The 72,089-nt window shown below is 43.4% G+C and overlaps 3 protein-coding genes and 1 long non-coding RNA gene across 5 annotated transcripts; 2 read left to right on the top strand and 2 right to left on the bottom strand.

Moving 5' to 3' along the window:
- The first annotated feature begins 43,119 nt into the window (after nt 1-43,119).
- Nucleotides 43,120-48,113, top strand: LOC109743481 (uncharacterized). Of its 2 annotated transcripts, none has more exons than XM_020302573.4 (8): nt 43,120-43,364; nt 43,474-45,024; nt 45,116-45,193; nt 45,366-45,518; nt 45,875-46,186; nt 46,338-46,460; nt 47,122-47,209; nt 47,771-48,113. In XM_020302573.4, the coding sequence occupies exons 2-8, from the start codon at nt 43,645-43,647 to the stop codon at nt 47,929-47,931; spliced, it is 2,295 nt and encodes a 764-aa protein (XP_020158162.1). In that variant the 5' UTR covers nt 43,120-43,364; nt 43,474-43,644; the 3' UTR covers nt 47,932-48,113. The 2 variants fall into 2 exon arrangements, with proteins under 2 accessions (XP_020158162.1, XP_020158163.1); XM_020302574.4 differs by having other exon boundaries at nt 43,139-43,364; nt 43,488-45,024.
- On the bottom strand, nt 46,266-48,523 carry LOC141022155 (uncharacterized). The gene is made up of 3 exons (XR_012183176.1): nt 48,269-48,523; nt 47,719-47,913; nt 46,266-46,452 (listed from the first exon to the last, which is right to left on the bottom strand). It is a non-coding gene; the product is annotated as an uncharacterized lncRNA (long non-coding RNA).
- Nucleotides 48,524-50,658: 2,135 nt separating this feature from the next.
- LOC109743484 (TIP41-like protein) lies at nt 50,659-53,797 on the top strand. Its single transcript, XM_020302576.3, has 8 exons — nt 50,659-50,906; nt 51,535-51,720; nt 52,117-52,204; nt 52,316-52,423; nt 52,492-52,551; nt 52,679-52,720; nt 53,177-53,308; nt 53,417-53,797. Exons 1-8 carry the CDS (start codon nt 50,662-50,664, stop codon nt 53,519-53,521), a joined length of 966 nt encoding a protein of 321 aa, XP_020158165.2. The 5' UTR covers nt 50,659-50,661; the 3' UTR covers nt 53,522-53,797.
- A 1,165-nt stretch (nt 53,798-54,962) lies between these two features.
- On the bottom strand, nt 54,963-56,791 carry LOC109743483 (cytochrome P450 81Q32). Its single transcript, XM_020302575.4, has 2 exons — nt 55,786-56,791; nt 54,963-55,692 (listed from the first exon to the last, which is right to left on the bottom strand). Exons 1-2 carry the CDS (start codon nt 56,737-56,739, stop codon nt 55,078-55,080), a joined length of 1,569 nt encoding a protein of 522 aa, XP_020158164.1. The 5' UTR covers nt 56,740-56,791; the 3' UTR covers nt 54,963-55,077.
- Nucleotides 56,792-72,089: the final 15,298 nt, after the last annotated feature.

Below are 72,089 nucleotides of genomic sequence, written 5' to 3'. Positions count from 1 at the left end.
GCAACGGCGGCCGGCAACAGCTGCCGACGGGCAGCGGCGGCGGAGCGTGTGGTGGGTGTTCCGCGCACACCCAACAGGACGCCATGCACACTACACTACGCCGGGGACTGCGCCGCCGCCACGGTGTAGCCTCCTAGCTGGAGCTGTCCTCTGATGACGGCGGAGTGGCTGAGCAACGATGATGGACCGGTGCCATTGGCGATTGTGGGAGAAGCAGACGAGATAAGCTAGAGGGAGGGAGGGGAAAATGCGACGCAGGACTCGCCGGCCGTGAGGGTTTTTATAGCAGGCCGGTAAGCATTGGGATTTTGGGAGATTTCACCGAGTCGGGCAGGAAGCTTGCACGGGAACTTGCGAGGTTGCGTGGGAACGGGCTCACCGACGATTCAGGGCGCCACCGTTTGGCCAAAAGAACGCCCCCGCGCGCTGCGCAAGCTTGCGCTGTAAGCCGTCTATGGCAGCAGGGTGACAGGACGTGCGAGAGGAGGACGAGAGGACACGTACACATATAGTTAATAAAAAAATGTTTGCGATTTAATTACCTACTATACCCCCGTCCTGGTTTATAAGTAGGATTTAACTAATAAAATACGAATGCATGTCGCCATAGATTATATCGTTGGAGTCGTATTTGAACATAGTTTCCAGATATACAATTTTTGTAACATGCATTGACACTTTTTTGGTTAAATTTAAGGTTATACACCAGCAAGCATTTACCCGCAACACACACGGCTTATTCCATCACAAACAGCTCTGATGGATCAACTGTCTGCCACGTATCGCACACGCAACTCTAATCTGATTCGTGGTTGATGTCTCCGACATCGCTCGCACAGTTCGTCTTATTTGCCACGTATCACTGTGCCATCCTCTGCTCGCGTCCCTCGGCAAGCTCTGCTCGCCGTTAGGCGCCGTAGCACGCTGTGCTCGCTGTTAGGCGTCGTGGCGCCCTCGGCTTGTGGACAACTTTTCCTTGAGGCGACCGCGGAGCACTCTGCTCGCGTCCCTTCGCGCGCGTTCTGCCAGCGGTTGGGCGTGTGCATGGTCACGTCGGGGGCCCCATATGCATGCAGTTGCGCCACGCGCGTTGCCACGCGATGCAGTTACGTGCGGCACGATGGAGTTACGCACTGCAAATTAGAACTGCCATCAGGGCCTGCCGATATTCCTGGCCGTCCGGCTTCCCCTTTAATTCCCGCGGCCATTATAACCTTAGTCTCTTCAACCTTTCGATCACGCCCCACAACACAACAAGCACACCCACGACGACACATAGAGAGGGGATGTCCGGCGGCGCTCCAATGGAGTTCGGCGAGCATAGAGTGGAGACCCACGCGAGGGAGACGGATCTCTCGGTGGTGTACACCGTCGACCCGGCCGTGCTGGACGACTACATCAACAGCGTTGAGCAGTTGCTTGCTGGAGACAAGTACAAGGTGGTTGGCATCGACCTCCATTACACCTCCAGTCATCCCGGCATAGATCAGAAGGTTGCCGTCGCCCAGTTGTGCGTGCGCCATCATGTCCTCATCTACCACTATTGCATGGCCACAGAGCCTTGCGACTGTTTCAACAGGTTTGTCAACAGCACCGACTACAAGTTCGCCACGGTGGATACCAAAGACGATGTAAAAGCGCTCAGTGTTACAGGCTTGGCCTGCAAGAACCTTGTCAAAATCCGTGACCACTACAAGGTCTGGGGCAGCACGAAGCAGGACTCCCTGGTTGAACTCGCCTCGGCCATCATCGACCCCTACTACAAAAAGATGAAGCAGGATGCCCAGAGAACAAGTCCCGTATCCTGGCACAAGGCCTGGATGCGGCAACTAGATGAACCTCACCTCAGGTTTGCGGCCAAGAGCGTGTACACATGCTACGAGATGCACAGGCGGATCGTTGACATGAGGAAGTGCCTCATTACCCAAATCGACGAGCCCGGATCGAGCCACAAGAAGAGCAAGCGTCACAAGAAGTAGATGATGATCAGATGATCGTTTATGCTAGTTAATCATGCATGTAATATATAGTTTACTTTATTGGTGTGTGTGTGGAAATGTCATGTGTGTAGTAGCCACCTATGTAATTATGCATGTAATAGTTTACTTTGGTGTGTGCAAATGCCATGGTTGTAGTAGCCACCTATGTAAGTGGATGTTTAATTTGGTTATGCAAGCATGTCCTTATAAGTGTGTGTGTGTGTGTGTGTGTGTGTGTATGTTGTTGTTCTGTATGCAATCCCATCGCACAACACACACGTCTTATTAGCAGCAACCGTCTGTCTTCTTATCGGTCTTCACACACATTTCTAATTACAGGCCTGTTTGCCACGTATCACACACATCTTGTTAAGTTGAACCATTTCTGTTCTAATGTCTCAACGCAAACAGTTCATCCGAGTGAACCGCATGCCGTATATCGCACACACCTTTGATCTGGTTGACCGTTTATTTTGTGTTGCCTAATCACAAACAGTTCATCCGAGTGAACCGTATGCTGTGTATCGCACACGCCTTCATCCGGCTGCCCGTTTCTTTTGTTCCTCCTCATCGCAAACAGTTCATAGAACTGAACCGTATGCCCTTCATCACACACGCAACTAAAACCTGAACCATGTTTCCGTCATCGCAAACGTTTTACACATTTCTGACGGTTTTCATACAACACCGTTTGCGATTATTGCATCGCACATAGTTTCTCAAAGGGTCTCTGATTGTAGTATCACGTTAGCAGCATCCTGCAGTAGTGCATGTTGATTATTTGTGAGTAGTTACTTTTGTTCTTGAGGTCATGGGAGAAATCATGTTGCAAGTAATCATGTGTACTTGATATGTGTTAGATATTTTGATAGTATGTATGTTGTGATTCCCTTAGTGGTGTCATGTGAACGTCGACTACATGACACTTCACCATATTTGGGCCTAAGGGAATGCATGGTGGAGTAGCAATTAGATGATGGGTTGCGAGAGTGACAGAAGCTTAAACCCTAGTTTATGCACTATTCCGTAAGGGACCGATTGGATCCTAGAGTTTAATGCTATGGTTAGGATTTATCCTTAATACTTTTCTCGTAGTTGCGGATGCTTGCGGGAGGGTTAATCATAAGTAGGAGGTTTGTTCAAGTAAGAACAGCACCTAAGCATCGGCCCACCCACATACCAAATTATCAAAGTAGCAAACACAAATCAAACCAACATGATGAAAGTGACTAGATGAAATTCCCGTGTACCCTCAAGAACGCTTTGCTTATCATAAGAGGCCGTTTTGGCCTGTCCTTTGCCTCAAAAGGATTGGGCTACCTTGCTGCATACTTATTGCTACTATCGTTACTTGCTCGTTACAAATTATCTTGCTATCAAACTACTCGCTACATACAGTTTCAGCACTTGCAGACATCACCTTACTGAAAACTACTTGTCATTTCCTTCTGCTCCTCGTTGGGTTTACTCTTATCGAAAAGAGCTACAATTGATCCCCTATACTTGTGGGTCATCAAGGCTATTTCCTGGCGCCGTTGCCGGGGAGGGATTGACAACCCCTTTAACACGTCGGGTTGCGAGGTGTTGTTATTTGTGTGCAGGGCCCTTTTACGTTGTGTTTCCTTGGTTCTCCTACTGGTTCGATAACCTTGGTTTCATATCTGAGGGAAATACCTACTGTCGTTGTGCTGCATCATCCCTTCCTCTTTGGGGAAATACCGACGTAGCTTCAAGCGACATCAAAAGGAATTTCTGGCACCGTTGCCGGGGAGTGAAGCGCCTTTGGTAAGTGGAATTCAGTAAGGAAACATTTATATAGTGTGCTGAAATTTATTGTCACTTGCTACTATGGAAAACAATCCTTTGAGGGGTTTGTTCGGGGTATCTTCACCTCGTCCGGAACCACAATTAGTTACCCCTCAACCTACTGCACCTACTGAAAATATTGAATATGAAATTCCTTCGGGTATGATAGAACAACTGCTAGCTAATCCTTCTGCAGGAGATGGAACCGAACATCCCGATATGCACTTGATATATGTAGAACAAATTTGTGGATTGTTTAAGCTTGCAGGTTTACCCGGAGATGAGGTGTTGAAAAAGGTTTTCCCTTTATCTTTGAAGGGAAAAGCATTTCCATGGTATAGGCTATGCGATGATATTGGGAACTCGAAGAAGGTAAAGAGTCAGGTATAAAGCTTAAGTATGATTGTGTTAAAGCTTTTATGGATACCGATGCTTTTCAAAAGTTTAGCACTAAATATGGACTTGACTCTGAGATAGTAGCCTCCTTTTGTGAATCATTTGCTACTCATGTTGAATTCCCTAAAGAGAAGTGGTTTAAATATCACCCACCTCTTAAAGATGAAACTAAAGAACCGGTACCAGTTAAAGAAGAAACTATACTCTACAATGTTGATCCAGTTGTTCCTACTGCTTATATTGAAAAACAACATTTTCCTGTTAGGATAAAGGAACATGCTAAAGTTTCAACCGTGGTTAACAAAAGCTCTGTTAGAACACCTAAACCTGATGAACAAATTGGAGTCGAACCTAATACTGCTATGGTTAAAGATCTCTTAGAAGAAGATGTGGATGGGCATGTTATTTACTTCTGTGCAGAAGCTGCTAGAATCGCTAAACCCGATAAAAGGGATAAAAATAGACCAGTTGTTGGCTTGCCTGTCATTTCAGTTAAAATAGGAGATCACTGTTATCATGGTTTATGTGACATGGGTGCTAGTGTGAGTGCTATTCCTTACAAGTTATATCAAGAAATTAGGGAAGACATAGCACCTACAGAGTTAGAAGACATAGATGCTACTTTAAACTTGCAAATAGAGACACAATATCACCTTGTGGGATTATTAGGGATGTTGAAGTCCTGTGTGGGAAGGTAAAATACCCTACTGATTTTCTTGTTCTTGGTTCCCCACAAGATGACTTTTGTCCCATTATCTTTGGTAGACCTTTCTTGAACACAGTTAATGCTAGAATAGATTGCCAGAAACAAACTGTGGGTGTTAGCTTTGGTGATGAGTCCCATGAGTGTAATTTTTCCAAGTTTAGTAGAAATCATCATGAAAAAGAATTGCCTAGTAAATATGAATTAATTGGTCTTGCTTCTATTGCTGTACCACCTACTGATCCTTTAGAACAATACTTGCTAGACCATGAAAATGATTTACATATGCATGTAAGAAATGAAATAGATAATATTTTCCTTGAACAACGTCCTCTACTTAAACACAATTTGCCTATTGAAACTCTAGGAGGTCCTCCTCCACCTAAAGGTGATCCCGTGTTTGAATTAAAACAATTGCCAAACACTCTGAAATATGCTTATCTTGATGAAAAGAAAATATATCCTATTATTATTAGTGTTAACCTTTCAGAGCATGAAGAAGAAAGATTATTGAAAGTTATAAGGAAGCACCGAGCTGCTATTGGATATACTCTTGATGATTTAAAGGGAATTAGTCCCACTCTATGTCAGCACAAAATTAATATGGAACCCGATGCTAAACCAGTTGTTGATCACCAACGTCGGTTAAACCCGAAGATGAAAGAGGTGGTAAGAACAGAAATATTAAAACTTCTGGAAGCAGGTATAATATATCCTATAGCTGATAGTAGATGGTAAGTCCCGTTCATTGTGTCCCTAAGAAAGGAGGTATAACTGTTGTTCCTAATGATAAGAATGAACTTATTCCACAAAGAATTGTTACAGGCTATAGAATGGTAACTGATTTCAGAAAATTAAACAAAGCTACTAGAAAAGATCATTACCCTTTGTCTTTTATTGATCAAATGCTTGAAAGATTATCTAAGCATACACACTTTTGCTTCCTTGCTGGATATTCTGGCTTTTCGCAAATACCTGTTTCTCAACCTGATCAAGAAAAGACCACTTTTACTTGTCCTTTTGGAACTTATGCTTATAGACGTATGCCTTTTGGTTTATGTAATGCACCTGCTACCTTTCAAAGATGCATGATGGCTATATTCTCTGACTTTTGTGAAAAGATTGTTGAGGTTTTCATGGATGACTTTTCTGCTTATGGGAAGTCTTTTGATGATTGTTTAAGCAATCTTGATCGAGTTTTGCAGAGATGTGAACAAACAAATCTTGTCTTGAATTGGGAGAAGTGCCACTTTATGGTTAATGAAGGCATTGTCTTGGGTCATAAAATTTCTGAAAGAGGTATTGAAGTGGACCAAGCTAAGGTTGATGCTATTAAGAAAGTGCCATGTCCCAAGGAAATCAAAGGTATTCGTAGTTTCCTAGGCCATGCTGGTTTCTATAGGAGGTTTATTAAGGACTTTTTTAAAATTTCTAGGCCTCTTACTAATATTTTGCAAAATGATATTCCTTTTGTTTTTGATGATGATTGTTTAGAAGCCTTTGAAACACAAACGAAAGCTTTAATCTCTGCACCTATTGTTCAACCACCTGATTGGAACTTGCCTTTTGAAATTATGTGTGATGCTAGTGATTATGCTGTTGGTGCTATTCTAGAACAAAGAGTTGATAAGAAATTGAATGTTATTCATTATTCTAGTAAAACTCTAGATAGTGCTCAAAGAAATTATGCTACTACTGAAAAAGAATTCTTAGCCGTGGTGTTTGCTTGTGATAAGTTTAGACCTTATATTGTTGATTCTAAAGTAACTGTTCACACAGACCATGCTGCAATTAAATATCTTATGGAAAAGAAAGATGCTAAACCTAGACTTATTCGTTGGGTTCTCTTGTTACAAGAATATTATTTGCATATTATTGATAGAAAAGGAGCTGGGAACCCCGTAGCTGATAACTTGTCTAGGCTTGAAAATGTGCTTGATGACCCACTTCCTATTGATGATAGTTTTCCTGATGAGCAGTTAGCTGCAATAAATGTTGCTAATAGTACTCCTTGGTATGCTGACTATGCTAATTACATTGTTGCTAAATATTTTCCACCTAGCTTTACTTACCAACAAAAGAAAAAGTTCTTCTATGATTTAAGACATTACTTTTGGGATGACCCACATCTTTACAAAGGAGTAGATGGTATTATTAGGCGTTGTGTACCTAAGCATGAACAGGGACAAATCCTACGGAAATGTCACTCCGAACCTTATGGAGGACATCATGCTGGAGATAGAACTGCTCATAAGGTATTGCAATCTGGATTTTATTGGCCTACTCTCTTCAAGGATGCTCGTAAGTATGTCTCATCTTGTGATGAATGCCAGAGAATAGGTAATATTGGTAAGCGTCAAGAAATGCCTATGAATTATTCACTTGCTGTTGAACCATTTGATGTTTGGGGATTTGATTAAATGGGACCTTTTCCTGCTTCTAATGGTATACACATATTTTGGTTGCTGTTGATTATGTTACTAAATGGGTAGAAGCTATTCCAACTAGTAGTGCTGATCACAACACCTCTATTAAAATGCTTAAGGAAGTTATTTTCCCGAGGTTTGGAGTCCCTAGATATTTAATGACTGATGGTAGTTCACACTTTATTCATGGTGCTTTTTGTAAGATGCTTGCTAAGTATGATGTTAACCATAGAATTGCATCACTCTACCATCCTCAGTCTAGTGGTCAAGTTGAGCTTAGCAATAGAGAAATAAAATTAATTTTGTAAAAGACTGTTAATAAGTCCAGGAAGAATTGGTCTAAGAAATTAGATGATGCACTTTGGGCTTATAGAACGGCTTATAAAAATCCTATGGGTATGTCCCCTTATAAAATGGTTTATGGAAAAGCTTGTCATTTACCTCTTGAGTTAGAACATAAAGCATATTGGGCAGTTAAAGAACTCAACTATGATTTCAAACTTGCTGGTGAAAAGAGGTTATTTGATATAAGCTCATTAGATGAATGGAGAACCCAAGCTTATGAAAATGCAAAAATTATTCAAAGAAATAGTTAAAAGATGGCATGACAAAAGAATTCAAAAACGTGAGTTTAAAGTCGGAGAATATGTTCTTTTGTACAACTCTCATTTCAGATTCTTTGCAGGCAAACTCCTCTCAAAATGGGAAGGCCCCTATGTCATCGAGGAGGTTTACCGGTCTGGAGCCATCAAAATAAATAATTTCGAAGGCACTAACCCAAAGGTTGTCAATGGGCAACGAATAAAGCATTATATCTCAGGTACGCCTATTAATGTTGAAAGCAATATTGTCCAAACTTTGATACCGGGAGAGTACATAAAAGAGTCCTTCTAGAACACTTCAGAATCGTCAAAATAAGGAGGTATGTGGTACTGTAAGTAAACAGACTACGAAAAATCTGCAAAAATATTTTTTGTCAATTTTGGAATATTTTAGAATTTTGGAAATAAAGAAACTTCAAAGAAGCGTCCCCTTGTGGGCATAAGACACCAGGGCGCGCCAGGCATGCCTAGCGCGCCCAGATGGGCTGTGCCCACCTGGGGCACCTTCCGGACTCCATTTTTCTTCTGTTTACTTGTCCTGCAAGATCAAAATTCTATATATACTTCCCAAACCTGTTAACCATTGTATCGCGAAGAAATCCTCTATTCTCTTTTCTTGCTGTTTCTGGTCAGATTTACCAAGCCAAGTCATCATGTCTTCCTGCTCCTCCAACAACATGGAAGAAGATGTTTGGCTGATGAAGAGGGAAATGCAGGATCTCTTGACCCTTTAGGACAGGTTCACTTCATCACCACCATCACTTTCTTCACCACCAAAGGAGAACTGAGTATCGGGTATGTGCACTCCCCTTGGCTTCCGCCAAGCTTGGGGGAGGTGCCCCGGTATCGTATCATCCCATTATCTATTTGCTTTTACTTATCTTAGTTCAATCTTTTGCTTAGATGAAATAAAGTTTAGTTTGATCTTTTCTTCTTTGAGAGTTTGCTTAGTGATCTATCATTGTTATCGTGTGCAAGTTATATAATAAAGTTAGTTCAAGTTTTTACTTTCTTTACTTTCATGTTGCAAATAAAGAAAATAAAAAGAGAAAGAAAGTAAATAAAAGAAAGGAGATAAATCAATAAGATCATATGCTAATCCTATGGTAGGTGATAGCACCACATAAGGAAAAGTATAAGTAAGAAAATTTTATTAGAGATTGACAAACATAGCATTGGTCAGTGATGCAACTCAGGAAAGAATTAATAAGGGAAGGGAAGATTCACATATAAATATACTATCCTAGAAATCTTTTGTGATTGTGAGCTCTCATCAAAATATTATATGCCGAAATTGTTGACGTTGGACAAGAAAGACAACATGATGATTTATGTATGTTTATATTCACATAGAAGTCATATTGTCATAGATCCTTTAACATGTGATGCTTGCCCGCTATCTTTGCTAGCCAAAAATTCCGCACTAAGTAGAGATACTACTTGTGCATCCAAAAACCCTTAAACCCAAATCTTTTTCAAGTGTCCACCATACCTACCTAGGGGTTGAACAAGATCCCTCAAGTAAGTTGTCATCGGTGCTAAAAGGCAATAAAAATGCTTCTAAATATGTGAGATCTTTTAGTGTAAGAGAAAATTGAGCGTTGCACGAACTTGGATGACAAAGAATAAAAGCGACAGACTGCATAATAAAGGTTGTCATCTTAAGGGGCAATGTAACGTGATGTTCTTTTGCACTAAGAGGTTGAGCATGCAAACAAATAAGCGCATGACAGCCTCTGCTTCCCTCTGCGAAGGGCCTATCTTTTACTTTTATGCAAAGAGTCAAAGTTTTCCTTCTATTCCTTTTATTTTTCTCTTTTGGCAAGCATCATGTGGTGAGGAAAGATCTAGGCACATTTGTCCGGATGAATATAGATAACATGAGTTATTATTGTTGACATCACCCTTGAGGTGAGTATGTTTGGAGGCGAAACAATAAGCCCCTATCTTTCTATGTGTCTGGTTGAAACGTTTTGCTCATGTGTACTCGATGAGTGTTAGCAATCATAGAAGACTATATGATGGTTGAGTATGTGGACTTGCCTAAAGGCTCCGACATGTGACCCTTCCTGAAAAGATGATGAATTGTAGTTGCAAAGTTGACTGAGAACATAGTTTGTCGGTTTCTAATAGAGTTTTTTTTACTTCATACTTCGATTGTGTGATGAACTATTACTTATTCATGGGAAGGGTATGATAAAAGTTCTATGATAAAAGTCCTATGTTTAAATTTGTTGCTGTTATAATAATCAACATGATGCTTCTATGTCCGTATTTTGTTTTTATCGACACCTCTCTCTCAAAGCATGTGGACATGTTTCTCGATTTTGGTCTTCGCTTGAGGACAAGTGAGGTCTAAGCTTGGGGGAGTTGATACGTCCATTTTGCATCATGTTTTCTTACTGTTATTTATAATGTTTTTATCAGTAATAATTCTTTTTGGAGTAATTCTAATGCCTTTTCTCTCATAATTTGCAAGGTACACACCAAGAGGGAAAATTCCGGCAGCTGGAAATCTGGACCTGAAAAAGCTACGTGAGGCCACCTATTCTGCACAACTCCAAATGAGTTGAAACTCCATGAGGATTTTTTATGGAATATTTAAGAAATACTGGAGCCAATAAACACAAGAGGGGGGCCACTAGGTGGGCACAACCCACCTGGGCGCGCCAGGCCCCCCTGGCGAGCCATGGTGGGTTGTGGCCTCCTCGGTCCACCTCCGGTGCCCATCTTCTGGTATATAAGTGGTTTTTACCTATAAAAAAATAGGAGAAGGCTTTCGGGACGGAGCGCCGCCATCTCGAGGCGGAACTAGGGCAGGAGCACTTTTGCCCTCCGGCGGAGCGATTCTGCCGGGGGAACTTCCCTCCTGGAGCGGGAAATCATCGTCATCATCATCACCAAAAACTCTCCCATCTTGGAGAGGGCAATATCCATCAACATCTTCACCAGCACCATCTCATCTCAAACCCTAGTTCATCTCTTGTGTTCAATCTTGTTACCGGAACTATAGATTGTTGCTAGGGGGTGACTAGTAGTGTTGATTACATCTTTTGTAGTTAATAACTATATGGTTTATTTGGTGGAAGATTTTATGTTCAGATCCATGATGCATATTAATACCCCTCTGATCATGAGCATGTTGATTATTTGTGAGTAGTTACTTTTGTTCTTGAGGTCACGGGAGAAATCATGTTGCAAGTAATCATGTGAACTTGATATGTGTTCGATATTTTGATAGTATGTATGTTGTGATTCCCTTAGTGGTGTCATGTGAACGTCGACTACATGACACTTCACCATATTTGGGCCTAAGGGAATGCATTGTGGAGTAGTAAATAGATGGTGGGTTGCGAGAGTGACAGAAACTTAAACCCCAGTTTAGCACTATTCCGTAAGGGACTGATTGGATCCTAGAGTTTAATGCTATGGTTAGGATTTATCCTTAATACTTTTCTCGTAGTTGCGGATGCTTGCGGGAGGGTTAATCATAAGTAGGAGGTTTTTTCAAGTAAGAACAACACCTAAGCACCGGTCCATGAAGGGTAACACAGCAGAAAACAAAAAATTTCTGACCTACGCACCAGCCCAGGACCACTATGGAGACTGCATACAAGGTTTGATCTTTTTCGTTACCGACTCGTAGCGCAGCGGGAAGTAGAGTCGATGACGATCGGCGGTGCAGATCCCCGCAGCTAGGATTTACAACCTCCCAACTGCGAGGATGTATACCCTCATCTGCTCCTCAGACAGCCCTCCGGGAGGCGGTCGAACAGTCCCCCGAACGGTGTCGCGGACAGCCCTTCGGGAGGACCTTCGAAACTCGAACGGTCACTCGGACAGCCCTTCGGGAGGACCTTCGAAACTCGGACGGTCACACGGACAGCCCTTCGGGAGGCACTCACGAACTAAGACCGAAACTACGATCTCTCTACAGAGTTGCACACATACGGTGTCATCTATCCGGCAGGGCTTCGCCGTCCAGAACTAGTTCCCACCAGAACCCAGACAGCCTTTCGGCTCTACGAAACTATTTCGCTGGGAGGGAGAGAGAAGCCAGATTATGCATGACACTTGTATGTGAGAAGGGATGATCCTTTAGGCAGCCCCCTCCACCCCTATTTATAGGCCAAGCCCAAGGGTGGCTTCTCCAAGAAGCCAAGGGGGGAAATACCAAAAAGGCCCTCAAGGTGGCTTCTCCAAGAAGCCAAGCAAAAAGCACTTTCACTATTCATGACGACATTTTTCAGCGTCCGTTCGAACTAAAAATATTTATGTGGGCTCAGAACATTTCCAGTACCCACTAAAATAATTTTCAACGTGTTCCAAAACAATTTCGGTTTAGTGATTTTCATCTGCGAAAAGCAAACAAGAATGCGTTTTCACTATTCATGAAGACAATTTTTCGCGTCCACTAAATCCGAAAATATTTCGGTGGGTCTTAGAATAATTCCAGTACCCACTAAAATGATTTTGGATTCGTTCTGAAACAATTTCAGATTAGTGAATTTCATCTGCGAAAAACAGCCAAAGCAGTACCGGCAGCTCCGAAACATTTTCGGTTTTTATTTCTGAAAATTCCAAAAAGTTTCCAGAATGATTCTGGCACCCTCCAAGAATTATCAAGCATGTGCCGAAACCATTTTGACTTAATGGCATACCCCGAAACAACTTTTTCGGTTTCACCGAAACTCATCTGGTGACCTCTTTCTGCGGAACTTTTCCGCTGTCCGAAACTTTTCAGTGTCCGAAACTTTTTCGGTGATTTTCTCTCAGACTCCTTGTCTAGTATTCAGTAGATAGATGACCCTTAAGCGTGTGACCCTATAGGTTCGGTGAAGTATAGACATGACCCGGAACCCCTTCCGATCAATGATCAACATCGGAGCCGTGGACACCCATATTGACCCCTATACCCACACGAATGAATATTCGAGTGAACCTCCAGTTGCAGTGAGTTATTCCTGTTGCTTCGCGATATGTTACAAATACCCGAGGTGAGACATGTTGGCATTCCCGTGGATCAACAACTTGTCCACTATGCTAGTTACCTCATTACCGGTATTGTTCTCTTTTCTCGTTATCGTGTTCCGGCATCCCCGTGATCAAATCACAAAGTGTCTGGCCAAACGATGATGGATACCGTAACACCGAGAGGGCCCGAGTATATCTCTCCATCGTCGGAGGAGCAAATCATAATCTCGAGCTATCAAGTTACTTAACACTTTCCCATGAACCCGTAAGCCGCCGTAATAGCCATCCAGTTACGGATGACGTTTAACAAACCCCAAAGTTCATGAAGCAAGCATGAAGAAACTCGATACTCTCATGGTCTAAGGAATTATGCAAACATTAACTATCTCTGTGTTATAAACGATTAACTTGTGACGAATGTATCTCATAGCATAACATCAATTCGGGTCGATTCAACACAAATGTCCTTCCTGACATTGTGCCCTCAAAGTTGCTTGGCATAGACATGCCCATGATTGGGAAAACATAATCATCATGCAACACTTGAGCTAGTCTTAGAGGCACGACTAGGAATACAATTTATCGTTTATTATTCCACACGTGCATATGGGTTCTCCCCAGAGCCTTTATGGATATACGGGCTCGGGAACCACAACAGTTATAGCATGGAACATAAACATAATATGAACTCGGAGATAAATAATATCATTTATTATTGCCACTAGGGCATATCTCCTACAGTCCACCCACATATCAAATTATCAAAGTAGCGAACACAAATCAAACCAACATGATGAAAGTGACTAGAGGAAATTGTTGGAAATATGCCCTAGAGGCAATAATAAATGGTTATTATTATATTTCTTTGTTCATGGTAATTGTCTATTGTTCATGCTATAATTGTGTTATCCGGAAATCGTAATGCATGTGTGAATACATAGACCACAACGTGTCCCTAGTAAGCCTCTAGTTGACTAGCTCGTTGATCAACAGATAGTCATGGTTTCCTGACTATGGACATTGGATGTCATTGATAACGGGATCACATCATTAGGAGAATGATGTGATGGACAAGACCCAATCCTAAGCATAGCATAAAAGATCGTGTAGTTTCGTTTGCTAGAGCTTTTCCAATGTCAAGTATCTTTTCCTTAGACCATGAGATCGTGCAACTCCCGGATACCGTAGGAGTGCTTTGGGTGTGCCAAACGTCACAACGTAACTGGGTGACTATAAAGGTGCATTACGGGTATCTCCGAAAGTATCTGTTGGGTTGGCACGGATCGAGACTGGGATTTGTCACTCCGTGTGACGGAGAGGTATCTCTGGGCCCACTCGGTAATGCATCATCATAATGAGCTCAATGTGACTAAGGCGTTAGTCACGGGATCATGCATTGCGGTACGAGTAAAGAGACTTGCCGGTAACGAGATTGAACAAGGTATTGGGATACCGACGATCGAATCTCGGGCAAGTAACATACCGATTGACAAAGGGAATTGCATACGGGATTGACTGAATCCTCGACATCGTGGTTCATCCGATGAGATCATCGTGGAACATGTGGGAGCCAACATGGGTATCCAGATCCCGCTGTTGTTTATTGACCGGAGAGGCGTCTCGGTCATGTCTGCATGTCTCCCGAACCCGTAGGGTCTACACACTTAAGGTTCGGTGACGCTAGGGTTGTAGAGATATGTGTATGCGGAAACCCGAAAGTTGTTCGGAGTCCCTGATGAGATCCCGGACGTCACGAGGAGTTCCGGAATGGTCCGGAGGTGAAGAATTATATATAAGAAGTCAAGTTTCGGCCACCGGGAAAGTTTCGGGGGTTACCGGTATTGTACCGGGACCACCGGAAGGGTCCCGGGGGTCCACCGGGTGGGGCCACCTATCCCGGAGGGCCCATGGGCTGAAGTGGGAGGGTAACCAGCCCCTAGTGGGCTGGGGCTCCCCCCATGGGCCTCCCCCTTGCACCTAGGGTTGGAAACCCTAGGGTGGGGGGGGCGCCCCACTTGCCTTGGGGGGCAAGTTCCCCCCTTGGCCGCCGCCCCCTGCCCTAGATGGGTCTTGGCCGGCGCCCCCCCTCCCTGGGGGCCTATATAAAGGGGGGAGGGAGGGCAGTAGCATTACAGCCTTGGGCGCCTCCCTCCTCCCCTGCAACACCTCTCTCTCTCGCAGAAGCTCGGCGAAGCCCTGCCGACACCCCGCTACATCCACCACCACGCCGTCGTGCTGCTGGATCTCCATCAACCTCTCCTTCCCCCTTGCTGGATCAAGAAGGAGGAGACGTCGCTGCACCGTACGTGTGTTGAACGCGGAGGTGCCGTCCGTTCGGCACTCGGTCATCGGTGATTTGAATCACGGCGAGTACGACTCCGTCATCCACGTTCATTGGAACGCTTCCGCTCGCAATCTACAAGGGTATGTAGATGCACTCCTTTCCCCTCGTTGCTGGTATACTCCATAGATGCATCTTGGTGAGCGTAGGAAAATTTTAAATTATGCTACGATTCCCAACAGTGGCATCATGAGCCAGGCCTATGCATAGTTACTATGCACGAGTAGAACACAAAGAAGTTGTGGGCGTTGATGTTGCCAATTCTTCTTGCCGCTACTAGTCGTTTCTTGTTTCGGCGGCATTGTAGGATGAAGCGGCCCGGACCGACCTTACACGTACGCTTACGTGAGACAGGTTCCACCGACTGACATGCACTAGTTGCATAAGGTGGCTAGCGGGTGTCTGTCTCTCCTACTTTAGTCGGAACGGATTCGATGAAGAGGGTCCTTATGAAGGGTAAATAGAAATTGGCAAATCACGTTGTGGTCATACGTAGGTAAGAAACGTTCTTGCTATAAACCTACAAACCACGTAAAAACTTGCAACAACAATTAGAGGACGTCTAACTTGTTTTTGCAGCATGTGCTATGTGATGTGATATGGCCAGAAGATGTGATGAATGATATATGTGATGTATGAGATTGATCATATTCTTGTAATAGGAATCACGACTTGCATGTCGATGAGTATGACAACCGGCAGGAGCCATAGGAGTTGTCTTTATTATTTTGTATGACATGCGTGTCATTGAATAACGCCATGTAAATTACTTTACTTTGTTGCTAAACGCGTTAGCCATAGAAGTAGAAGTAATCGTTGGCGTGACGACTTTGTGAAGACACAATGATGGAGATCATGATGATGGAGATCATGGTGTCATGCCGGTGACGAAGATGATCATGGTGCCCCGAAGATGGAGATCAAAGGAGCATAATGATGTTGGCCATATCATGTCACTATTTGATTGCATGTGATGTTTATCATGTTTTTGCATCTTATTTGCTTAGAACGACGGTAGTAAGTAAGATGATCCCTTATGATAATTTCAAGAAAAAGTGTTCCCCCTAACTGTGCACCGTTGCGAAGGTTCGTTGTTTCGAAGCACCACGTGATGATCGGGTGTGATAGATTCTAACGTTCGAATACAACGGGTGTTGACGAGCCTAGCATGTACAGACATGGCCTCGGAACACACGCAATACACTTAGGTTGACTTGACGAGCCTAGCATGTACAGACATGGCCTCGGAACACGGAGGACCGAAAGGTCGAGCATGAGTCGTATAGAAGATACGATCAACATGGAGATGTTCAACGATCTTGACTAGTCCGTCTCACGTGATGATCGGACACGGCCTAGTTAACTCGGATCATGTTTCACTTAGATGACTAGAGGGATGTCTATCTGAGTGGGAGTTCATTGTATAATTTGATTAGATGAACTTAATTATCATGAACTTAGTCTAAAATCTTTACACTATGTCTTGTAGATCAAATGGCCAACGTTGTCCTCAATTTCAACGCGTTCCTAGAGATAACCAAGCTGAAAGATGATGGCAGCAACTATACGGACTGGGTCCGGAACCTGAGGATCATCCTCATAGTAGCCAAGAAAGATTATGTCCTAGAAGCACCGCTAGGTGAAGCACCAATCCCAGAAAACCAAGACGTTATGAACGCTTGGCAGCAGCGTGCTGATTACTCCCTCGTTCAGTGCGGCATGCTTTACAGCTTAGAACCGGGTCTCCAAAAGCGTTTTGAGAAACATGGAGCATATGAGATGTTCGAGGAGCTGAAATTGGTTTCCAAGCTCATGCCCGGGTCGAGAGATATGATGTCTCCGACAAGCTCTTCAGCTGTAAAATGGAGGATAATAGTTCTGTTAGTGAGAACATACTCAGAATGTCTGGGTTGCACAACCGCTTGTCTCAGCTGGGAGTTAATCTCCCGGATGATGCGGTCATTGACAGAATCCTTCAGTCGCTTCCACCAAGCTACAAGAGCTTTGTGATGAACTTCAATATGCAGGGGATGGAAAAGACCATTCCCGAGGTATATTCAATGCTGAAATCAGCGGAGGTGGAGATCAGAAAAGAACATCAAGTGTTGATGGTGAATAAAACCACTAAGTTCAAGAAGGGCAAGGGTAAGAAGAACTTCAAGAAGGACGGCAAGGGAGTTGCCGCGCCCGGTAAGCCAGTTACTGGGAAGAAGTCAAAGAATGGACCCAAGCCTGAAACTGAGTGCTTTTATTGCAAGGGAAGTGGTCACTGGAAGCGGAACTGCCCCAAATACTTAGCGGACAAGAAGGCCGGCAACACCAAAGGTATATGTGATATACATGTAATTGATGTGTACCTTACCAGTACTCATAGTAGCTCCTGGGTATTTGATACCGGTGCGGTTGCTCATATTTGTAACTCAAAACAGGAACTACGGAATAAACGGAGACTGGCGAAGGACGAGGTGACGATGCACGTCGGGAATGGTTCCAAGGTCGATGTGATCGCCGTCGGCACGCTACCTCTGCATCTACCCACGGGATTAGTTTTAAACCTCAATAATTGTTATTTAGTGCCAGCTTTGAGCATGAACATTGTATCTGGATCTCGCTTAATTCGAGATGGCTACTCATTTAAATCCGAGAATAATGGTTGTTCTATTTATTTGAGAGATATGTTTTATGGTCATGCCCCGCTGGTCAATGGTTTATTTTTGATGAATCTCGAACGTGATGCTACACATATTCATAGTGTGAATACCAAAAGATGTAAAGTTGATAACGATAGTCCCACATACTTGTGGCACTGCCGCCTTGGTCACATTGGTGTCAAGCGCATGAAGAAGCTCCATGCAGATGGACTTTTGGAGTCTCTTGATTACGAATCATTTGACACGTGCGAACCTTGCCTCATGGGCAAGATGACCAAGACTCTGTTCTCCGGAACAATGGAGCGAGCAACCAACTTATTGGAAATCATACATACCGATGTGTGCGGTCCAATGAGTGTTGAGGCTCGCGGAGGATATCGTTATGTTCTCACTCTCACTGATGACTTAAGTAGATATGGGTATGTCTACCTAATGAAACACAAGTCTGAAACCTTTGAAAAGTTCAAGGAATTTCAGAGTGAGGTTGAGAATCAATGTGACAGAAAAATAAAATTCTTACGATCAGATCGTGGTGGAGAATATTTAAGTCATGAGTTTGGTGCACACTTAAGGAAATGTGGAATAGTTTCACAACTCACGCCGCCTGGAACACCTTAGAGAAATGGTGTGTCCGAACGTCGTAATCGCACTCTATTGGATATGGTGCGATCTATGATGTCTCTTACCGATTTACCGCTCTCATTTTGGGGCTATGCTTTAGAGACTGCCGCATTCACTTTAAATAGGGCTCCGTCGAAATCCGTTGAGACGACACCGTATGAATTATGGTTTGGGAAGAAACCTAAGCTGTCGTTTCTAAAAGTTTGGGGATGCGATGCTTATGTCAAGAAACTTCAACCTGAAAAGCTCGAACCCAAGTCGGAGAAATGCGTCTTCATAGGATACCCTAAGGAAACTATTGGGTATACCTTCTACCTCAGATCCGAAGGCAAGATCTTCGTTGCCAAGAACGGGTCCTTTCTGGAGAAGGAGTTTCTCTCGAAAGAATTGAGTGGGAGGAAAGTGGAACTTGATGAGGTGATAGTCACCCCTTCCGAACCGGAAAATAGCGCAGCGCGGGAAAATGTTCCTGTGGTGCCTACACCGACTGGGGAGGAAGTTAATGATGATGATCATGAAGCTTCGGATCAAGTTACTACTGAACTTTGTAGGTCCACAAGGACACGTTCCGCACCAGAGTGGTACGACAACCCTGTCCTGGAAATCATGTTGTTAGACAACGGTGAACCCTCGAACTATGAAGAAGCGATGGCGGGCCCGGATTCCGACAAATGGCTAGAAGCCATGAAATCCGAGATAGGATCCATGTATGAAAACGAAGTATGGACTTTGACTGACTTGCCCGATGATCGGCGAGCCATAGAAAACAAATGGATCTTTAAGAAGAAGACGGACGCGGATGGTAATGTGACCATCTATAAGGCTCGACTTGTCGCTAAGGGTTATCGACAAGTTCAAGGGGTTGACTACGATGAGACTTTCTCACCCGTAGCGAAGCTAAAGTCCGTCCGAATCATGTTAGCAATTGCCGCATACTATGATTATGAGATATGGCAGATGGACGTCAAAACGGCATTCCTTAACGGCTTCCTTAAGGAAGAGTTGTATATGATGCAGCCGGAAGGTTTTGTCGATCCTAAGAATGCTAACAAAGTATGCAAGCTCCAGTGCTCAATCTATGGGCTGGTGCAAGCATCTCGGAGTTGGAACATTCGCTTTGATGAGATGATCAAAGCATTTGGGTTTACACAGACTTATGGAGAAGCCTGTGTTTACAAGAAAGTGAGTGGGAGCTCTGTAGCATTTCTCTTATTATATGTGGATGACATACTATTGATGGGAAATGATATAGAATTCTTGGAAAGTATAAAGGCCTATTTGAATAAGTGTTTTTCAATGAAGGACCTTGGAGAAGCTGCTTATATATTAGGCATCAAGATCTATAGAGATAGATCAAGACGCCTCATTGGTCTTTCACAGAGTACATACCTTGACAAGATATTGAAGTTCAATATGGATCAGTCCAAGAAGGGGTTCTTGCCTGTATTGCAAGGTGTGCAATTGAGCACGGCTCAATGCCCGACCACGGCAGAAGATATAGAAAAGATGAGTGTCATCCCCTATGCCTCGGCCATAGGGTCTATTATGTATGCCATGCTGTGTACCAGACCTGATGTAAACCTTGCCGTAAGTTTGGTAGGAAGGTACCAAAGTAATCCCGGCATGGAACACTGGACAGCGGTCAAGAATATCCTGAAGTACCTGAAGAGGACTAAGGATATGTTTCTCGTTTATGGAGGTGACGAAGAGCTCGTCGTAAAGGGTTACGTCGACGCTAGCTTCGACACAGATCTGGATGACTCGAACTCACAAACCGGATACGTGTATATTTTGAATGGAGGAGCAGTAAGCTGGTGCAGTTGCAAGCAAAGCGTCGTGGCGGGATCTACATGTGAAGCGGAGTACATGGCGGCCTCGGAGGCAGCACAGGAAGCAGTCTGGATGAAGGAGTTCATTACCGACCTAGGGGTGATTCCCAATGCGTCGGGCCCGATGACTCTCTTCTGTGACAACACTGGAGCTATTGCCCTTGCGAAGGAGCCCAGGTTTCACAGGAAGACCAGGCATATCAAGCGTCGCTTCAACTCCATTCGTGAAAGTGTTCAAAATGGAGACATAGATATTTGTAAAGTACATACGGACCTGAATGTAGCAGATCCGTTGACTAAACCTCTCCCTAGGGCAAAACATGATCAACACCAGGACGCAATGGGTGTTCGATTCATCACAATGTAACTAGATTATTGACTCTAGTGCAAGTGGGAGACTGTTGGAAATATGCCCTAGAGGCAATAATAAATGGTTATTATTATATTTCTTTGTTCATGGTAATTGTCTATTGTTCATGCTATAATTGTGTTATCCGGAAATCGTAATGCATGTGTGAATACATAGACCACAACGTGTCCCTAGTAAGCCTCTAGTTGACTAGCTCGTTGATCAACAGATAGTCATGGTTTCCTGACTATGGACATTGGATGTCATTGATAACGGGATCACATCATTAGGAGAATGATGTGATGGACAAGACCCAATCCTAAGCATAGCATAAAAGATCGTGTAGTTTCGTTTGCTAGAGCTTTTCCAATGTCAAGTATCTTTTCCTTAGACCATGAGATCGTGCAACTCCCGGATACCGTAGGAGTGCTTTGGGTGTGCCAAACGTCACAACGTAACTGGGTGACTATAAAGGTGCATTACGGGTATCTCCGAAAGTATCTGTTGGGTTGGCACGGATCGAGACTGGGATTTGTCACTCCGTGTGACGGAGAGGTATCTCTGGGCCCACTCGGTAATGCATCATCATAATGAGCTCAATGTGACTAAGGCGTTAGTCACGGGATCATGCATTGCGGTACGAGTAAAGAGACTTGCCGGTAACGAGATTGAACAAGGTATTGGGATACCGACGATCGAATCTCGGGCAAGTAACATACCGATTGACAAAGGGAATTGCATACGGGATTGACTAAATCCTCGACATCGTGGTTCATCCGATGAGATCATCGTGGAACATGTGGGAGCCAACATGGGTATCCAGATCCCGCTGTTGGTTATTGACCGGAGAGGCGTCTCGGTCATGTCTGCATGTCTCCCAAACCCGTAGGGTCTACACACTTAAGGTTCGGTGACGCTAGGGTTGTAGAGATATGTGTATGCGGAAACCCGAAAGTTGTTCGGAGTCCCGGATGAGATCCCGGACGTCACGAGGAGTTCCGGAATGGTCCGGAGGTGAAGAATTATATATAGGAAGTCAAGTTTCGGCCACCGGGAAAGTTTCGGGGGTTACCGGTATTGTACCGGGACCACCGGAAGGGTCCCGGGGGTCCACCGGGTGGGGCCACCTATCCCGGAGGGCCCCATGGGATGAATTGGGAGGGTAACCAGCCCCTAGTGGGCTGGGGCGCCCCCCATGGGCCTCCCCCCTGCGCCTAGGGTTGGAAACCCTAGGGTGGGGGCGCCCCACTTGCCTTGGGGGGCAAGTTCCCCCCTTGGCCGCCGCCCCCTGCCCTAGATGGGTCTTGGCCGGCGCCCCCCTCCCTGGGGGCCTATATAAAGGGGGGGAGGGAGGGCAGTAGCATTACAGCCTTGGGCGCCTCCCTCCTCCCCTGCAACACCTCTCTCTCTCGCAGAAGCTCGGCGAAGCCCTGCCGACATCCCGCTACATCCACCACCACGCCGTCGTGCTGCTGGATCTCCATCATCCTCTCCTTCCCCCTTGCTGGATCAAGAAGGAGGAGACGTCGCTGCACCGTACGTGTGTTGAACGCGGAGGTGCCGTCCGTTCGGCACTCGGTCATCGGTGATTTGAATCACGGCGAGTACGATTCCGTCATCCACGTTCATTGGAACGCTTCCGCTCGCGATCTACAAGGGTATGTAGATGCACTCCTTTCCCCTCGTTGCTGGTATACTCCATAGATGTATCTTGGTGAGCGTAGGAAAATTTTAAATTATGCTACGATTCCCAACAGAAATTCCCGTGTACCCTGAAGAACGTTTTGCTTATCATAAGAGACCGTTTTGGCCTGTCCTTTGCCTCAAAAGGACTGGGCTACCTTGCTGCATACTTATTGCTAATATCGTTACTTGCTCGTTACAAATTATCTTGCTATCAAACTACTCGCTACTTACAGTTTTAGCACTTGCAGACATCACGTTACTAAAAACTACGTGTCATTTCCTTCTGCTCCTTGTTGGGTTCGACACTCTTACTTATCTAAAAGAGCTACAATTGATCCCCTATACTTGTGGGTCATCAGTGATCAGCACTACTAGTTGGAAGAGCTTCTACCCATTTAGTAACTTAATCAACAGCAACCAAAATATGTGTATACCCATTAGAGGAAGGAAAAGGTCCTATGTAATCAAATCCCCAAAAATCAAATGGTTCAATAGAAAGTGAATAATTCATAGGCATTTCTTGACGCTTACAAGTATTACCTATCCTTTGACATTCATCACAAGATAAGATGAACTTACGGGCATCCTTGAAGAGAGTAGGCCAATAAAATCCAGATTGCAATACCTTGTGAGTAGTTCTATCTCCAGCACGATGCCCTCCATAAGCTTCGGAGTGACATTTCCGTAGGATTTGTCCCTGTTCATGCTCAGGTACACAACGTCCAATAATACCATCTACTCCTTCTTTATAAAGATGTGGGTCATCCCAAAAGTAATGTCTTAAATCATAGAAGAATTTTTTTCTTTTGTTGGTATGTAAAGCTAGGTGGTAAATATTTAGCAACAATGTAATTAGCATAGTCAGCATACCAAGGAGTACTGTGAGCAACATTTATTGCAGCTAACTGCTCATCAGGAAAACTATCATCAATAGGTAGTGGGTCATCAAGCACATTTTCAAGCCTAGATAAATTATCAGCTACTGGGTTCTCAGCTCCTTTTCTATCAATGATATGTAAATCAAATTCTTGTAACAAGAGAACCCATCGAATAAGTCTAGGTTTAGCATCTTTCTTTTCCATAGGATATTTGATAGCAGCATGGTCTGTGTGAATAGTTACTTTGGAATCAACAATATAAGGTCTAAATTTATCACAAGCAAACACCACTGCTAAGAATTCTTTTTTAGTAGTAGCATAATTTCTTTGAGCACTGACTAGAGTTTTACTAGCATAATGGATAACGTTCAATTTCTTATCAACTCTTTGTCCTAGAACAGCACCAACAACATAATCACTAGCATCACACATAATTTCAAAAGGCAAGTTCCAATTAGGTGGTTGAACAATAGGTGCAGAAATTAAGGCTTTCTTGAGTGTTTCAAAGGCTTCTAAACAATCATCATCAAAAACAAAAGGGATATCCTTTTGCAAAAGACTCGTGATAGGCCTAGAAATTTTCGAAAAGTCTTTGATAAATCTCTTATAGAAACCAGCATGACCTAGGAAACTACTGTTGTGGAACGTTGTAATTTCAAAAAAATTCCTACGCACACGCAAGATCATGGTGATGCATAGCACCGAGAGGGGAGAGTGTTGTCCACGTACCCTCGTAGATCGAAAGCAGAAGCGTTAGCACAACGCGGTTGATGTAGTCGTACGTCTTCACGATCCGACGGATCAAGTAACGAACGCACGGCACCTCCGAGTTCAGCACACGTTCAGCCCGATGACGTCCCTCGAACTCCGATCCAGCCGAGTGTTGAGGGAGAGTTTCGTCAGCATGACGGCGTGGTGACGATGATGATGTTCTACCGACGCAGGGCTTCGCCTAAGCACCGCTACAGTATTATCGAGGTGGACTATGGTGGAGGGGGCACCGCACACGGCTAAAAGATCAAACGATCAATTGTTGTGTCTATGGGGTGCCCCCTGCCCCCGTATATAAAGGAGCAAGGGGAGGAGGCGGCCGGCCAGGGAGAGGCGCTCCAAGGGGGAGTCCTACTCCCACTAGGAGTAGGACTCCTCCTATTCCTAGTAGGAGTAGGAGAGGGGGAAGGAAAGGGAGAGGAGGAGAAGGAAAGAGGGGGCCGGCCCCCCTTGCCCTAAACCAATTCGGTTTGGGCCTTGGGGGAGCGCGCCCCACACTCCCCTTGCTCCCTCTATTTCCACTAAGGCCCATGTAGGCCCATTAAGCCCCCGGGGGGGTTCCAGTAACCCCCGGTACTCCGGTAAAATCCCGATTTCACCCGGAACACTTCCAATATCCAAATATAGGCTTCCAATATATCAATCTTTATGTCTCGACCATTTCGAGACTCCTCGTCATGTCCGTGATCACATCCGAGACTCCAAACAACCTTCGGTACATCAAAACATATAAACTCATAATATAATTGTCATCGAAACGTTAAGCGTGCGGACCCTACGGGTTCGAGAATTATGGAGACATGACCGAGACACGTCTCCGGTCAATAGCCAATAGCGGAACCTGGATGCTCATATTGGCTCCCACATATTCTACGAAGATCTTTATCGGTCAGACCGCATAACAACATACGTTGTTCCCTTTGTCATCGGTATGTTACTTGCCCGAGATTCGATCGTCGGTATCTCAATACCTAGTTCAATCTCGTTACCGGCAAGTCTCTTTACTCGTTCCGTAATACATCATCCCGCAACAAACTCATTAGTTGCAATGCTTGCAAGGCTTAAGTGATGTGCATTACCGAGAGGGCCCAGAGATACCTCTCCAACAATCGGAGTGACAAATCCTAATCTTGAAATACGCCAACCCAACAAGTACCTTCGGAGACACCTGTAGAGCACCTTTATAATCACCCAGTTACGTTGTGACGTTTGGTAGCACACAAAGTGTTCCTCCGGTAAACGGGAGTTGCATAATCTCATAGTCATAGGAACATGTATAAGTCATGAAGAAAGCAATAGCAACATACTAAACGATCGAGTGCTAAGCTAACGGAATGGGTCAAGTCAATCACATCATTCTCCTAATGATGTGATCCCGTTAATCAAATGACAACTCATGTCTATGGCTAGGAAACATAACCATCTTTGATCAACGAGCTAGTCAAGTAGAGGCATACTAGTGACACTATGTTTGTCTATGTATTCACACATGTATTATGTTTCCGGTTAATACAATTCTAGCATGAATAATAAACATTTATCATGATATAAGGAAATAAATAATAACTTTATTATTGCCTCTAGGGCATATTTCCTTCAGTCTCCCACTTGCACTAGAGTCAATAATCTAGATTACACGGTAATGATTCTAACACCCATGGAGCCTTGGTGCTGATCATGTTTTGCTCGTGGAAGAGGCTTAGTCAACGGGTCTGCAACATTCAGATCCGTATGTATCTTGCAAATTTCTATGTCTCCCACCTGGACTAAATCCCGGATGGAATTGAAGCGTCTCTTGATGTGCTTGGTTCTCTTGTGAAATCTGGATTCCTTCGCCAAGGCAATTGCACCAGTATTGTCACAAAATATTTTCATTGGACCCGATGCACTAGGTATGACACCTAGATCAGATATGAACTCCTTCATCCAGACTCCTTCATTTGCTGCTTCCAAAGCAGCTATGTATTCCGCTTCACACGTAGATCCCGCCACGACGCTTTGTTTAGAACTGCACCAACTAACAGCTCCACCGTTCAATGTAAACATGGATCCGGTTTGCGATTTAGAATCGTCCGGATCAGTGTCAAAGCTTGCATCAACGTAACCATTTATGATGAGCTCATTGTCACCTCCATAAACGAGAAACATATCCTTAGTCCTTTTCAGGTATTTCAGGATGTTCTTGACTGCTGTCCAGTGATCCACTCCTGGATTACTTTGGTACCTCCCTGCTAGACTTATAGCAAGGCACACATCAGGTCTGGTACATAGCATTGCATACATGATAGAGCCTATGGCTGAAGCATAGGGAACATCTTTCATCTTCTCTCTATCTTCTGCAGTGGTCGGGCATTGAGTCTTACTCAACTTCACACCTTGTAACACAGGCAAGAACCCTTTCTTTGCTTGATCCATTTTGAACTTCTTCAAAACTTTGTCAAGGTATGTGCTTTGTGAAAGTCCAATTAACCGTCTTGATCTATCTCTATAGATCTTGATGCCCAATGTATACGCAGCTTCACCGAGGTCTTTCATTGAAAAACTCTTATTCAAGTATCCCTTTATGCTATCCAGAAATTCTATATCATTTCCAATCAGCAATATGTCATCCACATATAATATCAGAAATGCTACAGAGCTCACACTCACTTTCTTGTAAATACAGGCTTCTCCAAAAGTCTGTACAAAACCAAATGCTTTGATCACACTATCAAAGCGTTTATTCTAACTCCGAGAGGCTTGCACCAGTCCATAAATGGATCGCTGGAGCTTGCACACTTTGTTAGCTCCCTTTGGATCGACAAAACCTTTCGGTTGCATCATATACAACTCTTCTTCCAGAAATCCATTCAGGAATGCAGTTTTGACATCCATTTGCCAAATTTCATAATCATAAAATGCGGCAATTGCTAACATGATTCGGACAGACTTAAGCATCGCTACGGGTGAGAAGGTCTCATCGTAGTCAATCCCTTGAACTTGTCGAAAACCTTTTGCAACAAGTCGAGCTTTATAGACAGTAACATTACCGTCAGCGTCAGTCTTCTTCTTGAAGATCCATTTATTCTAAATTGCTTGCCGATCATCGGGCAAGTCAACCAAAGTCCACACTTTGTTCTCATACATGGATCCCATCTCAGATTTCATGGCTTGAAGCCATTTTGCGGAATCTGGGCTCACCATCGCTTCTTCATAGTTTGTAGGTTCGTCATGGTATAGTAACATAACCTCCAGAACAGGATTACCGTACCACTCTGGTGCGGATCTTACTCTGGTTGACCTACGAGGTTCAGTAATAACTTGATCTGAAGTTCCATGATCATCATCATTAACTTCCTCACTAATTGGTATAGGCGTCGCAGAAACTGGTTTCTGCGATGAACTACTTTCCAATAAGGGAGCAGGTACAGTTACCTCATCAAGTTCCACTTTCCTCCCACTCACTTCTTTCGAGAGAAACTCCTTCTCCAGAAAAATTCTGAATTTAGCAACAAAAGTCTTACCTTCGGATCTGTGATAGAAGGTGTACCCAACAGTCTCCTTTGGGTATCCTATGAAGACACATTTCTCCGATTTGGGTTCGAGCTTATCAGGTTGAAGCTTTTTCACATAAGCATCGCAGCCCCAAACTTTAAGAAATGACAACTTTGGTTTCTTGTCAAACCACAGTTCATAAGGCGTCGTCTCAACGGATTTTGATGGTGCCCTATTTAACGTGAATGCGGCCGTCTCTAAAGCATAACCCTAAAACGATAGCGGTAAATCAGTAAGAGACATCATAGATTGCACCATATCTAGTAAAGTACGATTACGACGTTCGGACACACCATTACGCTGTGGTGTTCTGGGTGGCGTGAGTTGCGAAACTATTCCGCATTGTTTCAAATGAAGACCAAACTCATAACTCAAATATTCTCCTCCACGATCAGATCGTAGAAACTTTATTTTCTTGTTATGATGATTTTCAACTTCACTCTGAAATTCATTGAACTTTTCAAATGTTTCAGACTTATGTTTCATTAAGTAGATATACCCATATCTGCTTAAATCATCTGTGAAGGTGAGAAAATAATGATATCCGCCACGAGCCTCAACATTCATCGGACCACATACATCTGTATGTATGATTTTCAACAAATCTGTTGCTCTCTCCATAGTTCCGGAGAATGGCGTTTTAGTCATCTTTCCCATGAGGCACGGTTCGCAAGTACCAAGTGATTCATAATCAAGTGGTTCCAAAAGTACATCAGTATAGAGTTTCTTCATGCGCTTTACACCGATATGACCTAAACGGCAGTGCCATAAATAAGTTGCACTATCATTATCAACTCTGCATCTTTTGGCTTCAATACTATGAATATGTGTATCACCACTATCGAGATTCAACAAAAATAGACCACTCTTCAAGGGTGCATGACCATAAAAGATATTACTCATATAAATAGAACAACCATTATTCTCTGATTTAAATGAATAACCGTCTCGCATCAAACAAGATCCAGATATAATGTTCATGCTTAATGCTGGCACCAAATAACAATTATTTAGGTCTAAAACTAATCCCGAAGGTAGATGTAGAGGTAGCGTGCCGACCGTGATCACATCGACTTTGGAACCATTTCCCACGCGCATCGTCACCTCGTCCTTAGCCAATCTTCGCTTAATCCGTAGCCCCTGCTTCGAGTTGCAAATATTAGCAACAGAACCAGTATCAAATACCCAGGTGCTACTGCGAGCATTAGTAAGGTACACATCAATAACATGTATATCACATATACCTTTGTTCACCTTGCCATCCTTCTTATCCGCCAAATACTTGGGGCAGTTCCGCTTCCAGTGACCAGTCTGCTTGCAGTAGAAGCACTCAGTCTCAGGCTTAGGTCCAGACTTGGGTTTCTTCTCCTGAACAGCAACTTGCTTGCTGTTCTTCTTGAAGTTCCCCTTCTTCTTCCCTTTGCCCTTTTTCTTGAAACTGGTGGTCTTATTGACCATCAATACTTGATGCTTCTTTTTGATTTCTACCTCCACAGCCTTTAGCATTGCGAAGAGCTCGGGAATCGTCTTATCCATCCCTTGCATGTTATAGTTCATCACGAAGCTCTTGTAGCTTGGTGGCAGTGATTGAAGAATTCTGTCAATGACGCTATCATCCGGAAGATTAACTCCCAGTTGAATCAAGTGATTGTTATACCCAGACATTTTGAGTATATGCTCACTGACAGAACTATTCTCTTCCATCTTGCAGCTGTAGAACTTATTGGAGACTTCATATCTCTCAATCCGGGCATTTGCTTGAAATATTAACTTCAACTCCTGGAACATCTCATATGCTCCATGACGTTCAAAACGTCGTTGAAGACCCGGTTCTAAGCCGTAAAGCATGGCACACTGAACTATCGAGTAGTCATCAGCTTTGCTCTGCCAGACGTTCATAACATCTGGTGTTGCTCCTGCAGCAGGTCTGGCACCCAGCGGTGCTTCCAGGACGTAATTCTTCTGTGCAGCAATGAGGATAATCCTCAAGTTACGGACCCAGTCCGTGTAATTGCTACCATCATCTTTCAACTTTGCTTTCTCAAGGAACGCATTAAAATTCAACAGAACAACAGCACGAGCCATCTATCTACAATCAACATAGACAAGCAAGATACTATCAGGTACTAAGTTCATGATAAATGTAAGTTCAATTAATCATATTACTTAAGAACTCCCACTTAGATAGACATCCCTCTAATCCTCTAAGTGATCACGTGATCCATATCAACTAAACCATGTCCGATCATCACGTGAGATGGAGTAGTTTCAACGGTGAACATCACTATGTTGATCATATCCACTATATGATTCACGCTCGACCTTTCGGTCTCCGTGTTCCGAGGCCATATCTGTTATGCTAGGCTCGTCAAGCTTAACCTGAGTATTCCGCGTGTGCAACTGTTTTGCACCCGTTGTATTTGAACGTAGAGCCTATCACATCCGATCATCACGTGGTGTCTCAGCACGAAGAACTTTCGCAATGGTGCATACTCAGGGAGAACACTTATACTTTGATAATTTAGTGAGGGATCATCTTATAATGCTACCGTCAATCAAAGCAAGACAAGATGCATAAAAGATAAACATCACATGCAATCAATATAAGTGATATGATATGGCCATCATCATATTGTGCTTGTGATCTCCATCTCCGAAGCACCGTCATGATCACCATCGTCACCGGCGCGACACCTTGATCTCCATCGTAGCATCGTTGTCGTCTCGCCAATCTTATGCTTCTACGACTATCGCTACCGCTTAGTGATAAAGTAAAGCATTACAGGGCGATTGCATTGCATACAATAAAGCGACAACCATATGGCTCCTGCCAGTTGCCGATAACTCAGTTACAAAACATGCTCATCTCATACAATAAAATTTAGCATCATGTCTTGACCATATCACATCACAACATGCCCTGCAAAAACAAGTTAGACGTCCTCTACTTTGTTGTTGCAAGTTTTACGTGGCTGCTACGGGCTTAGCAAGAACCGTTCTCACCTACGCATCAAAACCACAATGATAGTTTGTCAAGTTGGTGTTGTTTTAACCTTCGCAAGGACCGGGCGTAGCCACACTCGGTTTAACTAAGGTTGGAGAAACTAACACCCGCCAGCCACCTCTGTGCAAAGCACGTCGGAAGAACCAGTCTCGCGTAAGCGTACGCGTAATGTCGGTCCGGGCCGCTTCATCCAACAATACCGCCGAACCAAAGTATGATATGCTGGTAAGCAGTATGACTTGTATCGCCCACAACTCACTTGTGTTCTACTCGTGCATATAACATCAACGCATAAAACCTGGCTCGGATGCCACTGTTGGGGAACGTAGTAATTTCAAAAAAAAATCCTACGCACACGCAAGATCATGGTGATGCATAGCAACGAGAGGGGAGAGTGTTGTCCACGTACCCTCGTAGACCGAAAGCGGAAGCGTTAGCACAACGCGGTTGATGTAGTCGTACGTCTTCACGATCCGACCGATCAAGTACCGAACGCACGGCACCTCCGAGTTCAGCACACGTTCAGCCCGATGACGTCCCTCGAACTCTGATCCAGCCGAGTGTTGAGGGAGATTTCGTCAGCACGACGGCGTGGTGACGATGATGATGTTCTACCAATGCAGGGCTTCGCCTAAGCACCGCTACAGTATTATCGAGGTGGACTATGGTGGAGGGGGGCACCGCACACGGCTAAAATATCAAACGATCAATTGTTGTGTCTATGGGGTGCCCCCTGCCCCCGTATATAAAGGAGCAAGGGGAGGAGGCGGCCGGCCAGGGAGAGGCGCGCCAAGGGGTAGGAAAGGAAAGGGAGAGGAGGAGAAGGAAAGAGGGGGCCGGCCCCCCTTGCCCTAAACCAATTCGGTTTGGGCCTTGGGGGGGCGCGCCCCACACTCCCCTTGCTCCCTCTATTTCCACTAAGGCCCATGTAGGCCCATTAAGCCCCGGGGGGTTCCGGTAACCCCCGGTACTCCGGTAAAATCCCGATTTCACCCGGAACACTTCCGATATCCAAATATAGGCTTCCAGTATATCAATCTTTATGTCTCGACCATTTCGAGACTCCTCGTCATGTCCGTGATCACATCCGGGACTCCGAACAACCTTCGGTACATCAAAACATATAAACTCATAATATAACTGTCATCGAAATGTTAAGCGTGCGGACCCTACGGGTTCAAGAATTATGTAGACATGACCGAGACACGTCTCCGGTCAATAACCAATAGCGGAACCTGGATGCTCATATTGGCTCCCACATATTCTACGAAGATCTTTATCGGTCAGACCGCATAACAACATACGTTGTTCCCTTTGTCATCGGTATGTTACTTGCCCGAGATTCGATCGTCGGTATTTCAATACCTAGTTCAATCTCGTTACTGGCAAGTCTCTTTACTCGTTCCGTAATACATCACCCCGCAACAAACTCATTAGTTGCAATGCTTGCAAGGCTTAAGTGATGTGCATTACCGAGAGGGCCCAGAGATACCTCTCCGACAATCGGAGTGACAAATCCTAATCTCGAAATACGCCAACCCAACAAGTACCTGCGGAGACACCTGTAGAGCACCTTTATAATCACCCAGTTACGTTGTGACGTTTGGTAGCACACAAAGTGTTCCTCCGGTAAACGGGAGTTGCATAATCTCATAGTCATAGGAACATGTATAAGTCATGAAGAAAGCAATAGCAACATACTAAACGATCGAGTGCTAAGCTAACGGAATGGGTCAAGTCAATCACATCATTCTCCTAATGATGTGATCCCGTTAATCAAATGACAACTCATGTCTATGGCTAGGAAACATAACCATCTTTGATCAACGAGCTAGTCAAGTAGAGGCATACTAGTGACACTATGTTTGTCTATGTATTCACACATGTATTATGTTTCCGGTTAATACAATTCTAGCATGAATAATAAACATTTATCATGATATAAGGAAATAAATAATAACTTTATTATTGCCTCTAGGGCATATTTCCTTCAACTACGAATACCTTTGATATCTTTAGGACATGGCATTTTCTCAATTGCATCAACCTTAGCATTGTCCACTTCAATACCTCTTTCAGAAATTTTATGACCCAAGACAATGCCTTCATTAACCATAAAGTGGCACTTCTCCCAATTCAAGACAAGATTTGTTTTTTCACATCTGTGCAAAACACGATCAAGATTGCTTAAACAATCATCAAAAGACTTCCCATAAACATAAAAGTCATCCATGAAAACCTCAACAATCTTTTCACAAAATTCAGAGAATATAGCAGTCATACATCTTTGAAAGGTAGCAGGTGCATTACATAAACCAAAAGGCATACGTTTATAAGCATAGGTTCCAAAAGGACAAGTAAAAGTAGTCTTTTCTTGATCAGGTTGAGAAACAGGTATTTGTGAACAGCCAGAATATCCATCACGGAGCAAAAGTGTGTGTACTTAGATAATCTTTCAAGCATTTGATCAATAAAAGGCAAAGGGTAATGATATTTTCTAGTTGCTTTGTTTAATTTCCTGTAATCAATTACCATTCTATAGCATGTAACAATTCTTTATGGAATAAGTTCATTCTTATCATTAGGAACAACAGTAATACCTCCTTTCTTAGGAACACAATGAACAGGACTTACCCATCTACTGTCGGCTATAGGATAGATTATACCTGCTTCCAGAAGTTTCAATATTTCCGTTCTTACCACTTCTTTCATCTTCGGGTTTAACCGACGTTGGTGATCAACAACGGGTTTAGCATCAGGTTCCATATTAATTTTGTGCTGACATAGAGTGGGACTAATGCCCTTTAAATCATCAAGAGTGTATCCAATAGCAGCTCGGTGCTTCCTTAGAACTTTCAATAATCTTTCTTCTTCATGTTCTGAAAGGTTAGCACTAATAATAACAGGATATATCTTCTTTTCATCAAGATAAGCATATTTCAAAGTGTCTGGTAATTGTTTTAATTCAAAGACAGGATCACCTTTAGGTGGAGGAGGACCTCCTAGAGTTTCAATAGGCAAATTGTGTTTAAGCAGAGGACGTTGTTCAAAGAAAATTTTATCTATTTCATTTCTTCCATGCATATGAAAATCATTTTCATGGTCTAGCAAATACTGTTCTAAAGGATCAGTAGGTGGTACAGCAATAGAAACAAGACCAATTAATTCATCCTTACTAGGCAATTCTTTTTCATGAAGCTTTCTACTAAACTTGGAAAAATTAAACTCATGAGACTCATTACCAAAACTAACACCGACAGTTTGCTTCTCACAATCTATTCTAGCATTAACGATGTTCAAGAAAGGTCTACCAAAGATAATGGGACAAAAGTCATCTTGTGGGGAACCAAGAACAAGAAAATCAGTAGGGTATTTAATTTTCCCACACAAGACTTCAACATCTCTAACAATCCCAATCGGTGATATTGTGTCTCTATTAGCAAGTTTAATAGTAACATCTATGTCTTCTATTTCTGCGGGTGCTATGTCATTCATAATTTCTTGATATAAGGTGTAAGGAATAGCACTCACACTAGCACCTATGTCACATAAACCATGATAACCACTGTTCAAAAAATCTTCCGATTCAACGATTAATCTTCCGATTTATCGCTAATCAGGGGGTGACCGATAAGATTATGCCTTATCATTGTTGTTTATCTTTTGGACCGATTTATCGCTCTAACAAGCAATTTATGGGGAATCTACTGATAAATTAGACCTATTCATAGCACTATGTTTGCAAAAGCTATGTTTATTTATGTTTTGTGGACCTTGTTACGCAATATGTACCGTTGTCCTATTTTGTTTGTCATTATACGAGGATTCAAAGGCTAGGATTCAAGGTAAAACTTCTGTCCAATATTTTTTTGGTGTTGAATATAGTGTATTTTAGTGTTGGGAACCTCATATTTGCAAAAAATATATCCGATTAATAGTCGACCGATAAAATTGATTAATCGGCCGATTTCAGATTGGTCTCTAATCCATAGCTGACCAAGACGATAACGATAAGCGATATCCTCAACATTGATGATAACAGTGATCTCCTATTTTAACTTAGATGACAGGCATGCCAACAACAGGTCTATGTTTATCTTTTTTATCAGGTTTGGCAATTCTAGCAGCTTCTTCACAGAAGTAAATAACATGCCCATCCATATCTTCTTCTAAGAGATCTTTAACCATAGCAATGCTAGGTTCTACTTTGATTTGTTCATCAGGTTTACGTGTTCTAATATATCTTTTATTAACCATAGTTGAAACTTTAGCATGTTCCTTTATCCTAACAGGAAAAGGTGGTTTCTCAATATAAGCAGAGGGAACAACTGGATCAACATTATAAAGTATAGTTTCTTCTTTAACTGGTATCGGTTCTTTAATTTGTTCTTTAATAGGTGGGTGATATTTAAACCACTTCTCTTTAGGGGGATCAACATGAGTAGCAAATGATTCAAAAAAGGAGGCTACTATCTCAGATTCAAGTCCATATTTAGTGCTAAACTTTTGAAAAGCATCGGTATCCATAAAAGATTTAACACAATCATACTTAAGCTTAATACCTGAATCTTTACCTTTGTCGAATTCCCAATCTTCAGAGTTGCGTTTAATTCTTTCCAAAAGATCCCACCGGAATTCAATAGTCTTCTTCATAAAAGAACCAACACAAGAAGTGTCAAACATGGTTTGATCATTACGAGAAAGTCGAGCATAAAAATTCTGGATAATAATTTCTCTTGAGAGATCATGATTGGGGCATGAATATAACATTAACTTAAGCCTCCCCCAAGCTAGAGCGATACTTTCTCCTTCACGAGGCCAAAAATTATATATATAATTCCGATCACGATGAACTAGATGCATAGGATTTTTTTTGGTGGAACTCCAATTTCAAACGATTCCAATACCATGATCCAATATCATCGCATAGCCTATACCATGCCAATGCTTTTCCCTTCAAAGATAAAGGGAAAACCTTTTTCATAACTTCATCCCTGGGTAAACCTGCAAGCTTAAACAATCCACAAATTTGTTCTACATATATCAAGTGCATGTCAGGATGTTCGGTGCCATCTCCTGCATAAGGATTAGCTAGCAGTTGTTCTATCATACCCGAAGGAATTTCATATTCAATATTTTCAGTAGGTGCAGTAGGTTGAGGGGTAGCTAATTGTGGTTCCGGACGAGGTGAAGATACCCCGAACAAACCCCCTCAAAGGATTGTTTTCCATAGTAACAAGTGACAATAAATTTCAGCACACTATATAAATGTTTCCTTACCAAAGGCGCTTCACTCCCCGGCAACGGTGCCAGAAAATAGCCTTGATGACCCACAAGTATAGGGGATCAATTGTAGCTCTTTTCGATAAGTAAGAGTGTCGAACCCAACGAGGAGCAGAAGGAAATGACAAGTGGTTTTCAGCAAGGTAAAGTGTGCAAGTGCTGAAATTGTAAGTAGCGGAGTAGTTTGATAGCAAGATAATTTGTAAGAGCAAGTAACGATAGTAGTAAAAAAAGTGTAGCAAGGTAGCCCAATCCTTTTGAGGCAAAGGACAGGCCAAAACGGTCTCTTATGATAAGCAAAGCATTCTTGAGGGTACACGGGAATTTCATCTAGTCACTTTCATCATGTTGGTTCGATTTTTGTTCGCTACTTTGATAATTTGATATGTGGGTGGACCGTTGCTTTGGTGCTGTTCTTACTTGAACAAACCTCCTACTTATGATTAACCCTCCCGCAAGCATCCGCAACTACGAGAAAAGTATTACGAATAAATTCTAACCATAGCCTTAAACTTTTGGATCCAATCGGTCCCTACGGAATAGCGCATAAACTGGGGTTTAAGCTTCTGTCACTCTCGCAACCCATCATCTAATTGCTACTCCACAATGCATTCCCTTATGCCCAAATATGGTGAAGTGCCATGTAGTCGACGTTCACATGACACCACTATGGGAATCACAACATACATACTATCAAAATATCGAACACATATCAAGTTCACATGATTACTTGCAACATGATTTCTCCCGTGACCTCAAGAACAAAAGTAACTACTCACAAATGATAAACATGCTCATGATCAGAGGAGTATTAAATAGCATATTGGATCTAAACATATAATCTTCCACCAAATAAACCATATAGTAATCAACTACAAGATGTAATCAACACTACTAGTCACCCACAAGCACCAATCTATAGTTCCGGTAACAAGATTGAACACAAGAGATGAACTAGGGGTTGAGATGAGATGGTGCTGTTGAAGATGTTGATGGAGATTTTCCTCCCCAAGATGGGAGAGTTGTTGGTGATGATGATGACGATGATTTCCCCCTCCGGGAGGGAAGTTCCCCGGCAACGGCGCCAGAAAATAGCCTTGATGACCCACAAGTATAGGGGATCAATTGTAGCTCTTTTCGATAAGTAAAAGTGTCAAACCCAACAAGGAGCAGAAGGAAATGACAAGTGGTTTTCAACAAGGTAATATGTGCAAGTGCTGAAATTGTAAGTAGCGGAGTAGTTTGATAGCAAGATAATTTGTAACGAGCAAGTAACGATAGTAGTAACAAAGGTGCAGCAAGGTACCCCAATCCTTTTGAGGCAAAGGACAGGCCAAAACGGCCTCTTATGATAAGCAAAGCGTTCTTGAGGGTACACGGGAATTTCATCTAGTCACTTTTTATCATGTTGGTTCGATTTTTGTTTGCTACTTTGATAATTTGATATGTGGGTGGACCGATGCTTAGGTGCTATTCGTAGTTGAACAAACCTCCTACTTATGATTAACCCTCCCGCAAGCATCCGCAACTACAAGAAAAGTATTAAGAATAAATTCTAACCATAGCCTTAAACTTTTGGATCCAATCGGTCCCTTACGGAATAGCGCATAAACTGGGGTTTAAGCTTCTGTCACTCTCGCAACCCACCATCTAATTGCTACTCCACAATGCATTCCCTTAGGCCCAAATATGGTGAAGTGTCATGTAGTCGACGTTCACATGACACCACTAAGGGAATCACAACATACATACTATCAAAATATCGAACACATATCAAGTTCACATGATTACTTGCAACATGATTTCTCCCTTGACCTCAAGAACAAAAGTAACTACTCACAAATGATAAACATGCTCATGATCAGAGGAGTATTAAATAGCATATTGGATCTGAACATATAATCTTCCACCAAATAAACCATATAGTAATCAACACTACTAGTCACCCACAAGCACCAATCTATAGTTCCGGTAACAAGATTGAACACAAGAGATGAACTAGGGTTTGAGATGAGATGGTGCTGTTGAAGATGTTGATGGAGATTGCCCTCCCCAAGATGGGAGAGTTGTTGGTGATGATGATGACGATGATTTCCCCCTCCGGAGGGAAGTTCCCCGGCGGAATCGCTCCGCCGGAGGGCAAAAGTGCTCCTATCCAAGTTCCGCCTTGAGACGGCGGCGCTCCGTCCCGAAAGCCCTCTCCTTATTTTTTCTAGGTCAAAATGACCTATATACCAAAAGATGGGCACCAGAGGTGGGCCTGGGTGAGCACAACCCACCAGGGCGCGCCTGGGCTCCCTGGCGCCCAAGTGGGTTGTGCCCACCTGGTGGGCCCCCTCTGGTAGTTATTTGCTCCAATATTCCTCAAATATTCCATAAAAATCTCTGTGAAGTTTCAGCTTGTTTGGAGTTGTGCAGAATAGGTAGCCCGACGTAGCTTTTCCAGGTCCAAATTTCCAGCTGCCGGAATTCTCCCTCTTGGTGTGTACCTTGCATATTATGAGAGAAAAGGCATTAGAATTACTCCAAAAAGCATTATTATGGATAAAAACATTATAAATAACAGTAAGAAAACATGATGCAAAATGGACGTATCACGCCGCGAGGAGGTGTGGCCGATGGACAGCGGCGGCGACCTACATTGTGGCAGCGGCCTAGGGTTTTAGGAAGGCTGGGATTTGGGTAGGTGGGTGGTGGGAGAGGGATTGGGTGGGGTTTCTGTCTGGATTTTTGTTTTAGTGGATGTTTTGGAGATTGTGTGCGGCTGCCCGTTCTGGTTCTGGCGTTTGGCACTGGAGGAGAGACTCCCCCGAGGCCAAATTGGTGTCTGTTGCTACCAAACCAGAGATCGTAATGGAAAATAGTGTGTCGTGCCCATGGGATAGCGGAATGCAATACTTTTGAATTTTTAGATCATGTTCCAACTTGGGGGTAGAGTGCCATTTTTTAGCATAGTACAGACGCTCGTACATATGCACATACACTCATATTATTGAACGCACGCACGCACACCCTCATCCCCTATGAGCATCTGCGAAAGACTGAGTCGACACATCATCTTGAGTAAGATTTGATATGTGCCTCTTTGCTTACGACGAGTTGTATTGGATGTGTTTAGTTATGTGCACTGTTTTTTGCCTTTTTGAGTGTGTGTCTCAGCTGGGCCTGGCTAAGATAAACCGGCCAAAACCCAGCATCTACTCATAGTATGGTTGTCCGCATCTAGGTTGACTGCACAAGGGAATAAATATTGACCTGCCGTTTGGTTTCCTACGTTGCATTGGGCGCACACTATTTGGTTGCAAACTGCATAAGGTACTATCACAACTTCTCACTAGTGGTGACCTTACCACACATGTTGTGAACATAGTTTCAGTCCTAGCTAGGAAACAAATCACACTTCATCCTAGCCTGACAAATATCATTACAAATATAACAGTCAAATGGCTTAATAGGTGAAAGCCCATCGATGTCAAACTAGCTAGAAGTCCATCCTTTTGACTTCTTCTTCTTCTTCGGATCCTTATCTGACTCTGTTATTCCATATTGACTGTGCCCACTCCATCTCTTTTCTCTTTCAGCCTTCGTTGTCAAATGTCTTCACACCATGGCCGGAGCTGACAACATCGTCAGGCGTTACCTCTTCCTCCCTCGACACCAGTTCAGCACAACCCCATTGCAGGATTCAGTTATGCAGAATGCAACAAGCAAGAACAAGCTTAATCTGAATGGGGAAAGTGTGAAATGGCTTCTGATGCAGGATCTTAAACCTATTCTTCAGAAGTCCAAATGCACTCTCAACTGTAACTCTAAGGCTGGAGTGTCTGATATTAAACAATTCATATGGAGTCCTAGGATAGTTCCTACCAGAGAACTCGTTCAGATGGTACCTGGTTTTCCTCAAGGGTAGAAGAACACCTGACCGACATGCATAGCCAGCATCTCCTATGTAGAACTTGCCATCAGGGACATTGATGCCATCAGGTCTAGTCATGTTGTGACTTGGAATGTTAGCATCATGTGTTGATCCTTCCCAGCCAGCTAGCACATATATGAACTTCCGATCGAAGTCAACATCAGCAAGAACATTCTGACTTGTGTAGTGCTTTCTCCCCCTGTATGTTGCAGACTATGACCTGGGCCCTCTAGCAGTGACTTGAGTACCATTTATTGCTCCAATGCAACCCTGAAATGGCATTACAAGATTGTGTTATGGTTATAGCAGAATAACAGAAGCATGTCAAGGCATGAACTACATATTGTTAGTGCTCACCTTGAAATATGGATACCATCTTGAGCTAGTGCGAATCTTGCTAGGAGTTTGGACGGTTGGTGACCTGATCATCCCTCCTCGGAGTTACCCATGAGTATACAACACTTGCCTGACGTACCTGGAAATGGTCTCAATTGATCTCCTGAACGTGTTGTGGATAACCCTGAACCTCTGGTTATGACCGACAACATGGAGGAACATGGCAACTTGCTCTTCCACACAGGTGTGGATGCTCTCTTGTAGTAGCCCCCTACTCCTGAAGGCCTGCACAAGCCTGGCGAAAGGTGCTCTTTTCATTCTTAGCATCCGCATAGCCTCTGTCTCACTTCAGTTGTAGATGTAGTTCGGGTTTGCTATCCTCTCCTGATCCCGGGTTAACATTGGAGCATAACGAATGACATGCTTGTCACCACAACGAACAGCTCTATTGTGGATCAACATGAGCCATGCATGAATCACAACTATCAGTGATGTTGCCTCAGTTACCAGCTTCGTCCATTCGTCCATAACCTATGCGAATTGATGGTGCGGTGAGCAATGGGGAAATCGATCCTACACGTTGCTGATGAGTCCAAATTATGTGATGATTTTGATAGTTATCTTGTGCCTACATGGTAGGCTTTGTGGGATTTTACTGCATTTGCGCACCTCTTTTTGTCGATATTCCTCGAGTGACGCCTTTCGGAGCAAATAACATAGTACGAAAGGAATCCCAAGAAATGGCAGTGGAATCACGTATTTAATGTGATAATCATCTACCGTAAAAGAATGGAGCAAAGCAGCCAAAGGAGGAGTCGACACGACGCTTCTAGAGCCAAAGATGGCGTTCCATACGAGCGTGCCCGCTCGTATGCGCGGTCGTATGAGGTGCCAACGCCGCCGCCGCGTCCACTATTTTTCACCCATGTGGAATCGGATCGGGATCAGACGCAAGGAGAGACCAGAAACTCGTCCAGAAGGCATAACCCTAGCCTTAGGAGATCATCCAGAGGAGGGTTTGACAAGGAGGAGATCGCAATCTTCACCACCAATACTATTTGATATTCTTTAATAATGAATTATATATGGATGTGTGCATAAATCGATGTAGAGGCAGGGGTTATCCTCCTTTCTAAACAAGACAAATCTAAGTATCTAACCAAACTATACGTAAGCGTACCCTTCTTTCATTCTTAGTTAGCTAACAAAGTAAAAATGAAGAAAACTACTCCCTCCGTTCCTATATATATATAGGTAAAATGTTTGGGGCACCTAGGTGCCTGGGCACCTTGTTCGGGTCCAACCCGCTAATGCATTTCCTGCTTAGAAATAATCACTACTACCCTTCCAAATAATTTGCTTTCCTTTTCTATGTGCATGCACTTGTATCCTCCACGATCATTAATTGTAGATGATTCCTGCATGATTTATTCTACATATTGGAACATATACCTACAAATGTACATACCCTACGATTCATTGAAGGTATTTTTATATACCCTACAATTTATTCCAAATAATTTGCATGCACGTATATATCCTATGATTTATTCTAGGTATTAGATACATGCAGATATATATACCCTATAATTTATTCCAAATAATTTGCATGCACGTATATACCCTATAATTTATTCTATGTATTAGAAACCTACATACGTAGTTCGATATATTTGTAAGTGGATACTTAAGTTTTTTTAAAATAACAGTGCATCTCAACATTTTTGTGTGAATACCTCGACGTGAAATTTATTGGTACATACTCGTAAATGTCATTACCATTTTATAAGTGGATACAAATACGTAAACTAAATACCTCGACAAATGATATGCTATGTTCATATAAATGAATACCTATACAACATACCACGATAGACATGTATCAAATGTGATGATACTGATGAATGATACCAAAAAATACATATTATCCTCACATAATTTCTGGGTATATACCCTAAAAACAACTAGGTAGAGTACAAGGAGAAACAAGTTTTTTCTTATACCATAGCGGAGGCAGAAAATCACAATATCCACTATACGCACACCTAAATCTGTTTAAAAGGCATGTTAGTAATACTACTATTATGCACAAAAAACATTAGGCAATTTTTAATAATTTCCTTCTATGCATTAATTACTACAGAAATTTTTTCTTGTTTCACACGTACATTCATGAATAAATTAGGCAGTTTCTTGTTTTCTAAGCAAGTATTTGGTGTGTGCATGCTAATTAATACCTCCGTCCAAATTAGAGTAAGTGGCCGCTAATTAACATGCATTTAATTGAAATTAATTAGTAAATTGCAATAACTCTCCGCCTTTAATACTGCAAACGGGTATACCCGTTAGTGTCTATACCCAACACAATGGCACACATCTTAAAGTAATCCGAAGATAGAGAAGTAAGGAGCCTGGGCACCTAGGTGTCCCAAACAGCCGTCCTATATATATATATATATATATATATATATATATATATATATATATATATATATATATATATATATATATATATATATATATATAAAACTCATTTTGCTCCGTATGTACTCCCTTGTTGGAATCTCTAGAAAAAATATTTACATTTGGGAACAGAGGAGTAGAAGATAGCACAAACGATACAAAAGTGAAAGGAGATTAAACGTTAAGACTTTTGTAAAAAAGTCATAGGTCAACCAGTCATACGTAAGCTTTATCTTTACCTGGGAAAGAAACGTTCAATCTTTCTGCAGTAGTACCATTTTCAACCTTAGATTAGAATACCAATGCATGACAGCCACTGCTTACCTTCCTGCAACATGCATATTTGATAATAAATATGTTATCAACAACCGGAAGCCAAGTTTCAGCAGTGACGGCGCCCATTTTAAAGAAGAGAAAACAAAATGACAAATGCAACTGGGCTATGGGCGGCCATATAGTGACGATGGTTCATATCCTGTTGCCATTTGACAACGACAACAAAGGTATCAAGGGCCGCCCCTTGCCCCAGGTTAAGTGGCAGCTGATGATGGAATCTTCTTCAACAGTCCACATGACATATATTGTTAGTAATAAAACTTAAGTGTTGCAGACACCACCCACTCATTGCTTCAAAGGTGAGTCAGCAACTCACCAACTCCAATCCAACTTCCCTCAGAAACAATCTTTCTAAACCTGAATCCACTCACCTGTTCATCATATTAGTATCTCAAACACCACTGGCACTGTGGCAAGCAATATGAAGCTGTTGGCAACCATGAAGTTTTGAGTCCCAGTAGCAGCCTGAACTCTCAAGAGGTTAGTTACCTTTCTTCTCCTTTCAATTGTGGGTTCCTTTTCTCTTAAGCTTCTGTATAATCTTTGTATGTCTTAGTTTTAGCTGTCTCAGATTTTTTTTTTCTGACAGACTGTATATCCTAGGTCTACAAAGTTCTCGGTAAAATATGACCAACGCCATGTACTGAGCTAGTTCTGACAGATTGGCGAGAAATTTCTTCTGAATTTATGCAAGAGAGAGCAAACACAAGTAGTCCATCGTTCTGATTACCGTCAAGGAGAACAGCACCACACCAGCAACATGGACTGGGTGGAACAATTTAACATTTCTGACCTGAAAGGACCAAAGGATCTGCCAACATCTGGTCCACTGAGTTTCACCAGCAGACAGCTCCCTCGAGATTACTACGATTTTAAATCAATGAAGATAAAGCTTATCTGCAACTTCGGCGGCACTTTCTTACCAAGGCCAAGCGACGGCGAGCTCCGGTACATCGGTGGTGACAGGCATCTGATGAAAGTTAGCCGGGACATTTCTTGGCAAGAGTTGGTCAGCAAGACAACAAGGCTAATAAGGAGAGCCCACACGATAAAGTACCACCTCCCGGGGGAGCAACTGAGCATGCTCATCTCCATCACCTCCGATGATGACCTCCGGCATATGATTGATGAGTGCATTGTGCTAGAGGAAAACAGAGAAATGATCAACATGTACCTCTTCTCTCGCAAGGACGATGAGCGCCACGTGCGTTTCGTGGTACAAGGCTCATCAGATGCCGAGAAAGAGGCGCAGTTCATCGCTCTTGTCAATGGGATCATCACCACACCAGGTTATGAGCCGAGAGCACACAGCGTCGGTAGATCCTCAGCCAATGACCTGGACCAGCTGATGTTTGGCATCAGTGTGGAAGCAGGGCCGCCGGCAGGCAGAACAGAGGAAGCTTCAGTGCTCATCAAAAGCAAGCCCTTGCAGAGCATCGCGGTACCGCCAGTGACGGCAAGTGGTCAGCTGGAGAGGACGCCCCCAAGTACCCAGAGACGGATGATCAACCAGTATTATAAGGCACAAGGTAACGAAGAGATCATGATCTCTGCAGCCAGAAAGACTAGTAAAGCTTCCCCTGGTGCATCTGCGCCTTCTGAATCCACGGTGCAGCATCAACAGACTGCCACAGACACTTACAGAACTACTGGGGCACAGGAAAAAATATCACCAAGGAAACAGCTTCAGATACCATTGGACAACAGTAGTGTGACGACGCAGCCATCGAATTCACTAAGGAGGAACACTAATTTCCAACCGCACAACAGGGTGGAGATATCTGAACCTAGTCATGAATCCACTAGTCCTGGCGGCGGCAACATCAGTGCAAACTTGCAGTATCCCGAGAGGTCGGCTGCAACCAACAGCATCCAGAAGAACCAGCCTGCAGGTCCTGCAACATCGCTGCTTCCTTTTGCTTCTACACCTTTAGACAAAAGAATAAACCTGCAACCAAATACTCTTGTGCGTGCTTCAAGTGATACAATACAAGAACGACCCAGCAGTCCAACAACAGATGAGCATGCATCAGAAATCACTCGATTTCGCTCGGTTGGCACTGGCATCATTAATCCTCAAATCAGAGCTCCATTGCATGAAGCTGAAGATAATGCTGCACCATCAATCCCAGAGGCTGAGGTATGTCATCATATCTGCACCCCATGTTTCATATGGTACAATTTGATGGAACGGTTAACCATATAACTTCTGTTTTGTCTTCTACCGTCAGCTACGCGAAACCAAGAGCAGTGAAAAATCTCTGCCTGCAAATGCAGTGTTGGGCAGAGATCTTATGAGTAATGTCCAGGTTTGTAATTAGTTCCACATGTACTAGTCTGTAACATAGGCATGTCAAGCTAGGATTGTTTTTGTCAGAGACATAAGAAAGGCATTTATCTGAAAATATTATTCACAACACATTTCCTAACTTTTTCATTAACAAGGACATCTTCCTAAAGTTGATGTCATACAAATGGCAGATAATAAGCAACGATGACCTCGAAGATCTTCGTGAGATGGGCGCCGGAGCATTTGGAACTGTTTTTCATGGAAAATGGAGGGGAACAGATGTTGCCATTAAACGGATAAATAACAGTTGTTTTTCATACCAATCATCCCAGGCAGATAAACTGGTAAGCCCATATGAATTCACCTGCGTTATTTGAAGTTGCAATCAAGGGGACCAGTTTATGAAATTGGCCAGGTAAGGGTGCACTAAGAAACTAGAGTATTCACGCCTCCACATGATGTAGTAAGGACCACGTACGGATCCAAAGAGTAGCCATATCAATTGCATCTGTTGTAAACTAGAAACTCACTGTTTGTTAAAACAATGTCATTCTGACAATGCTGTATAGGCCAACATATTTAGTGTAAAAAAGAAACATAAGAAGCTTGTGTTTAGTGGAACAATACCGTTATTCTAAATGCAAGGGTTGAAATTGAGAAATACAGCATGTATTCATCATTAAACATAAATATCATGCAGATAACAGAATTTTGGAGGGAGGCCGCTATCATCTCAAAACTTCACCATCCAAATATTCTGGCACTTTACGGGGTTGTGAATAATGGGCCAGGGGGGACATTAGCTACTGTAACTGAATTCATGGTCAATGGATCTCTAAAGAAAGTACTCAGTCGCAAGGACAAATATCTCGATTGGCGCAAGAGGGTACTTGTTGCAATGGATGCCGCCATTGGAATGGAATATCTGCACTCCAAGGACATTGTCCATTTTGATCTGAAATGCGATAACTTGCTAGTGAATGTTAAGGATCCCTCTCGTCCCATATGCAAGGTATGCCAGAACTCCAGTTTTCCAATAGCATTTTTTTTTGTATTTGAGTTTCAAATGTGAATGGTTGAAGAAAATGATATGCATTTACAAAATACATATGATGGACTTCTGGATATAAATGAAGGCCATAATAGAGAAACAATGACTGCAGGTTGCTGATTTTGGTTTATCAAAGATGAAACAAGCCACCATGGTTTCTGGTGGAATGAGAGGAACTCTTCCATGGATGGCCCCAGAATTGTTGACAATGAGCGGCACCAAAGTATCTGAAAAGGTATTATGATGAATCTTTTTAATGACCTGGAAGTGTGGAGGTGCTACAAATTGCGAAGAAAACAAATTATAGCATTGTGTTTGTTTCACAATTTCACTTGACATTCATGCACAAAGGTTATACGACATACTTATCAGTCATATGAATGTAACATTGTTCAAACTGTGGCATGAAGTTGAAGATATTTGACATGCTCATCGGGAGTGATATATTCTCTTCATATCACAAATAAGTGACTTTTTAGATACTGACATGGTCTTTGAGATATAACTTTGACCACTAATTTATAGTACCAATATATGTACAAGACTGAAAAACATGATATTCCAGAAATGCTTTTTGAGACAGATCTATAGATATGATGTTAAAATTTTCAAACATAACAATTAAAATGATATTTGCAGACAAAGTTTTAAAAGTTTGACTGGAAGCATGTCCAAGACGTTACTTTTTTGTGATATAGAAGGAGAAACGATTAATGAGAATTCACTTTAAACATGAACGGGAGCATTCCTCCTATTTGATTCATGAAAAAAAAGAATTTTCTTGCAGAATTTAACACACGCTGACAAAAAAATTTGTAAAATTTCTAGAATATACTTAGGCCTGACATGTTCTTCTGTTTTGTATTCTCAAATACGCCATCTTTATGGTAACACAGGTCGATGTCTATTCTTTTGGTGTTGTGATGTGGGAAATTCTCACTGGTGAGGATCCATATGATGGCATGCACTATGGAGGAGTTATAGGTATGCAACAGTATGATCATCCATCTGTAGGCTGTAGTAGAAATCTCATCTTCTGAATTGTTTATATATAAATGGCATTTCTCTGAACTTCCATGGTTCTGTAGTTATACCACTTGGGTCTTAAACTTGGGAACCGCACATTTAAGTCCTTAAACATGAGTAGAACCATATACTTGTGAGTAGGGATAAGCTCAAACTACTTAAATAGCTTTGTGTAGGTAATTAAGTTAAAGCTTGAGATCTTCTTGAAAAGAAAGGTCATGCAAAGCGAGTATGTTTTAAGGATCTATGTTAACTTAATTTAAACAAAAAAACATCAGTTATTCGTTATTTTCACATGACCTACACAAAGCCAAACAGTAAATTATAGCAAAATTACAGTATATAGTTACTAGTTACCTAGGTAGTTGAATTTACTCATTTCTACAAGTTTAGGGACCTGGGCATGTAATTGTCAAGTTCAGGGAACCCAGTGGTAAATTTATATGCTAATTTAATTGAAAACATACCTTCACTCTTCTTGAGTAAAGATTAATATTAGTCCCCATTGGGAGTGTGCAGGGGGCATTTTGAGTGACACACTGAGGCCGCCAGTGCCCACTTCATGTAACCCGGAATGGAGGAAACTCATGGAGCAATGCTGGTTAACTGAGCCTGAGCGAAGACCTTCGTTCACTGAAGTCGCAACTTGTCTTCGTTGTATGCTGCAAGCGCAAAAATGAATCTCAGTTAATATGCAAGAACTGAAGAACACCACTCTATGCATGCTTGTATATATATATCCTTCTTGCACATTATCGAGACAAACATGAATATTTGTTTGAGTTTCATATCTGTTTTGTTTTGAGAAAAGTGTATATTGTTGGTCCCTCAAGTTTACAAGAAGTAGACATTGGATCCCTCATCTTTTTTCCGTCGAAATTTGGTCCCTTGTGTTTCAAATTCAGACATGTTTCGTCCAGAACCAGAAAATGGAGCGGTATTGGGCTGGTATTGAAACCTTATTCTAGGCATTTTATCGAACAGTTGGCATGCATTTCCCGGGGTAATCACACTTGCCTCATCGTCGGCGAGCTGGGCCGTGGCCGCCAGCGATGTGCGGACCTTGGTGGCCCTCCTCGGCGGCGACATGACGTTGGTCGACCGGCACGCCGCCACACGCTTTGGGCCATTGCACTAGCTCCAACATGGCGCCGACGCGGGAGCATGAAGCACAGCGCGTGCGTCATGCTCAGCAACGCCGGCTTGCTGCTCCCGACGCGATCCGTCACAGGCATGGACCTCGACGCGCGGAAGCTACCCGCCGTGCGCTCGAGTGGCGCACGCGCTGGCGCCGCCACGACACGCGCCGGCGCCGCCTGCGCGATGCCTCGCTCAGGAGCTGGACCGTTCTCCTGCTCGTATGCGCCGTCTACCACCTCATCAGGCTCGTCGACGATGAGTGGCGGCGTGCGTGGTGCGAGCTGGTGTAGTGCTTCCTTCCACCAGCGCAAGGTGGCCGGACTTGAGCTCGGTGTTACGCCGGCGGTGCGGAGGCCGAACGCACACAAGATGATCGACAAAATGCTGCCTCTGCATCCCAGAGAGATGAGATGAGATGGGGTGGCAGTAACTTGAGATGTTCTAGTCAAAACCGAGGACATGCCAGCCCAATACAGCTTGGTTTCCGGTTTTGGTTTAAACGTGTCCAGTTTTAAAACATGAGAGGAAATGTCAAACAAAAAAAAGTCAAATGTCTACTTCATTAAAACTTGAGGACCAAAAATATACTTTTCTTTCTTTCTTTTCTTTATAAAATACAAAAAAAATCTGCATCTTGTGCATTGAGAGCATCTATAGTCGGACGCCTCAAACCGGCTCCAAACGTTAGGGCGGACAACCCGGTCTTAAAAAAAGCCAACCCAGACGAATGCCCTGTACTAGCCCAAACGCCCGGACTGACCGGCACACTTTATATTCAACCCAAATTTGAGACGGATATGGGAGGCCGGGTGTGTCCGCCATGGCAGATCCGACCCACACTAGTCAACCCGACCCCACAAATATTCATCCCCATCTGCTTCGCGGACCAAATTCTAGTCACTCCACTCCACTCAGTGAAAAAACAATGGATGCTCCGAAAATGCTACTCTCGAAAGCATTTTGGAGCACTGAATTTTTTTCACACCTTCCACGAATGTGATCTCATGATAAAAATTTACGAACACTTAGAACATTTGTCAAAGTTAACAACAGTTTTTTTTCATATTTTTTTTTCGATTTTACTGTTTATCCGAGCTCATTTAAGCTTAAGTTCAGAAGAGTACTTTCGTCGTTTCACCAATATCTCTAGCATATGATCAAGCGGCAATGAAAACAAAATTCTAAATGAAATAGTTGAAAAAAATCCATGTTCAGATCGCCATCCATTATCTTATACAAAATCTATCCAAAATAAACAAACTAATGCCGGTTATGTCTGAGGGACACCATGACAGTTTTGGTTGCAGAATAAGGCATAGCCTAGTGGTGGGAAGGGGCCGATGCCTTCCCACCCACCCAGGTTCAAGTCATGGTACTTGCAATTTGGGTTTGTTGCATAAATTATACTGTAGGGGGTTCCCTTACAGTCTTTCTGTCAAAAAAAAAATAATGACTAAAACTTCACTTCACATTACCCCGATAGTGAAAAAATCAATCATTGGATGGTTAAAACCGTAGCGATGGTACCATAAACCCACCAAAGATCAAACCCCGGTCATCAATTTTGAAGCTCCACAACTCCAACCCAAAGATCAAACCCCGATCATCAATTTTGAAGCTCCACAACTCCAACCCTCTTCAGTAGATGTTCTGTGAGTGTGTGTCCGTGATGGTGCGAGTGTATGTGTCTATATTATAATCGGTGTTTTCAAAACAAACATTCCAAGTGAAAACCTATATATGCCTTTATTGCTAGAACATAACAATGACGCTATATGTGGACGCCCTCTGTTGAAGGTATTATCTTTGTGCTGATGTTTTAGATTTAATTGGTTAGACTGACATCTAAAATGAAACATTATCCTGACCTTTATAAAATGGACTAGCGATTGTGTCACGTGGACTAGTGATGCCGTTTTCTTTTTTGTCTCATTTTTTCGTGTTTATGTCAAGTACTCTGTTATAAGTATTCTCTCTGTAAGAAAAGACATAAGAGCATTTACTATCTACGTAGATGATCTGGGCTCAATGCATTGCATCTACTATTACCTACTCCCTCCGTCCCATAATATAAGAATGTTTAGTGTCAAAAACGTTTTTATATTATGGGATGGAGAGAGTACGTATTTAGCTAAAAATGTAGTTTTGGGAATAGAAAACACATTTAATCGACAGAACATGTGTTTTTACCTAGTACTCTACGTAGGAAACGTTCTTCTGACAGAAGTAGCAGTGAATCACAGCCATCAATGTTTAATCAGACGGTCGTGATGCTAACGGCAATGTGCTCTGTTCTTAGAGCACAGAGTGGGTCCGTATTGACTAGCGACCGAACCAGAGCAAGAGACCGGGACGGGACGCAGCGGAAGATGGCTGCGGCGGCGGCGTGGGACGGCCCGACGGCGGGCGAGCTGAAAGCGGCCGGCGCGGAGGCGATTCCGGGCGGCGTGCGGGTGAAGGGCTGGGTCATCCAGACTCACAAGGGGCCCATCCTCAACTCCGCATCTGTGAGCCTGTACGAGCCATCCCCAACCTTAAACCCTAACCTTTCTTCCCCTTTCCATTTGATTAGCGCAGTAGAGATTTGGAAACTCATATTCTTGGCTTGATATAGCTTGAACATTATCTGGTACTCAATCATATTCAGTCTGCTGGTAGATTTCCTATTTGTCCTGTGTCCGTACTCCTTTTGTTGTGTAATAGTAGTAGAAAGGAATTTGGTATGGTTTGCTTAGTTGCTGGTCATTCATGGAATTTAAAACTACTTAAGTTTTTTATGCTTATGTTCTTCAGCCATGGAGGTTGAATCCTTTATGTTTTACTCTGTTGGCCATCACCAATTAACTGCCGCACCTGCCAACTGAAACATGAAATCTGAATCATCGTTCCTCTGTTATCTCCAGCAATGAACCAGTAATCGATTATTAACAAATAGTACTAGCATACCCGTCATTCTATTGCTGCGTGCAGTCAGGCAATATGTATAACATTTCTTACTGGTTTTGATTTATTTGTCATAAGGAGTGCATTTTGCATTCTTAACTAATATTGGATCTGTCCACTGTTAGTAGATCCTTGGTTTGTAACCATATAAATGGTTGTGTATGAATTAATTGAAACCTTTATGCAATGTTCTTCTTCAGATATGAAGATAAACTTCAGACGACACATTTACCTGAGATGGTGTTTGGAGAGAGTTTTGTGTCTATTCAGAATGCTCAAACTGGTGTCAAATTACATTTCAATGCGCTTGATGCTCTCAAGGCATGGAAACAAGAGGCATTGCCACCTGTTCAAGTTCCTGCTGCAGCAAAATGGAAATTCAGAAGGTTCTTGTATACCTGTACTCTGTTACTTATTCATGCTAGGAAGTGTTTCTAGTGAAAAGTATTTTGGATTTCTTTGGGGTCACTATTATATGGGAGCATTGCTGTTTGTCTTAAAGGGTCAAGCTTTCGCCACAAGTACCAACACAGTAAAGAAATACATTTAGGATGGTTTCCTTTATGTTTTACTGTGGGAAGGTCAGTCGTGCATTACTATAAAAAAATGTCAATAAATACTATAAAAAAGGTCAGCTGTGCATTTCTTATTTCAATCAACGAGTATATGTTCACTCCACTCCAGTCTCTGTTTGTAGAATAATTAACTAGAAATTTAACGTGTTGTGGCTTTATTAGGCAAAGAACCAAGAGAAGGTTCATTCAGTATATGTTTTCTTGCAGTAATCCTGCTGATCAAGTGGTACTTGACTATGACTATACATTCACGACACCATACTGTGGGAGTGATGTGGTTCTGAACCAAGACGCTGTATGTACCTTACTTCTACTCTAATTTCACCTGTTTTCGCTTCATTTGCCTCCTTAAGCTGATTTACTTCTCGTACTGGTAGGTGTCTGACCATCATTATTTCTTTTCCAGACGCAAACAAGTTTAGATGAATGTAGCAATTTGTGTTGGGAGGACACTGATGACAGGATAGACCTTGTTGCCCTTTCTGCAAAAGAACCAATTCTTTTCTACGATGAGGTACGGAAACAGATTAAATTGTTCTTGATTGCTCTATACATTGGTTTACCCTGACATGACATATTTAGGTTATCTTGTATGAAGATGAGCTAGCTGATAGTGGTATTTCATTCCTTACAGCGCGAGTGGTAAGTTCTCCCTAGTTATCCTTATTTTTAACTGGACTTTTTGTATCGTAACATCAACTTTAGTTTCACATACTTATTTTTATGGTTAATTCAACATACTTGATATTCTTTGATTGCATGTCTGCAGAGGGTGATGCCAACCGGTTGGTTTCTGCTCTTGCGCTTTTGGGTATGATCTACTGCCCTGCATTTTACACCTGATGTGTCTCTAGTAGTAAGAGAATCTATAAGTGCCATGTAATGTCATACACAAAGAAGCAAATCGCTAAATAGTTTTACTTTTAGTATATAATTCTACTTTTTCCAGTTTTCCCACAAAGAATGGCAAGAGCTTAGTGTTATAATAGTTACAGTTCTTCAGTGTGTTCACTCTTCTCAAATAAACCAGGTCTAAGGTTGACTCTCAGAAAATCTAAAACAAATACCCTTTTGAAGGGGATTAGAATTCTGGAAGCTTAAATTCAAGCATGACACCCACCAAGCTGGTGTGGTTTTGGGCACAACGCCGGCAGGCAGTCTCATGTGCAGATGCTTGAACATTAATAGCTATTTTAAGATCCATTTATACATAAGTCACAGGAGCCTAACGACTTCTTATTACCCCTGCATATACCACATTCCACAGCTTAGGGTTGATGGTGCGCTAATGAGATTGAGGGATACCCGTTTACATTGTTCTTTTGGAAGTAAGGAAGCGAAGCCGGTTGTACTGCGTGAACTCTGCTGGAGGGAAGCAACATTTGCTGCCATGTCTGCGGTATGCTCTCTCTCTCTCTCTCTCTCTCTCTCTCTCACAAGTACTTTCCTTTGAACAAGTTAACTGCAATTTAATTTATGTTTCTAATCCATTTTCCACATAATGTAGGAAGGGTATCCTTCTGATTCCGCGGCATACGCAGACCCGAATCTTGTCGCCCGTAAGCTGCCCGTCGTGATGCAGAAGACCCAGAAGCTGAAGATACCCAGTTAACCTGCCAAGGCACCTCTACGGTGTGTTCGGCACATCCATGACTGTTCGACAGTGGTCACAACTCTGTTTGCATTTGTTGTAGATGTGAGCTACCCGTTGCTTTACCCATTTATCTTGAAGCCCTTGCGACTGACTGACAAGTAATGGTAGGCCATTGTAGCCTGGGCTTGTGAACTTGACAGATAAGAAGGACGCAGTCTGGGCAATCCTCATTCATGACTGAATAAGATGTTTACAGGCTTCAGTTCGTTTTTCCATCTTGGCCGATTTACTAAACTGTTAACGCTGCCTTGTCAGTTGTGACGGCATCGCCTCGGGTGGAAGGGAACCGCCGGTCGTCGGCCGGCCGGTGCCGTCCCACGCCGCCCCATGGCCCATGGTCACGCTCTAGGCTCTACTGCAGCACGGGTTAAATGACAAGCACGAGGTGCTGCCCTGACCCGCCGTGGCATGTTTTGCTTGCGCGCGTGGGTAGAGTGCCGGACACGCCCGTGAAAATCCACCCGTAGTAGTGGCCTTGTGGAAACAGACGTGCGTCCGGTGATCTACTTTTGCGCACCCGTAGTCTCAGGTTGAAACGCGATTGGGGTGTACTACCAGCCAGAGTCCTGCACGGCTGCACCTCAAATGGAATCCATTCCTGAGTCCTGACCCAACCCAATGGGCAATGGTGCTTAGGTAAGCAACAAAGAATCAACAACAGAAATGTTGCTCAGTGCCGCACATCTTTGGACTCCTTCTAGCTACGGGATTTTGTGTCTGGCATGTGTTGTAAACTGGTAGTTTGACGGGAATCATAAGAAAATGGGACCAAACAGCAAGAAAATGGGACAGCATTGTGCATCTAAACGTCCTGCACGCTTCTTTTCGGCAGAACCATTGGAGATCGACCCGACGGTCGGCCCATTCATCTTCCTCCTCCCATCACCGCCTTTGTCCCAGTCTCCAACGAGGTTCTGGACCGGCCTTGCGGCGTTGCTCCCCACCTGGACCTCGGAGTGTCGCTCTTTCTCCCAAAGAATTGACTAGTCCAAATTTCATTTTCAGGTAACCGTATAAATCCCTAAAAAAAAAGGTAACCGTATAAATAACAAAACCGCATGAAAATTCACAGGTGGATATTTCCCGCTTCCGTTTTCTGTTCCTCCATCATCCGCTTATTTGCAAATACAAGAAAAAAATGATATTATTATTTTTGATTCGAAGTCTCAGATTCTAAGTGAAGCTGCCCTTCCCTCGCGTGTCCAGATCGGTGTAAGCCCAAACCATGAACGTTCGTTCCCGACATTTTTTTATTTGCAATTTTAGAGAGAGATGATATAAATAGTTACTCCATACAAAACATTCTTGATACAAGCTAAATTACAAATTGCTGGTTTGGTAGTACTACGAGCTAGCTACCTAGATAGCTTAGCTAGTTCTTACAAAACCCTGACACGTACCTGTAATTTACATATGATGATAGCTAGCTTGACTCTGCTCACAAGTTTATTTACTACTATTTCAGCACGCCACCAGTCCATGCATTTTATGATGCCAAGAACGAAGTTGGATCATCAGAGGCTCTGAAGCACGTCGCGCATGGCCGTGCGCGGCCTGCACACGGCCTCGAGCGGCACGGCCTTGGGGATGGTGAGCCCGCCGCTCTCCGTCATGTCCACCTCCGCACCGTCCACGCGCTCCCAGTCGAAGCACTGCACCAGCGTCGCCAGCACCATGCCGATGGTCCGCAGCGCCAGCGTCTCCCCGGGGCACCGCCGCCGGCCCATCCCGAACGGGATCATGAACCGCCCCTCGGCCTTCCCGTCCTCGAACCGCTCCGGGACGAACTCCAGCGGCCGCTCCCACGCCGCCGGGTCCCGGTGGATGGCGTACGCGTTCACCATCAGCATCGTGCCGCTCGGCACGTTGTAGCCGCCCACCTTGCAGTCCGCCGAGGACTGGTGCGGCAGCAGCAGCGGCGCCGCCGGGTACAGCCGCAGCGTCTCGCTCACGATGCACTGCAGGTAGGCGAGCCGCGGCACGTCGTCGGCGGTCACCAGCCGAGAGGTGCCCACCGCCGCGTCGATCTCGGCCTGCGCCTTTTTGAGCGCCGCCGGGTGGTTCAGCAGCAGCGACATCGCCCACTCCGTCGTCGTCGACGTGGTCTCCGTCCCAGCCCCAAACAAATTCTGCAGAGTTCAGTGAGAAAACGAGTGTTATTGATGAGATCGTGACGTGAGTAATTCTATAGAGAATTCACCGAGTGTTATTGGAAGACTTACCGCACAGAGAGCCATGATCATAGTATCGGTGTACACCTCCGGCTCCGTCTTCTGCAGAGTGAGCAACACGGCGATCATGCTCTTCTTGTCGCCTTCGGCGCCGCCGTCAACCCTCCGGCGCTCGGCGTCGATGAGACGCAGCATGAAGGCGTCCCTCCTGCTCACCGCGGCAAGGATCTTGTTCCTCACTCCGAACACGTCGAACCACCGCAGCACCGGCAGGTAGTCCCACAGGTTGGCGGCCCCGATGTGCGGGATGATCTCGTCCACCACCTTCTTGAACTCCTGGGCCTCCACGGACATGTCCGTGTCGGCGTCGGCCTCCGACAGGGTCCCCTTGGTCTGGGCGATGGTTTCCATGAGCACGCTGAGGGAGAGCTCGAAGAGCCTCCGCTTCAGCTGGACCCGCGCGGCGCCGTCCCCACCGGGGGACGCCGCGGCGGCGCGGAAGAGCCGGCGCGCCATGGCGCGCACCTCGCCCCCGATCACGCCGGACATGCAGGCGACGCGGTGCGCAGAGAGCAGCTGCACGGCGGCGACGCGGCGGAGGTTGCGCCAGTGCGGGCCGTAGCTGGACGTGGAGAGCGCGATGCCGTCGAAGGACACGAGCAGCTGCGAGGGGAACTGGGGCCGGTCGGCGAAGATCACGTCGTGCTCCGTGAAGCACTCCCTGGCGCACTCCGCCGAGGAGACGACCACGGCGCGGCGCGAGCCGAGGCGCAGCGAGAAGACCGGGCCGAGGCGCTCGGCGAGGCGGCACAGAGCGGCGTGGAACGGCTTCTCCAGGAGGTGGAGGTGGCCGAGGAACGGGATGGCCTGGGGGCTCGGCGGCAGCTGGACGGCGCCCTTGCTGCGCCTGCCATTGCTGACCTTGCCTAGAATGTAGTGGAGCAGGAAGAGGAAGGCGAAGGAGAGGATGGCGATATATGCCTTATCCATGGTTAACTGTGTCATAAGGGGAAGTGATGTGCGTTGATTGGATGTGTGTTGTGTGGCACCATCCTGCATGGCGGCCTATATATTGCGTGGTTCATCTTCTTCTAGAACTAGATGGCTTAACCTGCATACGCCATGCCTGACGTCCATGGCAATCTGTGGATCGTGGAAATGTTGAAAGAATTATTGGTTCGTACAGCAAACGGTCGTGGCTTTTACCTTGTTGTCCGTGCGGCGCTGGATCGAGATCCCTCTTGCTTCCGGTTGCAAAGGCAAATTTAAAACTCGAGATTCGCATCCATACGCATGATTATTATTTGGAGGCCTTTTGCTTTGGAAGCAAGGAACTCTCGAGGAGAGCCATGTCAATGTAAGTAAGCATGTGCACCATGTGCATATGCAGATGCAGCCATTTTTTTAATAATGACACCACATCTGATTAAATGATTAATATTGAGAAAAATAAAGGCGAATATAGACGTAGAACAGCCAGTAAAAAATAAAATTACATTAAAAATCATACTAGTCTTTTTGTTCGATTGTACGCCGCCCATTGGAGATTGAAAATCGCACTGAGCCAACAGCAAGGAAAAGCGACACCTGCAAACGCCTTCGTCATATCAGACTTTAAAGACCGCAATAGTTGTTCGCCCTCGAGATGAGATCTATAAATCGTTGAAGCAGCATCAACTGGAGCATCACCCTACGTAGGAAAGGCTTGCAATCCATCACCACCGGTTCAGAGGGTTGGAGAAACCGGACCAAGCCACAGACCAACATAGAAGAAGATGTCGAAGTCGCTGTTGGAAATATGCCATAGAGGCAATACTATTGTATTATTATATTTTCATATTTGTAATTAAGAGTTTATATTCTGTGCTATAACCGCTATGATCCTGAAATATGCGATTCAGTGGAAAACTCATATGCACGTGTGGAATGATAAACGGTAAAACCTGATTCCTAGTCTTGCCTCTAAAACTAGCTCAGGTGTTGTTAGTGATCATGTTTTCCGGATCTTAAAATATTGTTAAGTGCAACGATTGTCCTAGAACAACTTTGAGAATATGGTGATAGAAGAACAATCATATTGAGTCGACCCAAACTTATTTGTTATGCTTTGAGATAATATCGTCAGAACTCAATTGTTATAACACGGAGAGTTAACATGTGATTTAATTCCTTTGACCATGAGAGTATCGTAGTCACTCCTTACCGTATGATGAACTGATGAACTTTGGGCTTTATCAAACGTCAACTATAACACAGTGGTCATAACGACAACTTACATGTTCATCAGAAAGTTTGACAAGGGACTAGATAGCTCGAGAGTGGAATTTGCTCCTCCGACGATGGAGAGATATTCTTAAGGCCCTCTTGGTGTGAGGGCATCCATCATCGTCTGGCCAGATACATGTGACTATGTGACGGGGATACCGGAATATGTCAACGAGAAAGAAGAACAAAACCGGTAACAAGAAGACTGGTATAGTGAGCATGTGTATGACTCAAGAGGATACCGATATATCTCACCTCGTGTTTTGTAAAGTATCGCGAAGCAAAGGGAATAACACATGATAACCAAATGTTCACTCAAATGTCATTCGTGTACTCATAGGGATCGATATGGACGTCCACGGTTTCACTATTGGTCACTGAATGCAATGGGTTTTGTTCATGTCTATGTTTTACCGAACCTACAGGGTCACAAACTTAAGGTAATCATGATCTATTGAGTGTTAGTAGGACAAGAGTAATGAGAAAATATTTATGAAATAGTTTCATTAATATTCGGAATAGTTTCGAGAGGAAACGAAAGCGTTTCGGGGTTTACCGGGTAATACCGATAAATTATATACAGGTGAAAATGGTTTCCGGTGATGTTAAATTAATATTAAAAAGGATCTAAATGTGATTAGGAGGCTTTTATATTTATTTAAATATCAACGGCCTTAAAAGGCCAAGTGGTGGAAAGATATTTGAGCCACTCGGGTCCAATTAGGAGGTGGCGCCCCTTCCCCCTTGTGGGAGGAAGGGGAGGCCGAATTGGAGGGGTTTTTCCCCTCCTCTTGGCCGGCCGGGGGGGGGGGGGACTTTTTCCCCTTGTGTGGCACCCTCTCCTCCTCCTCCAACATATATACTAGAGGTTTTGGCACTTTCGTATGCATAAGTTTTTGGAGCTTTCTCTAGTTTTCTACACCGTGATTGCATCTTCATAGTGTTTCTGGATGATCATAGGGCTACTTTTTTTGTTTTCTACTACATTTCTCAACAGTCGCGACATCAATAGCCCGCCAAAATCTCTCCTAGAAAGACACACGAGCTACCAAGATATGTAGTGAACCAACATATCTAGGGACAAACGCTCATAGGCCCATTGTTGACGCCGGATCGTACATCGTTGAGGTAGGGAGATATCGAAGAGACATTATTCCAACACGCCATCGTCGACATCACCTCGTCGATGACGCGAGAGAAGCAAAAACCTAACAAAAATAAAACAAGACAAACATGCCCCACTCCTCTTGTCACCGACGAGGCCGCTGGATGGAGAAGAGGAGGGGGACTTAAGCTATGGCGGGTAGGGTTGGGAGGCAGCAGCGGCAAGTTGCAGAGAGAAACTGTCATTTTTTCTCTATTGCTCATGTGCATAGCCAGTAAACTATGTCCGGGTAGATGCACTCATTCTGTGCACCATGTGTAGATGCAATCATTTTTGCTTTGTTCTCACGTGCGTAGGCAGCACAATACGTTTGTTTTTTGCATGAAATTTTTTGATGTATTTATTTTTAATCATGTCAGTACAACAAACATCAGAAATAATAAAAAAATACATCCAGATCCGTAGTCCACCTAAAGACGACTACAAGCACGGAAGCAAGCCGAAGGCATGCCGCTGCCATCGCCTCTCCTTCGCCGGAGCCTCGCAAAACTTGTTATATTAAACAATCGGAAAGTAGTCTTGCTTAGGTCCCATTGGGCTAGCACAACAAAACAACAATCACCGCCGATAGGAAGGATCCAACCTAAAGACACATGAATGCAGACGAACAATGACAAGATCCGATCAAATCAACCAAACACAGATACACCAGAGAAACACATCCACACAGCCACCGACATCTCGCCTTCCTGAGGAGGACACAAGCCCTAACAAAACTTAAAGAAACATCTAAAAACGGACGCTATGCGTCAATCAACGGGGTTAACGACCCACTGGATTCACGTTATATAGCCGTTGGATGTGGTCGTCGCAACGTCATTGGTGTTGCAATCGCGAGAGGCCGAGGACCTATTTAGCTAACCCATTTAGCTGCATGTAAGTCGTCTGGAATTTTATTTGTATCTGACGTTTTTGTGTGTCGTTGATCTTGCTTTGCGATTCGTGTTATTATTTTTCTTCTGTTTTGTTCTCAGAGGTGTTTAGGCTGTGTTAAATCGACTCACCGCATATTTGGGTCAGTCGATTTCTTAATGGACCAAAGCACATTACCAGGTGCAATCTAGCCTTCCTCTTTCTCCCTTTGTTTTTTCTGTTTTTTCTTTTTACATCTGTTTTTGCATTTGTTTTCATTTTTCATTATTAGTTGCTTTTCTTTTCTTTTGTGGCTAGTTTTATATATTGGGTAAGTGTAAATGCATGCAAACAAATACTATACAATATGTCCTAAAATTGCACTATTATATGATTAATCTTTGCATATTAAAAAGTGCAATTTCACTGCAAAGTTGTTTGCAAGTTTTTTCCTTTTTATTTTTCCTTGAATGATAATATCAATGCTACTAATTCGTTTTTCCTTATAAAATTTATCATATTAATTTTGTTTTACTTTTTAATTTCTTTAAGAGTAATGCCAATGCCACTAATTAACTCCTTCTTTGGAAACTTTTCTTTTGCAAAAAATCCACTATCATATGTTTATTCTTGCTTATTTTAATAAAGACGTTGTTTGTGTATATTGTGTGCAAATTTTGTGATTCTTTGTTTTAAATTTGTTTTCCATTTTCTCTCTTCTTAAATGGTTATAGCAATATCATCAACTCATTATTTCTTAGGAAACTATATTATTTTGATTTTTTATTTATCTCCTTACTTCTTCAAAGGTAATACCAATGCCACTAATGCCACTATTATATTTTTTATTCTTGCGCATTCTTAGAAAGCATAATCTTTTTGTATATAGCGTGCAAATTTTATAAAATCATTGTTTGTATTACAACTTTTTAGGTATTCTGTCTTCTTAAATGGCAATACCAATGTCACTAATTTATTCTTCCTTTCAAAAATTCATATTTTAGTATTATTTCATATTCTTCATTCTTCAAGGGTAATCCCAATGCCACTAATTCATTCTTATTATAAACTTCATTATTTTGATTTAGTTTTAGTTTTATTTCATTTTTCTGATTTATTTAATCGTAATACCAATGCCACTAATTTATTCCTTTGCATGAAACTTCCTAGTACATGCTTATTCTTGCATATTAAAAGACTTACAATTTTTGTACAAACTATGTGCAGATTTTATAATTGTTTGTTTTAGAATTTTCTTTCTTTTTCATTCTTCTAAAATGCTAATACCAATGCCACTAATTCATTGTTCCTTAGGTAAGTTCATTACTTTTTATTTTAATTTAGTTTTAATATGTCAAAATGTATTTATTATGGAAACTTTACTTTTTATTTCTGTGTGTGTAAGTTACATGCAAATACTATACAACATGTATGCAAATTACACTAAAGTGTGAAAATTGCACTATTATATATTTGTCCTTTGCATACTATACAAGGTGCAATTTTCGATATTGGGTAAGTGTAAATGTATGCACACACACATACTACACAATATGTGCAAAATTGCATTATTATACGATTAATCTCTGCATATTAGAAAAGTGCAATTTTAGTGCAAAGTTGTGTGCAAGTTTATTTTTCATTTTCTTTCTTCTTAAAGGGAAATACCAATGCTACTATTCATTTTTCCTTATAAAACTTTTCTATTTTAAGTTCTATTAATTTATATTTGATTTCCTTTTTCCTTTAAGGGTAATACCAATGCTGCTAATTCGTTGCTTCTTAGTAAACTTATGTTTTTGCGAGAAATCCACTATCATGTATTTATTCTTGCATATATTAATAAAGAGTATTTTTTGTGTATATTGTGTGTAAATTTCTTCATTGTTTTTCGATTTTGCTTTTCATTTTCTTTTTTCTTAAAGGGTTACCAATGCCACTAATTCATTCTTACTTAGGAAACTTCATTGTTTTAATTTGTTAGGTTTTATTTTATCTTCTTCCCTCTTCGAGGTAATACCGTTGCCATTAATTGCACTATTATATCATTATTCTTGCATATTTTAAAAAGCACAATTTTTTGGTATATAGTGTGTGATTGTTTGTATTATAGTATTCTTTCTTCTTAGATGGTAATACCAATGCCACTAATTCATTCTTACTTAGAAAAAATTGTTAACTTAATATTGTATTAGTTTTTATATCATTTCCTTTATTCTTTAGGGGTAATGCCTATGCAAATAATTCATTCTTCTTGATCAAACTTCATTATTTTGATTTTGTTTTAGTCTTATTTCAGATTTATTTTATTTTATTGTAATCCCAATGCCACTAATTCTTTCCTTTTTAGGATTTTTTAATCAAAAATTCTCCTACCATATGCATATTCTTGTATATTATAAAAATTTCAATTTTTTGTAATCTGTGTGTGAATTTTGTAGGCCTGTTTTATATTTTTGTTTCATTTTCTTTCTTCTTAAAGGATAATACCAATGCCACTAATTTATTCTTTAATAGAAAATTGCCTGGAGCCCATGAAGACGACGGACGCTATGGAGTCCACCTGACTCCTGCGACCCGGAGCCCATGAAGACGACACACGGCCAGAAAGGGAGATCCATTCATTCACTAACGCACACGGGCACATCCATCCACACAAAGGAGGGCCTTGCCGAGGGCACGGAGACGGCGCCTGCATGATGTACTTGTGCTATGTCTCCTTCCACTCTTCACCGAGCCCATCACCCTCGCATGCCACCTTCGACTTGGGAGCAGCTGGAGCTCGCCAACGACGCATCCCAACCTTTAGCCCCGATGCTCTATCATGGCAGTCTACCCATTCCTGGCGAACAAGTCACGGTGTACAGGTCACGATGCACGGGTCATGGCGAACAGACGCATGTGCACAGGTCCATGGCACTCCAATAGCGCTGGACGGGGCCGGCGTCCCGCATCCTGAAGAAAATGACATGGCGAAACTAGAGGTCGTGATGACATACTCCGAGACAAGTCCATGACGAACATGTCACCAATGTACAGGCCTCGGCGCCGTGTCTGGGCAGATCATTGAATACGTGTCTAGCTTAGACGACGCACCCACCATGGCAGATGGGTCCTCGGCGTACAGGTCCACGACGTCACTGGCGTACAGGTCACCCTTTGGTGTAGCACCTGCCCAAGGCGACGCGGCCCTCTACGACGCCATCTCTCCACGAGCTCTCCAGGCGGCGTCCTTCAAAAAACGGACAGCCATTGTTTTATCGTTCAGTCAAGTCAGTCGTACCCACCACGACAGACAAGTCTTTGGCTTACAAATCCATGGCGTTGCCGGCATACAGGTCGCTCCTTGGTGTAGCACCAGCTCAAGGCGAAGCGACCTCTACGACGCCACCTTTCCACGGCCATGTGAGGTGGCGCCCTTTGTCTTGGTGGACCGCCGAATACTCAGCGTCTAGCCGAGACGAGACGCCAACCACACAGGTCATGCCGATATGAGCCTGCAACGATTTTACACCGACACTGGTCTCCTAAACTACTTACTCCTGCGAGGCGTACCCCTTGCATACCCCGACGAGGCCGCTAGGTCGTCAAGAAGTCCGAGCCAAGCAGGACCCATACAACTTCAACACCAAGTTCATCAACGCCGCCAAGACCGACGAGACGCCATGGCGAGGGCAGGCGTGACTAGCATAAAAGTCACGTCTTCCGTGGTGCGTGTACCGACGAGGACATATGGTGTGCCTCTGCCCACACACACCACCATCATCATGCACTGAGAACGTAAAGCGAAGACGAGGCGACCACACGACTTAATCGGGAGCCTTCCGAGGCCCCGGGAACCAGGAGACCGCAATCGCCACACTCAGGCTGGCCGCGCTAGTAAGCCACGGAGCACACCTTTTTTTTATGGGATCTTGTAGTTTTACTAGATCGTTGATGGCGCACGTTGCTGCGCCCATCTATTTTGGCTCGTACTTGTTAGTGATACAAAGTAACTTGTATACATTTTTTGGGCATGGTTCATTTTCTAATTTGCAATTTAAGCAATTTACTTCCATCCATATTCATAATGTAGGCTTCCACAATATAAATACATCAAAAAAAATAATAAATTAAAAAAAGGTCATACAAAAGTTTTTCATAGTTGTTTTGCATGAATCGGCAAGACAATTTGGAATAAAGGGTGCATTGAGTTGTCCGTCTCATGTCATGAAGGTTCCAGAAAGAATATGTGTTTGAGTTGGTTCCAAAGGAGTTGTTTAATGATTGAAGATTTATCCAGCAAGCATGCCAAGAAGTTGATATGGATATGAGAGAGCATGGATTATGTTGTGGACTTAACACGGCAGATGCCCTAGCGAAAGGACTTAGGTGTGGAGACATCGCAACTAGGTTAGCTTAAAGGGGTTAATCGGGACAAAAGACATAGAGAGTTTATACTGGTTCGGCCCCTCGCAATGAGGTAAAGGCTTACTCCAGTTGGGGTTGTATTGCTTGGGTTTTGATTACCAGGGAGCGAATACATTTGACCTAGTTCTCGACTTGTTGTTTCTTGAGTTAACCCGCCGCCGGGTCACCCCTTTATATACATAGGTTGATGTCCGGCGGCTTACAGAGTCTCGGCCGGCTCATACACAACGTGTCTGGCTCGGTGACTAACTAAGTTTGCCTTACAATACAAGTTACACATATGGCGGTTCATCCTCTTGGGCCTCAAGTCGCCTCTGGGTCTTGGGCCGTCAATAGGCTTGCTTCATGACCCGCCATCTTCCTCTTTAAGTCGCCAGTGGTATGACCCGACCCCTCCTGGGCTAGTCATACCCGGTAGTTATATCCCCAACATTAGGCCCCAGGTTGATTTGAACTTGTTCACATAAATCTTCAGTGCTTGACTTAGCAGAATCTTGCATTATCAATTTTCATGAACTTGATATAACCCGCCATGACGTCAGCTCATCGAATCTCGTTAACCCGCCATGACGTCATCTTGCGTTAACTTCACACAAAGCCCAGAGCATCTCAACAAATCTTTATCTTTAATGGATTTTCTGAAATTCGAGGCGCCCATGCAGCCACATAATCACTTTTTGGCCTCCTTGATTCCCATGCATGCCTGTTATCCATCTCCTTATAAATAGGGACAGGGGTCCTTTTCATTTCCCCCCTTGCCTCCTCATTTTCGTCTTCCTCCTCGCGACTCCTCTGCAGACCCGAGCTCCGCCGCCGCCGACCTCCGTCCGCTACACCAACTCAGGTCGCTGCATCAACCTGACTGGACCAGAGAACGCCGGCGCGCCACTGCTGTCCATCAGCATCCGTAAGTGCTCATCTTCCCATGCCTCAGATCTGCACTAGGGTTTATTTAGTTCGTCGGTGTTCTTGCCGTTCTTCACCATTCCTCCGTAGCACACTCATTTTAGTCTGAAAATAGCGTTGAAGGCACGCGGAAGTTGTTTGACAGCCCCTCTCAATCATAGGAATCGTCTTTCTTATACAGAAAAATCCTCAAGCAAACAAGTTCCTCCGCTGTCACAGCCTTTAGGTTTAGAATTCCTTTTCTTTTTCGAACTGTGGCAGATCCAAAACTACAGAACCAATCTGCAAAATCTGTTTGTCCATCACTTAGCAAAATTTTCGCTGATAGATCTGAAGTACCATAGCTGCCATGGCGGCTTATACCATAAACCGTGACTCGCCATATAACATTAGGCCCCATTGATCTGCCAGCATGTGCTTCATAACTTATATAATCTGGCAATATTTTCTCCTGTAGTTCACAATGTCAAAAATGAAATCCGTCACCTTAGGTTTAAAATTTACTTCATTTTCTGAACTGTTGTAGATCCATAGCCATTAGCCCTTCACGGCGGTTTAAACAATAATTTGTAACCCGCCAGGTACCTGCCGGTTTAACTTGAAACTTCTTTTTAAATCACCAACTCAATGTTGATATAACCCAGCTATACCTTATCGGTTTAATCACGTTCTAATATCGTCTTTTTAGGCCGTGCACCCCAATCATGACTAAGACAGTTACATCATACGAGTAGGTCCCTTCTATCGTCACAGAAGAAATGCTTCAGGAATATGTCAAAATCGGCTTCTTGCCAGCAAAAAATGTCATTCACTGGCGTGTTCCAAACCCAGATGAAGTCAGACCTCAGCCACAAGATAACGAGATTATTGTTTTTACTGATCACATGAACCGGGGTTTCTCACCGCCCGGGTCAAAATTCTTTCGTGACGTTCTGCATTTCTTTCATCCTCAAGACATCGAACCCAATTCCATCTCAAATATCTGCAATTTCCAACTCTTCTGTGAAGTATATCTTCAAGAGGAACCCAATGTCAAACTCTTCAGAGAATATTTTTATTTGAACCGCCAGAATGAGTTCACTGATGGACCCAGCCTAGAACTTGGGGGAGTCTCAATTCAGCGACGAAGAGACGCCATTTTTCCTTCTGTTGTGCTTCCAAGTCATCCTAAAGACTGGAATTAAACTTGGTTCTATTGCCAAGATACATCCCCATCTGAAGAAAATCCCTTCCCGGGTTATCGCGACAACCGGCTCAACGCCAAGCACCCTCTTCTAGACTGGCTTACTACCGCTGAACGAGCCAAGTATATGCCTACCTTTTCAAAGGTTAGAGCGTTGTTGGCCAATGGATTGACTTGTGTCAACCTGGTCCATTGCTGGGTGGCTTGGAGGATCATACCTTTGAGCCGCCGGCCCGGGTTAATGTGCACATATACTGGTGATGCCAAAGATCCTCTGCGCCACTGGCCAACACGTTTGTCTGATAAAGCGATCAATGATATGACCAAAACCCTTCTGGGGGAAAGCTTGGAAAGCTGCAGCAAAGTGGGGCTGAACCCCTTCTGCAAACTTAACCCACCACCTGATGTAAGTTCCTTAATACACTTATTTTGCCTCACTGTTTATATGATCTGCGTATCTCTTACCTTCATATGACTTACACAGGCTACATCCGCCTTTTGGAACAAGAAGTATGACGAGAAAGCGACCAAGAAAGCCAGGGCTAAGACTAAAGACCTTAAGAAGAATAAGAATAAATCCACCGCCTTAGAGCTTTTAAACTTGGAGGAGGATGATGAGTCGGAGGTAGACCTTGATTCCCTTGGCTCTTTTTTCAGTTATCTTATTGACACTGATTGCTATCAGGATGACGCGAAAACCAGCCAGGAGGGTGATGAAGAGGTAAGTATTATTTCCTCCGACTCAGAGCCTTTGCCAAGACAGAAAATTTGACAAGTAACCCGGAAAGTGAGATTTTCTCAACCCTTAGCTTACTTGGATCCCAACTTTATTTTGAAGCAACAACAACATGAGAACCGGCGCAGAACTCGGACTAGTGGAGGCGGAGAACTATCCACCGGGTTACCCAACACACCAGCCCCACGCAAGCGCCGGAAAGAGGTGAGGGAGTCTTGGATTAGGGGGTCCCCAGGCGTCCGGGCTATGTGACATGGGCCAGACTGATGAGCTGTGAAGATACGAGATAGAAGGCCTTCCCCCGTGTCCGGATGGGACTCTCCTTTGCGTGGATGGCAAGCTTGGCGTTCGGATGTGAAGATTCCTTTCTCTGTAAACCGACTCTGTACAACCCTAGGCCCCTCCGGTGTCTATATAAACCGGAGGTTTAGTCCGTAGAGGCAATCACAATCATATAGGCTAGACATCTAGGGTTTAGCCATTACAATCTCGAGGTAGATCAACTCTTGTAACCCCTATTCTCGTCAAAGTCAATCAAGCAGGAAGTAGGGTATTACCTCCATTAAGAGGGCCCGAACCTGGGTAAACACCGTGTCCCTTGCCTCCTATTACCTTCGATCCTTAGACGCACAGTTCGGGACCCCCTACCCGAGATCGGCCGGTTTTGACACTGACAAGATGTGCCTCAAAATTCAAACTCTTTATATCTAAAGGCGGGTCTTATTCGCCAACAATTTAATCTTTCTGACTCCAATTATCAGGGGACTTCTCATTCTTCCTCTGACGATTCATCTCAGACCCAGCTGCTGGCTTTCAAAACTGCCCCTGGGTAATGACTTTATTTCTGCTGTTTGCACATTTTTATACTTACACTGACCCCTTCAATCTTCTTGTAGTGGAATAGCAAGTCCTAGAAAGAAGGCGAAAACAAAAAAAATCGGTCGAAGACCCCAAAACTCATGAACCGAAGAAGCAAGCACTAGTATCTGAAGCCTCCGTGCAACACCCGGAGGAGCTTGCTAATGACCCACCACCAGAGAATCCTGATGCCTCCACTGATCATACAATTATCGACCCTTTGGGTGCTAAACCTCCAAGCCCAATCAAGCCTTCAGAACCAAATACTAAAGAAGTTCTGATCACAGGCACTGGTTTCCAAGAACCGAGGAATCCCACTGCCCTGACGAAACACTCTGCCAAATAAGAATTGATTGAGAAATGCAAAGTCAAGTTTGACATGGCCAATTATTCTCATCTGACCATCAGTGAAGTACTCTCCGGCTACCTCAGCCAAGTGCACACTAGCCGTAATCTTGAGATTGATATGGTCAAACAAATGCATCAGAAATATGAGGTACGAAGTTTTGATTCGTCTGTTTAAGATATATTCCTTCAGCCCCCAAGTTTTAGTCATAGGAAAGATTGTATTGACTGTGGCAGAGACTTCAACCATTATATCCTAGAAAAAACTTCAAGTCATAGGCACCCTGAGCCGGCTTATCTTGAAAAAGATGAACCGGATCAGTTAAATCATTGCCAAATAAAATCTCACCTTATAACCCTCACAGGCCGGGTTATCTGTGAAAAAAGATGAACCGGATTTGTCTGTCACTGCCTTATAAAAGAATCTTTCTACACCCATTAGCCCCCAAGTGCCAAGTGCTATTGCTTGCAAAGGGCTTGGGACTTTTTCTGAATTTGTATTGTGACATAACTGTTGATAACTGTTTAACCTCTTACTTACAGGAAGCCTCAACTCAATTTCAATCTCAATTGGCGGATTTAAAAAATCGACTTGAACTGCAAGAAGCGGAGACCCGGAAAGCTGACTCCAAGTTCAAATTCAGCTTGGATGAAGCAGAAAAGCATAAAACCGGATTTAACACCGAGAAAGCCGCCTGGGCTGAAGAAAAGACTGCCCTGGTACAGAGAGCCGAAAATGCTGAAGCCTCTTTGCAAGAGGTCACCACAGAACTTACCAGCTTAAACGCCATATCACACAGATGACCTCCGCCATTTTTGGTAAGTAAGAGTTAAATATTGTAATTAATTTCCACACTCCACTTTGTGAGCCGCCTGGTGACTTAACCACATTATGTTATACAGGCCCCAGGAGTAGCAATCTTGGTCAAGAGATGTTGATAAAGCTCAAGGCGGTTTACACGCTGGTGGAACAATTATATACTGGTGCTCAGCGCACAATAGCCACCATCTCACCAACCAATCAAGCACCATCCCTTCTCAGTGATGTTTTAAGCAAACTTTCTGTCTTGCTCGCAAGAATTGAAGAAATCAAGCGGTCGGCTGCGAGAGCTGGTGCCATTACGGCTTTAAGCCGGGCTAAGGCATGGCAGGCAGAATTAGACCTGGCCGAGCTAGCTACTAACTGCCTAGTTTCAAAGAGGGCGGGTCTCCCTTTGATAAGAAGGATTTTGCTGCTTGTGTGAAAGAGATGTGTCCGCTGGCGAGTCAACTCGTCGAAGAAACAGACTTATCAAGATATCAGGCGGCTTATACAGCAGACAATCAAAAAATGCGAACGCCGGCTTATAAAATTGTGGATCTTATCCCTCCAATCCGTAAGCATACTTTTGCTCCTGAAATCGATCCGTCTGAACTTATCAATGATGAAGCTGAATTTCAAGCCTTGACTGGCATCAATTGGTCATCACCTAACTTCCAGACGAAGGAGGAAGAAGAAGAACCAGCGCAGGATGATCCGGAAGCCTCAACCCGCCAAGACCAGGAAAATTGATCCGCTGGATGGCTCATAATCTGCATCATCAGACGTTGCCTAAAAACACTTAATCATTTGGGCTCGTGGAGCCATGTAATAGACTAGTAAAACAATGATTTGTCGTGCCATCGTGTACGTTTTATCCTCTGGAAAACTGATGGTACTCATAATGCACCTACACACATGGAAGAAAAAATGCCCTGGCGGTTTTCGTCAGGGCGGGTCATAACATCCCACATGATATGTCCTGACGACTTAAAGTCTATAACCAGGGCGGTTTGAAAAAACCAAATACTTATTCAAATATAATATCATACCAGTAGACCAATAGCATATTGATGCTGTAAATATGTAAGTCTGCAAGCCGGAAGCTCTATTCTATTTTTGAATTTTTTTTTATCCCATAAGTCGGCTCTCACGTGACATAAATCCGTTGTTTTAACCTTAACCAGTTCAGGGTCTTATTGAAAAAAGTAACTGGCAAGAGTACAAACGGGCCACATAGCGGAGAGACTGCGACAACGGGTGAGTTTATCCTAGCTCTCTGTAAGCCGGCTCTCACGTGACAAAGGCCGCCGTTTTAACCTTGACAAGTTCAGGGTCTTATTAAAAGAGAGTAACTCTCAAGAGTTCGGCGGGTTACCTAGCAAAGCGGCATCAAGCAAACAAATAGGTTTAACTCAATGTTCGGCTTGGAAACCAGATCACATGGGTGTGAACAGCTATGCTTGGGGAGCAGGAAGCCCCCATGTGACCAATAGGGTGGCCGGAGGCCGAATCAAGATGGGTGAGCGAGCTCTGTTCATTGAACAGGAAGCCCCAAATGTCCAATAAATTGGCTTGAGAATCGTATCTCATGGGTGTGAACAGCTATGCTCAATGAGCAGGAAGCCCCCATGAGACCAATGAATCGGCTTGAGAACCGGATCGCATGGGTGTGAACAGCTATGCTCAATGAGAAGGAAGCCCCCATGAGACCAATGAATCGGCATGAGAACCGGATCTAATGGGTGTGAACAACTATGCTCGATGAGCAGGAAGCCCCCATGAGACCAATGAATCGGCTTGAGAACCAGATCTCATGGGTGTGAACAGCTATGCTCGATGAGTAGGAAGCCCCCATGAGACCAACAGAATCAGGGAACAAAGACTCGATTTTGCTGGAAACTGAAATGACAGAGGCCCCGAATTCACGGGGGTGCCGGCTTTATTAAACTGAATCATAATATATACATTGGTCTAAATATGTACAATACTAGAACTGGCGGCTCAAGTGTAATATGGCCGCAGATGAGCGATATTCCATGGGCGGCGGGTCTCCTCCTCCGACTTGCGAGAGTCCTTGTGTTCTCGAACATCAATGAGGTGATATGACCATTGTTCAAATCTTTGCTGACCACAAAGGGCCCTTCCCAAGGTGGGGACAACTTGTGCATATCTGTTTGATCCTGGATGAGCCGGAGCACTAAGTCGCCCTCTTGAAAGGTTCGAGTTTTAACCCAGCGGCTATGATATCGACGTAAATCTTGCTGGTAAATCGCCGAACAAGCCGCTGCAAGGTCACTCTCCTCATCCAAAAGGTCCAGAGCATCTTGTCGTGCTTTCTCATTATTAGCTTCAACATAAGCCGCCACACGAGGCGAGTCATGTCGGATGTCACTAGGGAGAACCGCATCAGCCCCGTAAACCATGAAAAAGGTGTATAGCATGTGGATCTGTTGGGATAGTATTAATACTCCAAAGCACTGAAGGTAACTCCTCAACCTAACAACCCGACGTCTGCTTCAGAGGGACCATAAGCCGGGGTTTTATGCCTCTCAAGATTTCTTGATTGGCTCTTTCAGCTTGATGATACGTCTCCAACGTATCCATAATTTTTTATTGTTCCATGCTGTTTTATTATCAATCTTGGATGTTTTATAATCATTTTATATCATTTTTGGTACTAACCTATTGACATAGTGCCAAGTGCCAGTTGTTGTTTTTTCCATGTTTTTTTACATCGCAAAAAATCCTAATCAAACGGAGTCCAAATGCCACGTAACTTTACGGTGATTTTTTATGGACCAGAAGTAAGAAATTAGGCCCTGGTTGCACCTGG

The sequence above is a fragment of the Aegilops tauschii genome, chromosome 5 (assembly GCF_002575655.3).
Source record: "Aegilops tauschii subsp. strangulata cultivar AL8/78 chromosome 5, Aet v6.0, whole genome shotgun sequence".
Classification (NCBI taxonomy): Eukaryota; Viridiplantae; Streptophyta; class Magnoliopsida; order Poales; family Poaceae; genus Aegilops; species Aegilops tauschii.
The sequence above is the reverse complement of the archived record's forward strand: the minus strand, read 5'-3'. Positions and strand labels throughout refer to the sequence as shown.

Bases quoted from the DNA above. Each gene is read 5' to 3' on its own strand.
- LOC109743481 (XM_020302573.4), top strand. From the start codon at position 43,645: ATGGACTGGGTGGAACAATTTAACATTTCTGACCTGAAAGGACCAAAG. The intron at 46,187-46,337 runs GTATGCCAGAAC...CAATGACTGCAG, and splicing joins CCTCTCGTCCCATATGCAAG to GTTGCTGATTTTGGTTTATC. The intron at 47,210-47,770 runs GTATGCAACAGT...GGGAGTGTGCAG, and splicing joins GCACTATGGAGGAGTTATAG to GGGGCATTTTGAGTGACACA.
- LOC109743483 (XM_020302575.4), bottom strand. From the start codon at position 56,739: ATGACACAGTTAACCATGGATAAGGCATATATCGCCATCCTCTCCTTC. The intron at 55,693-55,785 runs GTAAGTCTTCCA...TGAACTCTGCAG, and splicing joins TGATCATGGCTCTCTGTGCG to AATTTGTTTGGGGCTGGGAC.
- LOC109743484 (XM_020302576.3), top strand. From the start codon at position 50,662: ATGCTAACGGCAATGTGCTCTGTTCTTAGAGCACAGAGTGGGTCCGTA. The intron at 51,721-52,116 runs GTTCTTGTATAC...GTTTTCTTGCAG, and splicing joins GCAAAATGGAAATTCAGAAG to TAATCCTGCTGATCAAGTGG. The intron at 52,552-52,678 runs GTAAGTTCTCCC...GCATGTCTGCAG, and splicing joins CATTCCTTACAGCGCGAGTG to AGGGTGATGCCAACCGGTTG.